Genomic DNA, 72089 nt, shown 5'->3' on the forward strand with positions numbered 1-72089 from the left:
TCTGTCTTGAGCTTATTGACCTCGGTTCTGGGACGGTACTTCTCGTTCATCAAGTGCTTGAATGCTGACCACGGTAGTGCGTATGCATCATCTTGTCCCACTTGCTCTAGATAGGTATTCCACCATGTTTACGCAGAACCTGTGAAGGTATGCGTAGCGTACTTCACTTTGTCCTCTTCAGTTCACTTACTTATGGCAAACACCAATTCGACCTTCTCGGTCCACCATTTCAATCCGATCGGTCCTTCGGTTCCATGAAATTCCAAAGGTTTGCAGGCATTGAATTCTTTGTAGGAGCATCCTACACGATTTCCTATACTGCTAGATCCAAGGTTATTGTTGGTATGTAGCGCAGCCTGTACTGCGGCTATGTTTGAAGCTAGAAAAGTACGGAATTCCTCTTCATTCATATTCATGGTGTGTCGAGTAGTCGGTGCCATTTCCTTCAAAATAGTCAAATGGAACAAGTTAATCATACAGAATATTAAGAGTAGTTAATAGTATTTCATAGCATAATATGAACTCATTTATAAAAGCTTTTTCTTCATATTAGCGTTTTATAAGTTTAAATTCTGGTAGTACCTACCCGTTAAGTTCATACTTAGTAGCTAATATACAATTCAACTACTACAATTCTATATGAAAAACTGATTATAATAATATTTCGCGTTCAAACTTTTATACAATATTTTACAAACTTACAATACCGCTTATTTTACATAAAGCATGAAATATAGCACACAATAACTTTGATACAAGATAGTTGTGAAGATAATTCTAGCTAGTACACAAGTCGTTCAGCAAAGGCAATAAAGACACGTAATTCATACGTCCAGAAACAAGTCATGCATTCTGGTTTTACTAGGACTACTTCCCATCCTTGGTCTTGTGGAACATAACTGTTATGGCCGTTGATAAGATAGCGTGTAGTAACATCGTCAAAGGGACGAGGGTTACGTAATGACCAACAGTCTCGTAATAACCTAAAAACCTCATTTCTTACCCCAATTACCGACTCCGTCACTTGTGGGAACGTTTTGTTTAATAGTTGTAGCCCGATGTTCTTTTTCTCACTTTGGTGAGAAGCGAACATTACTAACCCGTAAGCATAGCATGCTTCTTTATGTTGCATGTTAGCCGCTTTTTCTAAATCATGAAGTCCTATATTCGGATACATTGAGTCAAAATAATTTCTTAACCCGTTGCGTAAAATAGCATTTGGGTTCCCCGCAATATATGCGTCAAAGTAAACACATCGTAACTTATGGGTTTCCCAATGTGATATCCCCCATCTTTCAAACGAAAGTCTCTTATAAACCAAGACATTCTTGGAACGTTCTTCGAATGTCTTACAAACTGATTTCGCCGTAAATAGTTGTGCCGAAGAATTCTGACCGACTCTAGACAAGATTTCATCAATCATGTCTCTAGGTAGGTCTCTTAAAATATTGGGTTGTCTATCCATTTTGTGTTTTTATACTGTAAAATAGACAAGAGTTAGATTCATAAAAAAAATTACTTATTAATACAAGCAATTTTTACATATATCATAAAGCATAAGCACACTATATTACATATATTACACCATACGAATACAACTATCTTATTCCGACTCGCTCGTTTCTTCTTCTTCGGTTTTGGTTCGTTTTGCCAAGTTTCTAGGGATATATGATGTTCCCCTAATACGAGCTGTCGTTTTCCACAACGGTTTAGAAAAACCTGGTGGTTTAGAGGTTCCCGGGTCATTGTTACAACTTAAGGGCTTCGGGGGTTGACGATACATATAAAGTTCATCGGGGTTGGAATTAGATTTCTCTATTTTTATGCCATTTCCCTTATTATTTTCTTTTGCCTTTTTAAATTCAGTTGGGGTAATTTCTATAACATCATCGGAATTCTCATCGGAATCCGATTCATCGGAGAATTGGTAATCCTCCCAATATTTTGCTTCCTTGGCGGAAACACCATTGATCATAATTAACCTTGGTCGGTTGGTTGAGGATTTTCTTTTACTTAACCATTTTATTATTTCCCCCACCGGTTCTATTTCCTCCTCCGGTTCCTCCTCTTCCGGTTCTGATTCTTCTTCCGGTTCTGATTCTTCTTCCGGTTCTTCTTTGGGAACTTGTGAATCAGTCCAATATATATTCGACTCTTCGTTATTATTAGGTGAGTCAATGGAATTTGTGCTAGGGGTAGACATCTATCACACAATATCAAACATGTTAAGAGATTAATATATCACATAATAAATACATGTTAATAATATATAGTTTCCAACAAAAATGTTAATCAATCATTTTTAAAGAAAACACGGTCGAAGTCCAGACTCACTAATGCATCCTAACAAACTCGATAAGACACACTAATGCAAATTTTCTGGTTCTCTAAGACCAACGCTCGGATACCAACTGAAATGTCCCGTTCTTATTGATTCAAAACGTTCCATATTAATTGATTTCGTTGCGAGGTTTTGACCTCTATATGAGACGTTTTTCAAAGACTGCATTCATTTTTAAAACAAACCATAACCTTTATTTCATAAATAAAGGTTTAAAAAGCTTTACGTAGATTATCAAATAATGATAATCTAAAATATCCTGTTTACACACGACCATTACATAATGGTTTACAATACAAATATGTTATATCGAAATCAGTTTCTTGAATGCAGTTTTTACACAATATCATACAAACATGGACTCCAAATCTTGTCCTTATTTTAGTATGCAATAGCGGAAGCTCTTAGTATTCACCTGAGAATAAACATGCTTTAAACGTCAACAAAAATGTTGGTGAGTTATAGGTTTAACCTATATATATATATCAAATCGTAACAATAGACCACAAGATTTCATATTTCAATACGCATCCCATACATAGAGATAAAAATCATTCATATGGTGAACACCTGGTAACCGAAATTAACAAGATGCATATATAAGAATATCCCCATCATTTCGGGACACCCTTCGGATATGATATAAATTTCGAAGTACTAAAGCATCCGGTACTTTGAATGGGGTTTGTTAGGCCCAATAGATCTATCTTTAGGATTCGCGTCAATTAGGGTGTCTGTTCCCTAATTCTTAGATTACCAGACTTAATAAAAAGGGGCATATTCGATTTCGATAATTCAACCATAGAATGTAGTTTCACATACTTGTGTCTATTTTGTAAATCATTTATAAAACCTGCATGTATTCTCATTCCAAAAATATTAGATTTTAAAAGTGGGACTATAACTCACTTTCACATATTTTTACTTCGTCGGGAAGTAAGACTTGGCCACTGGTTGATTCACGAACCTATAAAAATATATACATATATATCAAAGTATGTTCAAAATATATTTACAACACTTTTAATATATTTTGATGTTTTAAGTTTATTAAGTCAGCTGTCCTCGTTAGTAAACTACAACTAGTTGTCCACAGTTAGATGTACAGAAATAAATCGATAAATATTATCTTGAATCAATCCACGACCCAGTGTATACGTATCTCAGTATTGATCACAACTCAAACTATATATATTTTGGAATCAACCTCAACCCTGTATAGCTAACTCCAACATTCACATATAGAGTGTCTATGGTTGTTCCGAAATATATATAGATGTGTTGACATGATAGGTCGAAACATTGTATACGTTTCTATGGTATCTCAAGATTACATAATATACAATACAAGTTGATTAAGTTATGGTTAGAATAGATTTGTTACCAATTTTCACGTAGCTAAAATGAGAAAAATTATCCAATCTTGTTTTACCCATAACTTCTTCATTTTAAATCCGTTTTGAGTGAATAAAATTGCTATGGTTTCATATTGAACTCTATTTTATGAATCTAAACAGAAAAAGTATAGGTTTATAGTCGGAAAAATAAGTTACAAGTCGTTTTTGTAAAGCTAGTCATTTCAGTCGAAAGAACGACGTCTAGATGACCATTTTAGAAAACATACTTCCACTTTGAGTTTAACCATAATTTTTGGATAAAGTTTCATGTTCATAATAAAAATCATTTTCCCAGAATAACAACTTTTAAATCAAAGTTTATCATAGTTTTTAATTAACTAACCCAAAACAGCCCGCGGTGTTACTACGACGGCGTAAATCCGGTTTTACGGTGTTTTTCGTGTTTTCAGGTTTTAAATCATTAAGTTAGCATATCATATAGATATATAACATGTGTTTAGTTGATTTTAAAAGTCAAGTTAGAAGGATTAACTTTTATTTGCGAACAAGTTTAGAATTTACTAAACTATGTTCTAGTGATTATAAGTTTAAACCTTCGAATAAGATAGCTTTATATGTATGAATTGAATGATGTTATGAACATCATTACTACCTCAAGTTCCTTGGATAAACCTACTGGAAATGAGAAAAATAGATCTAGCTTCAAAGGATCCTTGGATGGCTTGAAAGTTCTTGAAGCAGAATTATGACACGAAAACAATTTCAAGTAAGATTTCTACTCGAAATAAGATTGTTATAGTTATAGAAATTGAATTAAAGTTTGAATATGATTATTACCTTGTATTAGAAAGATAACCTACTGTAAGTAACAAAGGTTTCTTGATCTTGGATGATTACTTGGAATGGATTTAGAAAACTTGGAAGTAAACTTGCAATCTTGGAAGTATTCTTGATTTTATGAAACTAGAACTTTTGGAATTTATGAAGAGCACTTAGAACTTGAAGATAGAACTTGGGAGAGATAAATTAGATGAATAAAATTGAAGAATGAAAGTGTTTGTAGGTGTTTTTGGTCGTTGGTGTATGGATTAGATATAAAGGATATGTAATTTTGTTTTCATGTAAATAAGTCATGAATGATTACTCATATTTTTGTAATTTTATGAGATATTTCAAGCTAGTTGCCAAATGATGGTTCCCACATGTGTTAGGTGACTCACATGGGCTGCTAAGAGCTGATCATTGGAGTGTATATACTGATAGTACATACATCTAAAAGCTGTGTATTGTACGAGTACGAATACGGGTGCATACGAGTAGAATTGTTGATGAAACTGAACGAGGATGTAATTGTAAGAATTTTTGTTAAGTAGAAGTATTTTGATAAGTGTCTTGAAGTCTTTCAAAAGTGTATGAATACATATTAAAACACTACAAGTATATACATTTTAACTGAGTCGTTAAGTCATCGTTAGTCGTTACATGTAAATGTTGTTTTGAAACCTTTAGGTTAACGATCTTTTTAAATGTTGTTAACCCATTGTTTATTATAATAAATGAGATGTTAAATTGTTATATTATCATGATATTATGATATATAATATATCTTAGTATGATATATATACAGTTAAATGTCGTTACAACGATAATCGTTACATATATGTCTCGTTTCGAAATCATTAAGTTAGTAGTCTTATTTTTACATATGCATTTCATTGTTAATACACTTAATAATATATTTACTTATCATTTAACATAATTAACCAAGTGTATCAATATCTTAATATGATTCATATGTACCTAGTAAGACGTTGTTATAACGATAATCGTTATATATATCGTTTTCGAGTTTCTTAAATTAATAGTCTCATTTTTATGTATATAACTCATTGTTAAAATACCTAATGAGATACATACTTATAATAAAATCATGTTAACTATATATATAACCATATATATGTTATCGTATAGTTTTTACAAGTTTTAACGTTCGTGAATCACCGGTCAACTTGGGTGGTCAATTGTCTATATGAAACCTATTTCAATTAATCAAGTCTTAACAAGTTTGATTGCTTAACATGTTAGAAACACTTAATCATGTAAATAACAATTTCATTTAATATATATATATATATAAACATGGAAAAGTTCGGGTCACTACACCACTTACATTCGATCACGTCCTCGTGATCCTAGCCACTTAACTAATCAATATATATACACTCAATGGTTCTCAAACAACGTTCTAATCCAACTTCCACCACACTTCTCGTTAACCCGAAGGTTAATCCGTTAACTAAATACACACTTGCACACATTTCGAGCCGTGCAACACACACAACATCCGAAGTCTATAACAATCACTTAGAATACGCAAGATCGCCACGTATTCTTCTAACTCCTCTAGGCAATTCTTCCTAAAGAGTCACCCTTAACAACTAAATCATAACCCGCGATTCATTAAAATCCACAAATCCGAGCACAAGAACTCGCTCAATCCCTCACATCGGGAAAACTCAACCAATCTCGTACCGAGATATCAACTCCTAGCGTACCATACCAAGTCCATCACTAGTAACAACCATATGCCACAATAAAGTCAACACCCAAACCGATGAAGACCGAAATGAAAGCGAATCCTAACGGATAAAACTTACCACTTAACACCCCTTGTAGTGCGCAATACGACCAATACGCAACTATCGTAATATTATAAACAAACGGCTAAACCGCTAGTGTAACTACCCTGGATTTTCCAACCTATTATTATTAATATTTATTATTAATACTTGCGCTTTAATAAATGTATTTTTATACATTTACTTGTTATCGTAATTGACTTTACATGTCCGGACTTGTCTTTGTGACACACGTACTTATCACGAATAATATTTCGAATATTATTTACGTACATGATTAATTATTATTAATCATTTTTAATTAACTAATGTTAGTAGTTAATTACTTGAGCTTTTTACTTATTTGTTGGTTACTTGGACTTGGGCTTTTATTATATGGACTTGGAAGTCCACCCTACACACTTAATGGACTAGTAAGCCCATCTTTTAAGCTAATGAATCATTAAGGAAAAGCAAGGATTAATTAGCTTAGTTAGAAGACAAAATGTGCAAGCATGCTAAAACTCTTCCCCATACATCTAACTTTAATACCATTCTAAGCTTACACCATTCTCCAACACATGAAAGTAGCACTTGACCTTTCCCTTTGTGGCCATAAAACCGTCGGCCATAGGTGGTCTTGGAGGGAGTTCAAATTTCATTTTTTGGTTACTTATTTGCAAGCATTCTTTCATTTTACACACACTCCATATTTACACTTTCATTTCTCTCACTTTTTCTCTCAAACCTTGTAAGTAACAAGACTTTATTTCCTTTCTTTTTCTTCCTTAAAACCGAAATCTTAATCATCATTCTTACTAGTTGTAGTTTATTGTTGTTTGTTATTGTTAAAGATCAAGTTCTATAACTTGTATCTTCATGTAATCTTGGTTACTTCCATCTTTTGTTTGATGAAGAACCAAGAACAAGAATCTAAACTTGTTAGTTTATGGTTCTACACTTAAATGTCATAAGATTTAAAGTTCATAAACTTTATAATCATACTTGTGTTCATGTTTTGTAGACTTAAATTTTTAAGATCCAAGCTTGACTTGAATCTTCTTAAGTATGAAACAAACATGAACATAATACTTGTAACTTTAGTTATTTCTTTCTTTTGTAAGTAATTTAAAGTTGTGATGTTGTTAATTTGGTCAAGTACTACTAGTTAAACTTGATCTCATATTTCTTGAAACTAAAGTTAACTTTAAAAGTTCAAGAACATGGAAGTATAACTTTCTAGTTATAACTTCATATACTTATGTTGGGTCTAAGTTTATATAACTTGTGGTCTTCTAATTTTGTTGTAAATAAGAGCTTATAAGCTTATATATACATTTTACAAGTTGAAAATCTAAGTTTCATAACTTATGGTTTTATTAAAGTGAAGATCCAAGTTCTATAACTTAGGATCTAACTTAAGAACACTAGATCTAGATTTTCTAGTCTAGGATCTTTAAGATCTAGCTAAGATCTCAGTTCTACAACTTAAGATCTTGTTTATTTAGTTTACTTTCAAGTTTGTAGCTTAATATTACTATTAGAACTCATGTATGTGTCGAATCTAAGATCTTGATGTAACTTTGGTTCATCAAACTACTCACAACCCTTAAGTGAGTTGTGCTTAGGGATGGCAATGGATCGGATATGGATCGGGTGGTCTCATATCCACATCCATATCCATTTAATTTTTTTAAATCCATATCCATTTAAATATGAATCATCCATCCATATCCATATCCGTTGGATTAAGCGAGTTAATGGATATCCGTTGGATGTTAAGGTTTTATAAAGATATTCTTATTTTGTAATGAAATTATCGTAGTATTTTTAATAAATTTATGTAATATATGTAACATATGTGCATTTAATACTAGTCATATAGTTATATATTCACAATTTATATTATCGATAATATTTGAATAGTTTATAGTTTACATGTATAAGGATATGTAAATATATATGCATGTATTAAAATAAATATGTATATATTTATACATATATATGTATTTCGGGTGGTAAATGGATATATCTGTGGATGGTAAATTGATATCCATATCCGATCCACTAATTTTTCACACCATCCATATCCATATCTATATCCGTTTATCATCCATTTAAATCATACATATCCATGTAAATGGATCGGATCGGATGGATATCCGATGGATCGGATATCCATTGCCATCCCTAGTTGTGCTACATATATTAGACTTACATTAGTGTTATGATGGTCAAAACTTGGTCAAGATGATGCAAACACATCAACGAGTTGTACACTTGAAGCTATAAGCATCAAGGATGAGAACCGTGATGAGCATCAAGCACCAAGAACCCACCGGAGCACCTTACCTACTGTTTTTCGGGTCTGATCAGTAACCTGCGCTACTGGAAAATTTGATTTTGAGCTATTTAGGTTCGAGTAGATGATTTTCCGTTTAGACATCGTCTTAATCCAAGTTACGATTTAGGATTTATGGACATCCGAAAGTCACTACACCCTTTTAACGTTGTGCTGAAATTTCTGACCTACTCGCACTTAAACTGTCGCCACGGTAAAACGAAGACGAGTTTGGTTCTGGAAATTGGTCAGCCTCTAAGGGACTCATATACGGAGCCATGACCACTGGTCTCACCTCATTTCAGTTTGTATAGAGGTCGTGGCAACTGAACGAAGTCAGCCTTTATTTCAAACTCTATTCTTGAATAAAACTTACTTTACACTTTTTGTTTGATGATGAATGATGATGATACTTAAGACCTAATTTATATACTTTTAAACCTTTGGGAATGATTTACTAACTTAGTAACTTTTGACTTAGGTTGAGGACCTTCCGGACCAACTACTTGCTTACTTTCCCGAATCAACTTTACTACTTTTCACTGTGAGTTATAGCATCCCTTTTTTACTTTAACTATTTTGGGAATTGAGAATACATGCGCATTTTATATTTTACATACTAGGCACGAGTACTTAAACTTCATATATATGTGGGTTATACAACGGCATAAACTTTCCCCTTAGCTCGGTAACGTTTAGTCATTGGTCTTTGAACCGGTGAACGCGAATCTTAGATATGGATCCATAGAGTTTGACATCCCCACTCGGGCTAGTAGCGCTAGCATTTAATGGGTGTTTAATACTTCGTAAACTTATGCACTCGCCAAGTGTACTTTTAGGGGGTGTTATTTACGTTAAGTTAGTTACCAAGTGCCCACGGTTATACATATACTTTTCATACTGTTTTGAAACACTGAAATCTCGTGGCTTACCTTACATTACTGTTATACTTAAACTATAGCTCACCAACCTTTGTGTTGACGTTTTTAAGAATGTTTTTCTCAGGTGCTTAAGGTTTGGTTGCTTCTGCTGTAGTTGTCATGCTTTGTAGACTCCCGCTGCGCTTATTAGAGATGTCTTCGCATGAAACGTTTAATTTGCATTCAAACTATGTTACTTTTGAAATGATGAATTTGTAATGACCAATGGGTCACGTACTATTATTATTGCCTTCTATTCGTAGAAGCACACTATCGGTTGTAAAACTTTTAATGTTGGTTAAGACGTCACTCAGTTTTATGAATGCAAACTTATTTTAAAACAGCATATAGTGTTTGACCTTGTAATGATCATGTTGTTGATGATCCGTACATGTTGATTTTGTACGGGGCATCACATTTTCTATCAGAGCATTGGTTGTAGCGAATTAGGTTGCATTAGTGAGTCTAGATCGGAAAGAGTAGGATTCACTAATAGGACTAATCTACAACTTGCTAGTTTACTTGTTTCTGCGGAACTTGCTGCATGCTGCTGCTTACTTTTACTGCTATATGACGTATACTGTTACTTGCTTTCACTACTGCATGCTATTATCTTCTTTCGATTGCATGATACTTGTCGTTATTGCCATGCTACTTACTGCTATAGATGATCAAGACTGTCGTAGTTACTTTGCCTAATACGTGCTTGCTATATGACTTACTGACATGGAAAAAGTTATTTTTCCTTGTTCAGATGTCGAATATTCCACCTGTTATCATTTTGGAGAGCGACTCAGACTCATCCGCCACCTCACCTACTACTGCTGCCGACACATAGATCCCGTCATCGACACCCTCCAGCGACTCTGGCACTTCGTCCTCTGGAGCCAGTAGCCACACACCCGACCCAGTGATCATATCAAACAGACATGAGGATCCACCGGAGATTCCAGCTCCACTCATCCCAGGACCCTCGGAGCCACATCACCATTCCGGTGGTGCTGTGATTCCGGGGGAATATGGGGATGTTCCTTTCCGGAATGAGCATGGTCATTGGGCTAGACACCTTCCTGATGGACGTGTCGTGCCGATTCCACCAGGTAGATACCGACTGATGACTACTGGCCCAGCACATCCACCTTCCGATGATTCTGACAACTCATCATCTGACGACTCATCATCCGGCAACTCTAGCGACGAGGAATCTGACGAGGACCCTGAGGAGGCACCCGTGCAGCTACCCTTTACCCCGTCAAAGAAGCGGTATCGTTTCAACGGAACCGTTATTCCAGGGGTTAACGGAGGTAGGTCATTCGTTAACGCACGTGGACTGAAGGTTAGAGTTACCGTACGTAAGCGGCTTGTGCCGTATCCTGCTGATCCATTCATACGTAAGGCTCCCTGTTACACAGCATCTACTTCTGGTGCTGGACCGTCTGCACCACCAGCTCCACCAGCATCATCTGCACCACCGGCACCACCTGCACCATCAGCACCGCCTGCTCCACCAACCTCTCCCTCTGTCGAGGAACTGACGAGGGAGGTGGATATCCTCCGTGCTCGGGTAACTGAGCTCGAGGACCAGTGATAATGCTAAAAACGAACATATATTTCATAGCATTATCCTTCAAGAAAGACAAGCTTTTAGTTGCAATTGTTCTAATTTCAAGTAATTATCGTTTAAATAATGAAAGGTGAAGACAAAAGACAGATTCGACGATTTGAAGACGTAAATGACCAAAAAGCTAAAAAGTACAAAGTACAATTCAAGTGGTTCAATTTATTGATGAGAAACGTCTCAAAATTACAAAAGTACAAGCCGCAAAACGCAAAGTACAAGATATTAAATTATACGAAAAAGCGTTTGATGTGTAATTTCGTACTCTAAATTATTAGCTAAATACCTATCGATTATCACACAATACAGGCAACTATAACCAGTTCGTGTAGTAATTAAACAAGTATTTGACCAATTCGTTCCACAGAGAGTAGGTAATTGAAAACTTGAACTATTAATTATTCTAAGATTTAAAAGGGGGTTTTGTTGTAAAACTGATTAAACGCGAAAGTAAATTAAACTTAATTCAATAAGAAGCAAAGGTATCCACTTAGCTATAATTCCCTAGGCTAGGATTGCTCGTTTAAACTCGTTAAGTAAACAATTACAATGATGCGACACTGTATTTATCTGTCGATTCCTACAGTTTAAGACTAATAACCTAAGTATAACTGTCGTTAACCTAGAGTTACTAACCAATTCACAATGATATTACTCAAGATTATAATCTAACTTAGGTTGGTTTGGTGTCCCTTACAACCTCACAATTATTGCAACTAATTTCAAGTTCAACCACTATACGATTAATTTTATTATCGGTGTCCCTCATAAAATCTCACGTATTCCTAAATTATTCACGTTCAATAATCTAGTAAAAGCTATTAATCAATTTAACTGTCGTTAGTTAACCAATAACTTCCATGATCTAATAATCAATAAGCTTTAATAACAGTGGATCTTAGCTAGACATAAACTTGTGTAATTTTAATTAATTGTTATTAACCAAAAGATCGCAATCCATCACCTAGGTTCATGCATCTAAGTGAATACTAAATATTTAGCTACTCATGGTAAAACAAAGAACAAATAAATAAGAGGAAAAATTAAACATAATCATTGAATTGAATGAAGAACAAATTAATAAAAGTAATAAAAGTTAATACAAAGATTAAACTAACCAAGAATGATATTGTAGCTTAAACCCTTGTAAAACAATGAAGAAAGACAAAGAAATTCGTAACTAATGTTGTTGTGGAAGAAAATTGGTAAATAAAACTGCATACCCTAAATTGGGGTAAAATTCGTCTATATATAGAATCTGAAAAAACAGCTGAAACCGACTCAGATCGCGTTCCGCGACACATCATCGCGATCCGCGACAACATCATCGCGTAACGCGATAACCAGGACGCGACAGTAGTGATTTAAACGCGATAGAATGGTCAGAACACCCTTTTTTCCATGTCGTGTTCTGATGCACTTTGTCACGTATCACGATGACCAAAACGCGATAAACATCATCCTGAAGCGATGGAAACTGACTTTTTCACCCGAGACGCGTTTATTGTAGTGACCCGAACTTTTCCATGTTTATATATATTAATTGAGATTGATATTTACATGATTAAATGTTTCCAACATGTTAAGCAATCAAACTTTTTAAGACTTGTTTAATTGAAATATGTTTCATATAGACAATTGACCACCCAAGTTGACCGGTGATTCACGTTCGTTAAAACTTGTAAAAACTATACAATGACATATATATGGTTATATATATAGTTAACATGTTTTTATTATAAGTATGTATCTCATTAGGTATTTTAACAATGAGTTATATACATAAAAATGAGACTATTAATTTAAGAAACTCGAAAACGATATATATAACGATTATCGTTATAACAACGTCTTACTAGGTACATATGAATCATATTAAGATATTGATACACTTGGTTAATTATGTTAAATGATAAGTAAATATATTATTAAGTGTATTAACAATGAAATACATATGTAAAAATAAGACTACTAACTTAATGATTTCGAAACGAGACATATATGTAACGATTATCATTGTAACGACATTTAATGTATATATATCATATTAAGAGATATTCGTACATCATAATATCATGATAATATAATAATTTAAAATCTCTTTTGATATTATAAACATTGGGTTAACAACATTTAACAAGATCGTTAACCTAAAGGTTTCAAAACAACATTTACATGTAACGACTAACGATGACTTAACGACTCAGTTAAAATGTATATACATGTAGTGTTTTAATATGTATTCATACACTTTTGAAAGACTTCAAGACACTTATCAAAATACTTCTACTTAACAAAAATGCTTACAATTACATCCTCGTTCAGTTTCATCAACAATTCTACTCGTATGCACCCGTATTCGTACTCGTACAATACACAGCTTTTAGATGTATGTACTATTGGTATATACACTCCAATGATCAGCTCTTAGCAGCCCATGTGAGTCACCTAACACATGTGGGAACCATCATTTGGCAACTAGCATGAAATATCTCATAAAATTACAAAAATATGAGTAATCATTCATGACTTATTTACATGAAAACAAAATTACATATCCTTTATATCTAATCCATACACCAATGACCAAAAACACCTACAAACACTTTCAATCTTCAATTTTCTTCATCTAATTGATCTCTCTTAAGTTCTATCTTCAAGTTCTAAGTGTTCTTCATAAATTCCAAAAGTTCTAGTTACATAAAATCAAGAATACTTTCAAGTTTGCTAGCTCACTTCCAATCTTGTAAGGTGATCATCCAACCTCAAGAAATCTTTGTTTCTTACAGTAGGTTATCATTCTAATACAAGAACTTCGAGCCATCCAAGGATCCGTTGAAGCTAGATCCATTTTTCTCTTTTCCAGTAGGTTTATCCAAGGAACTTAAGGTTCGTGAATCAACCAGTGGCCAAGTCTTACTTCCCGACGAAGTAAAAATATGTGAAAGTGAGTTATAGTCTCACTTTTAAAATCTAATATTTCTGGGATGAGAATACATGCAGGTTTTATAAATGATTTACAAAATAGACACAAGTACGTGAAACTACATTCTATGGTTGAATTATCGAAATCGAATATGCCCCTTTTTATTAAGTCTGGTAATTTAAGAATTAGGGAACAGACACCCTAATTGACGCGAATCCTAAAGATAGATCTATTGGGCCTAACAAACCCCATCCAAAGTACCGGATGCTTTAGTACTTCGAAATTTATATCATATCCGAAGGGTGTCCCGGAATGATGGGGATATTCTTATATATGCATCTTGTTAATGTCGGTTACCAGGTGTTCACCATATGAATGATTTTTATCTCTATGTATGGGATGTGTATTGAAATATGAAATCTTGTGGTCTATTATTACGATTTGATATATATAGGTTAAACCTATAACTCACCAACATTTTTGTTGACGTTTAAAGCATGTTTATTCTCAGGTGAATATTAAGAGCTTCCGCTGTTGCATACTAAAATAAGGACAAGATTTGGAGTCCATGTTTGTAAGATATTGTGTAAAAACTGCATTCAAGAAACTGATTTCGATGTAACATATTTGTATTGTAAACCGTTATGTAATGGTCGTGTGTAAACATGATATTTTAGATTATCATTATTTGATAATCTACGTAAAGCTTTTTAAACCTTTATTTATGAAATAAAGGTTATGGTTTGTTTTAAAAATGAATGTAGTCTTTGAAAAACGTCTCATATAGAGGTCAAAACCTCGCAACGAAATCAATTAATATGGAACGTTTTTAATCAATAAGAACGGGACATTTCAGTTGGTATCCGAGCGTTGGTCTTAGAGAACCAGAATTTTGCATTAGTGTGTCTTATCTAGTTTGTTAGGATGCATTAGTGAGTCTGGACTTCGACCGTGTTTACTTGAAAAATGATTGCTTAACAAATTTTGTTGGAAACTATATATTTTTAACATGTGAATATTATGTGATATATTAATCTCTTAACGCGTTTGATATTATGTGATAGATGTCTACCTCTAGAACAAGTCCCATTGACTCACCTAATAATAATGAAGAGTCAAATGTAAATTGGAATGATTCGTGGACTGATTCACAAGTTCCCGAAGAGGAACCGGAAGAAGAGTCGGAAACAGAAGAAGAATCGGAACCGGAAGAAGAATCGGAACCGGATGAAGAAATAGAACCGGTGGGGGAAATAATAAAATGGTTAAGTAAAAGAAAATCCTCAACCAACCGACCAAGGTTAATTATGGTCAATGGTGTTTCCACCAAGGAAGCAAAATATTGGGAGGATTACCAATTCTCCGATGAATCGGATTCCGACGAGAATTTCGATGATGTTATAGAAATTACCCCAACTGAATTTAAAAAGGCAAAAGAAAATAATAAGGGAAAGGGCATAAAAATAGAGAAATCAAATTCCAACCCCGATGAACTTTATATGTATCGTCAACCCCCGAAGTCCTTAAGTTGTAACAATGACCCGGGAACCTCTAAACCACCAGGTTTTTCTAAACCAATGTGGATAACGACGGCTCGTATTAGGGGAACATCATATATCCCTAGAAACTTGGCAAAACGAACCAAAACCGAAGAAGAAGAAACAAGCGAGTCGGAATAAGATAGTTGTATTCGTGTGGTGTAATATAAGTAATATAGTGTGCTTATGCTTTATGATATATGTAAAAATTGCTTGTATTAATAAGTATTTTTTTTATTATGAATCTAACTCTTGTCTATTTTACAGTATAAAAACACAAAATGGATAGACAACCCAATATTTTAAGAGACCTACCCGGAGACATGATTAATGAAATCTTGTCTAGAGTCGGTCAGAATTCCTCGGCACAACTATTTAAGGCGAGATCAGTTTGTAAGACATTCGAAGAACGTTCCAAGAATGCCTTGGTTTATAAAAGGCTTTCGTTCGAAAGATGCGGGATATCACATTGGGAAACCCATAAGTTACGATGTGTTTACTTTGACGCATATATTGCGGGGAACCCAAATGCTATTTTACGCAACGGGTTAAGAAATTATTTTGACTCAGTATATCCGAATATAGGACTTCGTGATTTAGAAAAAGTGGCTAACATGCAACATAAAGAAGCATGTTATGCTTACGGGTTAGTAATGTTCGCTTCTCACCAAAGTGAGAACAAGAACATCGGGCTACAACTATTAAACAAAACGTTCCCACAAGTGACGGAGTCGGTAATTGAGGTAAGAAATGAGGTTTTTAGATTGTTACGGGACTGTTGGACATTACGTAACCCTCGTCCCTTTGACGATGTTACAACACGCTGTCTTATCAAAGGCCATAACGGTTATGTTCCACAAGACCAAGAATGGGAAGTAATCCTAGTAAAACCAGAATGCATGACTTGTTTCTGGACGTATGAATTACGTGTCTTTATTGCCTTTGCTGAACGACTTGTGTACTAGCTAGAATTATCTTCACAACTATCTTGTATCAAAGTTATTGTGTGTTATATTTCATGCTTTATGTAAAATAAGCGGTATTGTAAGTTTGTAAAATATTGTATAAAAGTTTGAACGCAAAATATTATTATAATCAGTTTTTCATATAGAATTGTAGTAGTTGAATTGTATATTAGCTACTAAGTATGAACTTAACGGGTAGGTACTACCCGAATTTAAACTTATAAAACGCTAATATGAAGAAAAAGCTTTTATAAATGAGTTCATATTATGCTACGAAATACTATTAACTACTCTTAATATTCTGTATGATTAACTTGTTCCATTTGACTATTTTGAAGGAAATGGCACCGACTACTCGACACACCGTGAATATGAATGAAGAGGAATTCCGTACTTTTCTAGCTTCAAACATAGCCGCAGTACAGGCTGCGCTACATACCAACAATAACCTTGGATCTGGCAGTACAGGAAATCGTGTAGGATGCACCTACAAAGAATTCACTGCTTGCAAACCTTTGGAATTTGATGGAATCGAAGGACCGATCGGATTGAAACGGTGGACCGAGAAGGTCGAATCGGTGTTTGCCATAAGTAAGTGTACTGAAGAGGACAAAGTGAAGTACGCTACGCATACCTTCACAGGTTCTGCGTTAACATGGTGGAATACCTATCTAGAGCAAGTGGGACAAGATGATGCGTACGCACTACCGTGGTCAGCATTCAAGCACTTGATGAACGAGAAGTACCGTCCCAGAACCGAGGTCAATAAGCTCAAGACAGAACTTAGAGGGTTACGAACCCAAGGATTTGATATTACCACGTACGAAAGACGATTCACAGAATTGTGCCTATTGTGTCCGGGAGCATTCGAAGATGAGGAAGAGAAGATCGACACGTTTGTGAAAGGATTACCGGAAAGAATCCAAGAAGATATAAGTTCACACGAGCCCGCCTCTATACAACAGGCATGTAGAATGGCTCACAAACTAGTGAACCAGATTGAAGAAAGAATTAAAGAACAGACTGCTGAAGAGGCCAATGTGAAGCAAGTCAAAAGAAAGTGGGAGGAAAACGGTGATAAGAATCACCAATACAACAACAACAGCAATTACAACAATAATCGCAACAATTATCCCAACAATCGCAACATCAATCGCAACTACAACAAACGGCCCAACAACAACAACAACAACAACTACAATAATCATCCCAACAACAATAATAACCGCAACAACAACGACAATCAGAAGCAGCTATGCCAAAGGTGTGAAAAGTATCACTCGGGGTTCTGCACCAAATTTTGCAACAAGTGTAAAAGAAATGGTCATAGCACGACGAAGTGTGAGGTCTACGGACCAGGGGTTAATAGAACGAAAGGAACAAATGGTGTCGGAACGAGTAATGGCGGAGCAAGTAGTGTCGGAGCAAGTTATGCCAATGTAGTTTGTTATAAATGTGGAAAACCGGGCCACATTATTAGAAATTGCCCGAACCAGGAGAACACGAATGGACAAGGCCGCGGAAGAGTTTTCAATATAAATGCGGCAGAGGCACAGGAAGACCCGGAGCTTGTTACGGGTACGTTTCTTATTGACAATAAATCTGCTTACGTTTTATTTGATTCGGGTGCGGATAGAAGCTATATGAGTAGAGATTTTTGTACTAAATTAAGTTGTCCATTGATGCCTTTGGATAGTAAATTTTTACTCGAATTAGCAAATGGTAAATTAATTTCAGCAGATAATATATGTCGGAATCGAGAAATTAAACTGGTTATCGAAACATTTAAGATTGACTTGATACCAGTAGAGTTAGGGAGTTTTGATGTGATAATCGATATGGACTGGTTGAAAGAAGTGAAAGCAGAGATCGTCTATTACAAAAATGCAATTCGCATTATACGAGAAAAAGGAAAACCCTTAATGGTGTACGGAGAAAAGGGCAACACGAAGCCACATCTTATTAGTAATTTGAAGGCACAAAAACTAATAAGAAAAGGTTGCTATGCTGTTCTAGCACACGTCGAGAAAGTACAAACTGAAGAAAAGAGCATCAATGATGTTCCCGTCGCAAAATAATTTCCCGATGTATTTTCGAAAGAATTACCGGGATTACCCCCACATCGATCCGTTGAATTTCAAATAGATCTTGTACCAGGAGCTGCACCAATAGCTCGTGCACCTTACAGACTCGCACCCAGCGAGATGAAAGAACTGCAAAGCCAATTACAAGAAATTTTAGAGCGTGGTTTCATTCGACCAAGCACATCACCGTGGGTAGCTCCTGTTTTGTTTGTCAAGAAGAAAGATGGTACATTCAGGTTGTGTATCGACTACCGAGAGTTGAACAAACTTACCATCAAGAACCGCTACCCACTACCGAGAATTGATGACTTATTTGATCAACTACAAAGCTCGTCTATTTATTCAAAGATTGACTTACGTTCCGGGTATCATCAAATGCGGGTGAAAGAAGATGATATTCCAAAGACTGCTTTCAGAACACGTTACGGTCATTACGAGTTTATGGTCATGCCGTTTGATTTAACTAATGCACCAGCTGTGTTCATGGACCTTATGAACCGAGTGTGTGGACCATACCTTGACAAGTTTGTCATTGTTTTCATTGATGACATACTTATTTACTCAAAGAATGACCAAGAACACGGTGAACATTTGAGAAAGGTGTTAGAAGTATTGAGGAAGGAAGAATTGTACGCTAAGTTTTCAAAGTGTGCATTTTGGTTGGAAGAAGTTCAATTCCTCGGTCACATAGTGAACAAAGAAGGTATTAAGGTGGATCCGGCAAAGATAGAAACTGTTGAAAAGTGGGAAACCCCGAAAACTCCGAAACACATACGCCAATTTTTAGGACTAGCTGGTTACTACAGAAGATTCATCCAAGACTTTTCCAGAATAGCAAAACCCTTGACTGCATTAACGCATAAAGGGAAGAAATTTGAATGGAATGATGAACAAGAGAAAGCGTTTCAGTTATTGAAGAAAAAGCTAACTACAGCACCTATATTGTCATTGCCTGAAGGGAATGATGATTTTGTGATTTATTGTGACGCATCAAAGCAAGGTCTCAGTTGTGTATTAATGCAACGAACGAAGGTGATTGCTTATGCGTCTAGACAATTGAAGATTCACGAACAAAATTATACGACGCATGATTTGGAATTAGGCGCGGTTGTTTTTGCATTAAAGACTTGGAGGCACTACTTATATGGGGTCAAAAGTATTATATATACCGACCACAAAAGTCTTCAACACATATTTAATCAGAAACAACTAAATATGAGGCAGCGTAGGTGGATTGAATTATTGAATGATTACGACTTTGAGATTCGTTACCACCCGGGGAAGGCAAATGTGGTAGCCGATGCCTTGAGCAGGAAGGACAGAGAACCCATTCGAGTAAAATCTATGAATATAATGATTCATAATAACCTTACTACTCAAATAAAGGAGGCGCAACAAGGAGTTTTAAAAGAGGGAAATTTAAAGGATGAAATACCCAAAGGATCGGAGAAACATCTTAATATTCGGGAAGACGGAACCCGGTATAGGGCTGAAAGGATTTGGGTACCAAAATTTGGAGATATGAGAGAAATGGTACTTAGAGAAGCTCATAAAACCAGATACTCAATACATCCTGGAACGGGGAAGATGTACAAGGATCTCAGGATATATTTTTGGTGGCCGGGTATGAAAGCCGATGTTGCTAAATACGTAGGAGAATGTTTGACGTGTTCTAAGGTCAAAGCTGAGCATCAGAAACCATCAGGTCTACTTCAACAACCCGAAATCCCGGAATGGAAATGGGAAAACATTACCATGGATTTCATCACTAAATTGCCAAGGACTGCAAGTGGTTTTGATACTATTTGGGTAATAGTTGATCGTCTCACCAAATCAGCACATTTCCTGCCAATAAGAGAAGATGACAAGATGGAGAAGTTAGCACGACTGTATTTGAAGGAAGTCGTCTCCAGACATGGAATACCAATCTCTATTATCTCTGATAGGGATGGCAGATTTATTTCAAGATTCTGGCAGACATTACAGCAAGCATTAGGAACTCGTCTAGACATGAGTACTGCCTATCATCCACAAACTGATGGGCAAAGCGAAAGGACGATACAAACGCTTGAAGACATGCTACGAGCATGTGTTATTGATTTCGGAAACAGTTGGGATCGACATCTACCATTAGCAGAATTTTCCTACAACAACAGCTACCATTCAAGCATTGAGATGGCGCCGTTTGAAGCACTTTATGGTAGAAAGTGCAGGTCTCCGATTTGTTGGAGTGAAGTGGGGGATAGACAGATTACGGGTCCGGAGATTATACAAGAAACTACCGAGAAGATCATCCAAATTCAACAACGGTTGAAAACCGTCCAAAGTCGACAAAAGAGCTACGCTGACATTAAAAGAAAAGATATAGAATTTGAAATTGGAGAGATGGTCATGCTTAAAGTTGCACCTTGGAAAGGCGTTGTTCGATTTGGTAATCGAGGGAAATTAAATCCAAGGTATATTGGACCATTCAAGATTATTGATCGTGTCGGACCAGTAGCTTACCGACTTGAGTTACCTCAACAACTCGCGGCTGTACACAACACTTTCCACGTCTCGAATTTGAAGAAATGTTTTGCTAAAGAAGATCTCACTATTCCGTTAGATGAAATCCAAATCAACGAAAAACTTCAATTCATCGAAGAACCCGTCGAAATAATGGATCGTGAGGTTAGAAGACTTAAGCAAAACAAGATACCAATTGTTAAGGTTCGATGGAATGCTCGTAGAGGACCCGAGTTCACCTGGGAGCGTGAAGATCAGATGAAGAAGAAATACCCGCATCTATTTCCAGAAGATTCGTCAACACCTTCAACAGCTTAAAATTTCGGGACGAAATTTATTTAACGGGTAGGTACTGTAGTGACCCAAACTTTTCCATGTTTATATATATTAATTTAGATTGATATTTACATGATTAAATGTTTCCAACATGTTAAGCAATCAAACTTGTTAAGACTTGATTAATTGAAATATGTTTCATATAGACAATTGACCACCCAAGTTGACCGGTGATTCACGAACGTTAAAACTTGTAAAAACTATACAATGACATATATATGGTTATATATATAGTTAACATGTTTTTATTATAAGTATGTATCTCATTAGGTATTTTAACAATGAGTTATATACATAAAAATGAGACTATTAATTTAAGAAACTCGAAAACGATATATATAACGATTATCGTTATAACAACGTCTTACTAGGTACATATGAATCATATTAAGATATTGATACACTTGGTTAATTATGTTAAATGATAAGTAAATATATTATTAAGTGTATTAACAATGAAATACATATGTAAAAATAAGACTACTAACTTAATGATTTCGAAACGAGACATATATGTAACGATTATCATTGTAACGACATTTAATGTATATATATCATATTAAGAGATATTCGTACATCATAATATCATGATAATATAATAATTTAAAATCTCTTTTGATATTATAAACATTGGGTTAACAACATTTAACAAGATCGTTAACCTAAAGGTTTCAAAACAACATTTACATGTAACGACTAACGATGACTTAACGACTCAGTTAAAATGTATATACATGTAGTGTTTTAATATGTATTCATACACTTTTGAAAGACTTCAAGACACTTATCAAAATACTTCTACTTAACAAAAATGCTTACAATTACATCCTCGTTCAGTTTCATCAACAATTCTACTCGTATGCACCCGTATTCGTACTCGTACAATACACAGCTTTTAGATGTATGTACTATTGGTATATACACTCCAATGATCAGCTCTTAGCAGCCCATGTGAGTCACCTAACACATGTGGGAACCATCATTTGGCAACTAGCATGAAATATCTCATAAAATTACAAAAATATGAGTAATCATTCATGACTTATTTACATGAAAACAAAATTACATATCCTTTATATCTAATCCATACACCAACGACCAAAAACACATACAAACACTTTCATTCTTCAATTTTCTTCATCTAATTGATCTCTCTCAAGTTCTATCTTCAAGTTCTAAGTGTTCTTCATAAATTCCAAAAGTTCTAGTTACATAAAATCAAGAATACTTTCAAGTTTGCTAGCTCACTTCCAATCTTGTAAGGTGATCATCCAACCTCAAGAAATCTTTGTTTCTTACAGTAGGTTATCATTCTAATACAAGAACTTCGAGCCATCCAAGGATCCGTTGAAGCTAGATCCATTTTTCTCTTTTCCAGTAGGTTTATCCAAGGAACTTAAGGTTCGTGAATCAACCAGTGGCCAAGTCTTACTTCCCGACGAAGTAAAAATCTGTGAAAGTGAGTTATAGTCTCACTTTTAAAATCTAATATTTCTGGGATGAGAATACATGCAGGTTTTATAAATGATTTACAAAATAGACACAAGTACGTGAAACTACATTCTATGGTTGAATTATCGAAATCGAATATGCCCCTTTTTATTAAGTCTGGTAATTTAAGAATTAGGGAACAGACACCCTAATTGACGTGAATCCTAAAGATAGATCTATTGGGCCTAACAAACCCCATCCAAAGTACCGGATGCTTTAGTACTTCGAAATTTATATCATATCCGAAGGGTGTCCCGGAATGATGGGGATATTCTTATATATGCATCTTGTTAATGTCGGTTACCAGGTGTTCACCATATGAATGATTTTTATCTCTATGTATGGGATGTGTATTGAAATATGAAATCTTGTGGTCTATTGTTACGATTTGATATATATAGGTTAAACCTATAACTCACCAACATTTTTGTTGACGTTTAAAGCATGTTTATTCTCAGGTGAATATTAAGAGCTTCCGCTGTTGCATACTAAAATAAAGACAAGATTTGGAGTCCATGTTTGTATGATATTGTGTAAAAACTGCATTCAAGAAACTGATTTCGATGTAACATATTTGTATTGTAAACCATTATGTAATGGTCGTGTGTAAACATGATATTTTAGATTATCATTATTTGATAATCTACGTAAAGCTTTTTAAACCTTTATTTATGAAATAAAGGTTATGGTTTGTTTTAAAAATGAATGTAGTCTTTGAAAAACGTCTCATATAGAGGTCAAAACCTCGCAACGAAATCAATTAATATGGAACGTTTTTAATCAATAAGAACGGGACATTTCATTTATCTTCAACTCTAACTCCGTTTTGGCTATATCTTCAATAAAAATCATCGTTAATGAGCCAACGTACCATAACTTGACACTTTCTTCATATTAAGCTCAAATAACTCGATATCTCCATCAAAGTCTTTAAAATATCAACAAATTGACCAAGATAACGCTCAAAATATATGAATGAAAATGGCGTTATCAAAATCCCCCATACTTGAACCTTGCTTGTCCTCAAGCAAGTCAATCTTGAAACAATAACTGTACGTATAATCTTCAACAAAATTCCGCAATATTCAAGCCTTCAATTCAATCCTCCACAAGCTCTCGTACTCTTCATCTTTTCACGAATAAGCTTATTTCCTCACATTCCTGTCACTTACAAAACAACATACAAACCATCAAACGCACCCCCCTTTCTCCCCCCATTTTCATTCAAACACTTTTCAAAATAAAAATCCTAAGTGGCCCTTATTGCAAACAAATTTTCATAAAACATCCTTTCTAGGTCATGAATTGAGATGTAAAAGACAATTTGGGTTGATAACTCAAACTTCAAAAATTTCCACAACTTTACTTCTTAACACAAACCTTTCATCTCAAAGCCTAAGCTCTTTTCACTTAACTTTCCCTAAAAATCACATTACTAGGCTTTCAATATCCTTCTTTTCTTTGCATCAATCAACCCTTAAGACCTACTTTCCAACCTCAATAACTAATCACCAATAAACATTCAAATACAATTGGTGTAAAATAATTACAAATGATAAAAAACAATCTTATGTTATAAGGTTTAGTATTTGTAACATGACCCTTATTCGCATCAAGATAGCCTACTAACAATATTTAAGGCGCTATTGCAAATACCAATACTTCACAACTTAATCAAAGATCCAGTTATAAATAGATTCATACCTGTGTTTATGTAGGGAAATCCGTTTAACTTTTTTAACTCTCTTGATTCCATTTCATGCTGATAATTTCTAAATATGCAAGCTATCCACATACTGGTCACATCTCTCTTATCCAAAGTACCCCGCAAAGGTAACTCTTCCCAAGGTCTAGTCTTACTATATATTTCTCACATCATGCGCCAAAGATGATCACTGCTGCATAAGTATGAGACGAGTACCTAAAGATGATCACCTTGCCTTGAGATAGTAACGTCCTTGACCCGTGTAGCGAACCTTCAACCAATCGATCCCAAACCGGAAAAAGGTCTTAGGTGGTTAGGTGATCTAGCACCCCAAAGGATCTATCGGCTCGAGTCTTAGAAACTACTACTTAAGCTCGGATCTCATAAGCATTTTTTTTTTTTTTTGAATTGTACTCTCTTTGAATGTCTTCCTCGTCTTTAATTTGTGACTTTGTAGAACCCGCAATGTATGATGTAGCGGATGGATAATGATGTGATCGATGATGATGAATGATTTGTTGTATGAAGTCTTTAACTCATGACATAAAGCAATACCATTCACACCATAGTCGGTAATAGCCACCCCTTAAAGGGTCCATTGGAGTCAGAGATTTGTGATTTTTCCTCTTCAAGCTTACATACCTAGCACTTATAAGCATAACACTTCTTTAAGAGAATCAAAAAGCCATAAACACAAAATACGAAGCCATTTATATCCTAATCTCTAATTTAACCATTTTTCTCGCATTTTACCCTAAAGCCCTAAATACCGTTATTCTTCATTTCTTGACACAAATAAGTTGCATTGTCATCTTTGAAACAAATACCAAACTAGATAAAATAAGATTAAATTTTTAACATTTTTAACCAAATTTATCCAACATTTATCCCTTTTGAACTTTCACCTTTCATCAATTGTCTTTCCTCAAGCATTTATATACTCAAAATTCCTAAGTCATGGTCAAAAAGGTCTATTCATAATTAACATATCACTAAAACTAATAAACCTCACCGGCCAAAACTAAGAATTCCAAGTCAATCCCTAATTACTACGGGTGCTCTCATGGGTAAACATCTCAATTATAACCTTAAAAAGTTTAAAAACTCCACAACTTTTGACCACTGGGCAATTAAAACATGCAAAAATTTCAAAAATCCGCGAGAATTTATCTCTCCCCCCACACTTAAGATCATGTGATGCCCTCATTTACATGAAATCAGAAAATCAAAAATAAATTCGAGAGGCCAAAATAGTGAAAAAGGGAAAAGAAAAACCCAGATTTTTAGATTCGTGGATCGCGGAAAGACGGTGCACGATGGCGCTGAACTTACTGCCAGCATAAGAACATCGGCATCCACTCGATCACCAAAACATCATAATCAAGTAAGGTGCTGAACTTACTGCCAGACTTTGAAAAATAATAAAGCACAACCACCGTGGAACCTGAAACGAAAACATACATACTATAACTAATGGGGTGGTACCACCACGGTACCGAAATGCCCCATTTAAAATCCAAAGTATTAAGTTTAAACACTAACAACTACCATCATCCTAATTAAGATTACAGTCATCCAAAATTAAAACAAATAAACAAAATTAAAAAGTGTTTGTTTTGCTTGCCACCACCGCATCCAATCACCAAGGGTTATACCCTCCATAAGAGCCATCATACTGCCCACCATAAGGACCTCCACCACTTGACTGACCTCCCTGGTTTCCTTCATCATACTGAGAACTAGAACCTGCTCCTCTTCGTCTGACCATATCCTCCCAAACTTCCTGAGCTGCTGTGCAATCATAAACCCGATAAGGACCTGTCGACTCCGGAGTCCATGGAACACGAGTGCCATAAGGAGTAAAGATGGTATTAGGAGAAACAAGCACCATGTTGTGTCGATGCCAATCGTGATGATACGTAACCTCACTAATGCCATATGCAATCTAACTTTTCGAGCGTGCTCGGGTTTCCTCATTATAAAGCTGCATAGTACGCATCTATTCCATCAAATCTCGGTTGGTAAACCGCTGACCCCCGACACCATGACCTGCATCTTGACCACCCTCGGCCATCTCTTCATCCTCCTCCTGTGCCCCTTGCGCATCTCGGGGACGGCGACGACAAACCCTATACGGAATAACCTGACCGTGCTCAATAGATATCACTCTTGCTCCTCGAAAAAACATTTTCTCCTAACACAACCGCCTCAGTAATAATTCGCTCCATATCCGATCTATCAATCTCAAAAACCGATGCAATCCTCGTGATAAAATGACCACCTCGAATCGGACTTCCCCCAGAACAAAGTCCACTACCCTGATGTTTAAGAAAATAAGCCACTCCATAAGCAACCGAAGTAGGTGTCCTGGTTCGGAATTGGTTCACATACCAAAGGTCCGGTAAAGAGACCTTCTCGTTCCCACTTCTTCTATGTGTAATAGTATGCGCAACCATTCGTTGAATTGCACGAAGAGCGAGATCCATGATGTTAACACAAGGACAGTTACTCGGGCTCCATTCAGAATCAGAAGCAATATCCCCCCAAACTCTAGCTGCATCAAATTCACGAGGATCAATCATATCAATTACCCTTTCAGCACTCCAAAGATAATCTCGAAAACTAACTCGTGTGCGTTCTTCATCGGTATAAATTCCCAAACAAATAGCCAATTGAAATAATGACATAGAGCGGTTAACCCCACCTAATCGAAAAGTCATAAACGTTGGATCATCAACATTTTCAGGGTGAAGGTTCATCACATATGTAGCGTAAAACTCAATAACCAACTCCCGGTAAACTATTTCATGGATACCAAAGAAAGCAACCCAATCATTATACACATTACCACGCCATTCCAACTGCAAATACTGTAGCGACCCGACAAAATTGTCATTTGACGGCGCCGACTACTTAGGTCCCGTTACGTGGTCATAAGTCTTTAAAATAACGTTTGACCAAAATATGTCGCATTCATTGCAAAAGTAAAGAGTGTTCCCTAGTTTACAAGAATTGTTCATCCAAAAGTTACGTTACAAAGTTATAAGTACAAATGAAACCTATGCGACACAATTTAAAAGTAGCCAAAAGATGCTCCATGTATGCATAAATACTCGACATCCAAAGCAAGTATTAAAATAATGAGCGGAAGCATGTAACACATATCGTTCAAAGACCTGAGAAAAACATAGAAATCTGTCAACGAAAACGTTGGTGAAATCATAGGTTTAAGTAAGTAAGTGAGTAAATAAGTAGATTGAACCACAAGATTTGCAACATCGAATTAATAGTTAACCATTCCAAAAGTTGTTTCACGAGCACCCAATTATCAATGCTTAACATTTCTCCCATTGAACCCCATCACTTAGTGCTAGAACATACACTGTTTCTCGAAAATATATTTCATTCGTAAACGGTAGCGAACCGTTTGAATGAGGGTTTGTCAAACCCATATGGATCCATACAACATAAGTTCTCGCTTACACCCGGCAAGTGTAACTAATGATAATCGAATTGAGGATTTTGTTCTAAACTCGTATGTAGAATGTTTGTTTTCCTGTACTTGTGTTCACTTAGTAAAGAAATGTTTATGTTTTCTCATCCCAAATGTAAGTTCAAAAGAGTAAAAGTGGGACTATGATCTCACCTTGAGTGCACGAGTAGTAAAGTACTTTAACAAGTAAACGTGTGCAAAGAACAATGCTAGTCTTGACCTAAACAATAGGTTGTATCAATAACGGTAAACACGATAGGTCAAAGATGTTCAATTAGTTCTATGGCTCGTTAAGACTCGATCATAATAGCATGTGAATCAAATTGTCATGTTTCATGCAAGGTACAAGTATAAAAACATGTTAGAACGATTGCACAAATATTTGGTTAAGTTTGATTAAAAGTCAACTTAGGTCGGGTCAAAGTCAACAAAAAAGTCAACACATTCGGGTCGGGTCCAGAACTATTTTTCTGAGGTTTTTAATCATATATGAGCATGTTAGAACAAGTTTCATGTGAATCGGAGGTCCATAGTATGCCAAACATTTTTCGTAATTTGGACATGGTGGTCAGAACCTGACCACGGCTTATGTCGCGCCGCGACATAAGCTGGCCGCGCCGCGGCATTGGCCGTGCGCTGGTACCTGGTCAGTCTCAATTGTTCAAGTCCCAAATCAAAACTCTTTCAAGCATAAATTACAAACCGCTAACTCTTAGAACTCGCACCATATATCGTTGGAAAGGTAATTTGACAAAGAACACAACTAAGTATATTTCACCAACCAAAAACATTAATTGTAACAATCGGCTTTCCAAAATAAATGATCGATTAATGCACACATTCAATACTCGAATTTGATAAGTGCACATTTATGATTCGGGCATTTAATGCATACATACTACACGCCGTTTTGTAGGTAATCGAGCATACAATACAACTAACTACTTACTAACAATAATTCATGGCATTCAATGTATCATCTATTCATTTCAAGCTTATCAAACCCTAACCCAAATTCACCAAAAATCACTAATCAAGTTTATGGAGTTTTCTCATGCAACCTACACATCAAATTGAAGCTAGTGATACTAGGAACACAATTAGAACATGAACTTTTAACATCTAACAACATATGATCATCCAAAATTCAAGAACAACACACCAAAATTCAAGTTCATGCTAGTTACACTAAAACAACGAGATCGAGCATAATAATCATATACACGACATCACAATGAGCCATAGACACTAACTAACACCATTTCAAGTCAAAAAAACGAATTTAGAGAAATCTAGAGTTTTAGAAATGTTACCCAAACGAGATGAAGTTGGTACCAAAATGAAGAGGATGAAGAGAGGATCACGAATATGTAATTTATTTTGTTGTAAGCCTCCTAGATCGAATTTAGATGATGATTGAATGAATTTGGTAAATGTGTGTGTGTTCTTGCTAGAGAGAAAGAGGGGGATGGTTGAATGGTGGTGATTGGGGTGGACTAGTTGACCTAGTCAACTAGTTTGCCCCGTGTCAATTTTAGTCCCTCGATTTTGTAGTCGGGTGCGGGAATTACCTAAACGGAATATTTTAAAACGCGTATTAACGGAGGATGTTAAAATCCAATAACGGAAAAATATTAAGAATGTTAGCTAACGGAGGATACGAATTTAGTTACGAAGGATATTTTTAAAAAAAAAAAGACGGGCGTTAAAATAATTTAACGGAAAAATGCGGGATGTTACATTACCCACACCTTAAAAGAAATTTCGTCCCGAAATTTAGTTGGAAGTAATAGTCGATGTCTCTTCCTTGAGACCTTGCATTGTCAATGCTATGAATAAGTGAAGATACGTCCTTGGGCATTCCCACGAATTTGGACAGTCGGGGTTTTATGTTGTATTAAGGCTTGGTTTTACGATCCACAATTTCAACCGGTCTTTCTACGAAGAGGAGTTGTCATCAATAGTAAGTTTATCTAGAAGGATAGCACGTTCCTGTTCCGCAGGACACGTATCTAAGTTTGTTACATGGAACGTAAGGTAAACGGAAACTTAATTGAGTCGGAGGTTCTAAACGGTAGGAAGCGGTTCCAAGACGCCCCAAGATTTCAAAAGGATCAATATTGCGGATATAAATTTCCTCGATTTCCCGAAACGGATTACACCTTTCCAAGGTGTGGTTTTCAATATTACACGGTTACTGACTTTAAATTTGAGAGATTTTCATCTAACATTGGTATAACTCCTTTGGCGACCACGGGCCGTCTTGAGCCCTTCTCGGACTTGAACTATCTCAAAGGTTGTTTCTTGAATGATTTCGGATCTGATGATTTTCTTGTCACCTACTTCGGTCCAACGAATAGGAGAACAACATTTGTGGTTATATAAAGTTTCGAAAAGTGCGCGTTAACACGCGAGTGGTAACTACTGTTGTAAGAGGGATCAACTAAAGGCGACAATACAAGTTTGTAACATGTCTTTCCAAGATGTAAATTGTTCGTTTGCTTAGCTCGTCTGTTTGTGGAAGATACGCAGTACTCACGTCTAAACGTGTTCCAAAGGCTTCTTGTAAACAAGATGTGTAACGAGTATTTTCGATCCGGGATAATTGACAATGATACACTGTGTTGGAATATAATTTCTTAAGATATGCTTGGACAAGTTAGTTAGGGTTCGAAAGCGTTTGTTGGAACAGGTTTCTTGTCGGCTACTGAAAAATGTTCGTAAGGGCTAGTCACCCTCGTGGCGAATACTAGTAACACGTGAAGAGTCTCTCTCTCCATTGAGAAATTATATAAAAAGGTTTCCGTATACGGAAGTACGAGCGAAAAGATAGGAGTGAAATGAGAACTTAGAATAGGATGAGTTCACATTTTGAGGTAGCCATATCGCGCATCTAGTGGCCAAATGTTGAGACTTGGTGGGAAACGAGATAGTACACGTAGTTGTATAGCTCGGGGTTGAGTAGTAGTTGGCCGTATAACAGAAGCACAAGGACGTTAAGTCAAAGAAGAAAGGGGTATCCTTGGATTGTGTGTTATCTTTGGTCTCAGTAATATCAGACGGTAATAGTGAAATAGCAGAGCTATGTATCGTGGTACGCAATGACGAGAAGATTGATCGGATCCATAAATAAGTATTCAAATTCTCCGTGTAAAATAACGAATTTCAGCTTCCTTGATTTCGAGTCGAGAAGGGTTGCCTTTCAGGCGTTCACGTAGAAGTATTTCTATATTTGAGTTCCATTTTGTGCCACGCGAATTTATCTAGTAAGGTTGGTGTGAAAAATCACGTTCAAAGTCCGGACACGGAAAATGTTTAATTTTTTTTTTTCCTTAGTACTTTAACGAGGTTAGAGGACGAGCGATACGGAAAAAATCGGAAATTAATCTTTGGTAATAATCGCGAGATCCAAAATTTTATGAATACAAGTCGGAGTCGTGAGGGTTTCTCCAAAATAAATTAATTAATTCAAATTTTTTTTTTTTTTTTTTTTTTTTTTTTTTGCGAGATCTACTGTAATACCTTGACCACTAACAATATGGTTTAGAATTTGGACTTCGTTTAACCAAAATTCTTACTTGGAGAATTCGGCATAGAGTTGCTCTTTTCTCAAGAGTTCGAGCGTAAGACGGAGACGTTGTTCGTTTTTCCTTTCCGCTTGAATAGCTTAAAATTATAAGTACGGTAACGGATTTGTCTAGATAAGTTTGCATACGCGGTTCCGGAGGTCTATGAATACGGGCGGAGCCTTAGATAAACTGAACGGCACTAAAAGAAATTTATAACTATCGTAGCGAGTTCGGAAAGCGGTTTAGGAGACATCTTCTACCTTAACCCTCAATTGATGATAACCAGAATGAAGGTCGATTTTAGAATATACGCGAGATCCGTGTAACGGTTCAAGAGGTTGTTGATACGGGGAAGAGGATATCGGTTCTTAAACGGAAATTATTTAGTTCACTAAAATCACATATATGTGGGGAAAACATTCCCTTCCTAACGTATAGGTTTTAGGTTCCCTAGTTCTATAGATGTCAAATCAAAGTTCAAATTACCTACCCAATAAGTTTGACGTACACTCTCCGATAAATTTGTCGGTACGCAATAGTTTTCCGTTGGTCACTTGAATGGCCTAAGTAATATCTAGGGGGGTGGTGGAGTGCAAATAGTAGGCTCCAAAGCCTTGGATACAAAACATTTATCGACATCCGAATCGAATAAACATGAAGTATAGGAGTTGTTAAGAAGAAACGTACCCGTGACTAGTTCATGTCGTCTCGAGCATCCTCGGTGCTAATGTTGGAAGTTCGGCCGCGTGTGTTGGGGTTGGCTTTCTTCGTTGGACATGCATTCCTAAAATGACCCGGTTGGCCACATTCGAAACAAACACCTGGCTTTTGTGTGTTGGGTCCCTTTTGACTGACGGGGGCGGTACTTCCACAATATTTGGCAATATGACCACTTCCCTGGCACCGGTGGCAAATTAGCTTGCCACATTCACCAAAGTGATGCTTGTGGCATTTGTTGCAAAAAGGTCGAGTTCCAGCATAACTTTTCTTACCGACGGAGATGAAAAGTTCCTTGGCAAAGTTGTTGCTGTTGTAGTTGCTGGATTGAGAGGCTTCCCATTTTCTTTTGTTGTTACCCGGTTGGTCCTCGGCCGTTGGTGCCGGTGCTTCAATTTCATCCACCGTTTCTATAGATTGGCGAGCCATCGTTAAAGCCTCTTGTAGGTTGGTGGGTTTGGATGACATTACCCTGTGTTGAATGCTCTTCGGAAGGCCATCCATGTAAAGTTCAACTCTTAGGGACTCGAGAGTCATGAGGTTTGGACACATTAAGACTAGTTCAGCAAACCGTTGATTATAAGCTTCGAGGTCATTCCGGACCGTTTGTAAATTTCTTAGCCCCTGTTCGAGCCTTCGAGTTTCGTCGCGCGGAAAGTATTCGGTGATCATTCTTTCTCTTAATTCGGTCCAAGAGAGTGCGTGGGCTTCATCGATACCCACCGATTGTACATACGTGTTCCACCATGAGAAAGCAATACCGGTGAGAGTGAGGGTGGAAAACTTGATCTTATCTTGGTCCCGAAAACCACTTATGTTAAAAACGGCTTCCGTTTGTTCAAACCATCTGGTGAGAGCAACCGGTCCCTCGGTTCCATGGAAAGTGGGAGGTTTGCACCCCATGAAGTTCTTGTAGGAGCACCCCTCGTTTGAATTGCCAGCTCCATGATTATTGTTATTGGAAAAGTGATCGGCCACGGCCGCACCCACGGCGGTGGTTATCATTCGATGAAGAGCTTGTTCGAGAGTTTCGGAAGGAGTATTGGGTTGACCTTGGTGAGCCATTGTTCCTTCATGACACAAGAATACCGTTGTTTAGTATTATCAATAATACTAATCGTGATATGGAAATCAAGATAAAGAGGAAATTTTTCCTTGACTCGCCTTAAATTCTTTATGTCATAATGTCGGAATGTTCATGTGAGTCACCGTAATATAATCCTGGAAATTATATTACCCTGATTCATATGTGCATTCGACATTATTTCAGATAGTCAAGGTGGCGTGTCAATCAAATCAACCACGTGAGATTAAGGTAGAATAAGAGTTAGATGTGAATAGAAGAGATCGAGTATAAATGCACAAGTAGTCAAGTAATTCCTACTCCAAGTCTATATGCCGGTTGTAGTCTAGACTCACTAATGTACCCTATGACTCGGGGTTGACACCAATGAACTCTAAATCCCTACAACCAACGCTCTGATACCATCTGTAGCGACCCGACAAAATTGTCATTTGACGACGCCGACTACTTAGGTCCCGTTACGTGGTCATAAGTCTTTAAAATAACGTTTGACCAAAATATGTCGCATTCATTGCAAAAGTAAAGAGTGTTCCCTAGTTTACAAGAATTGTTCATCCAAAAGTTACGTTACAAAGTTATAAGTACAAATGAAACCTATGCGACACAATTTAAAAGTAGCCAAAAGATGCTCCATGTATGCATAAATACTCGACATCCAAAGCAAGTATTAAAATAATGAGCGGAAGCATGTAACACATATCGTTCAAAGACCTGAGAAAAACATAGAAATCTGTCAACGAAAACGTTGGTGAAATCATAGGTTTAAGTAAGTAAGTGAGTAAATAAGTAGATTGAACCACAAGATTTGCAACATCGAATTAATAGTTAACCATTCCAAAAGTTGTTTCACGAGCACCCAATTATCAATGCTTAACATTTCTCCCATTGAACCCCATCACTTAGTGCTAGAACATACACTGTTTCTCGAAAATATATTTCATTCGTAAACGGTAGCGAACCATTTGAATGAGGGTTTGTCAAACCCATATGGATCCATACAACATAAGTTCTCGCTTACACCCGGCAAGTGTAACTAATGATAATCGAATTGAGAATTTTGTTCTAAACTCGTATGTAGAATGTTTGTTTTCCTGTACTTGTGTTCACTTAGTAAAGAAATGTTTATGTTTTCTCATCCCAAATGTAAGTTCAAAAGAGTAAAAGTGGGACTATGATCTCACCTTGAGTGCACGAGTAGTAAAGTACTTCAACAAGTAAACGTGTGCAAAGAACAATGCTAGTCTTGACCTAAACAATAGGTTGTATCAATAACGGTAAACACGATAGGTCAAAGATGTTCAATTAGTCCTATGGCTCGTTAAGACTCGATCATAATAGCATGTGAATCAAATTGTCATGTTTCATGCAAGGTACAAGTATAAAAACATGTTAGAACGATTGCACAAATATTTGGTTAAGTTTGATTAAAAGTCAACTTAGGTCGGGTCAAAGTCAACAAAAAAGTCAACACATTCGGGTCGGGTCCCGAACTATTTTTCTGAGGTTTTTAATCATATATGAGCATGTTAGAACAAGTTTCATGTGAATCGGAGGTCCATAGTATGCCAAACATTTTTCGTAATTTGGACATGGTGGTCAGAACCTGACCACGGCTTATGTCGCGCCGCGACATAAGCTGGCCGCGCCGCGGCATTGGCCGTGCGCTGGTACCTAGTCAGTCTCAATTGTTCAAGTCCCAAATCAAAACTCTTTCAAGCATAAATTACAAACCGCTAACTCTTAGAACTCGCACCTTATATCGTTGGAAAGGTAATTTGACAAAGAACACAACTAAGTATATTTCACCAACCAAAAACATTATTTGTAACAATCGGCTTTCCAAAATAAATGATCGATTAATGCACACATTCAATACTCGAATTTGATAAGTGCACATTTATGATTCGGGCATTTAATGCATACATACTACACGCCGTTTTGTAGGTAATCGAGCATACAATACAACTAACTACTTACTAACAATAATTCATGGCATTCAATGTATCATCTATTCATTTCAAGCTTATCAAACCCTAACCCAAATTCACCAAAAATCACTAATCAAGTTTATGGAGTTTTATCATGCAACCTACACATCAAATTGAAGCTAGTGATACTAGGAACACAATTAGAACATGAACTTTTAACATCTAACAACATATGATCATCCAAAATTCAAGAACAACACACCAAAATTCAAGTTCATGCTAGTTACACTAAAACAACGAGATCGAGCATAATAATCATATACACGACATCACAATGAGCCATAGACACTAACTAACACCATTTCAAGTCAAAAACACGAATTTAGAGAAATCTAGAGTTTTAGAAATGTTACCCAAACGAGATGAAGTTGGTACCAAAATGAAGAGGATGAAGAGAGGATCACGAATATGTAATTTATTTTGTTGTAAGCCTCCTAGATCGAATTTAGATGATGATTGAATGAATTTGGTAAATGTGTGTGTGTTCTTGCTAGAGAGAAAGAGAGAAAGAGGGGGATGGTTGAATGGTGGTGATTGGGGTGGACTAGTTGACCTAGTCAACTAGTTTGCCCCGTGTCAATTTTAGTCCCTCGAGTTTGTAGTCGGGTGCGGGAATTAAGTAAACGAAATATTTTAAAACGCGTATTAACGGAGGATGTTAAAATCCAATAACGGAAAAATATTAAGAATGTTAGCTAACGGAGGATACGAATTTAGTTACGAAGGATATTTTTTAAAAAAAAGACGGGCGTTAAAATAATTTAACGGAAAAATGCGGGATGTTACAAATACTCCATAACCGTAGCATGTAAACCTCCCCGTTGTAAAACATTCCAATCAACCACCCGGTGTGGTTCAAATTCTTTCCGAATCAATTCTTGCACATCCGTCTTTCTCTGTTTAATTACCTCAGATCGACCACTAAACCTTAAGTTAACATGCAACTCTGATTGAGCAATTGGAGGTTGCGGTTCAACCTCCTGAGCTGCACCGGCCGCAGTACTGGAACTTGAAGCACCCCTAGCACTAGCACGTCCTCCTGTCTGAAAGACAAACACAATAACAAACCAAAAAGATATATCCCAAAGGACATGTTAGCGTTAGCTATAACCTGCATTCTTTCAAAAATACACCTAAGGCACACAATGTCAATGGTCACTCAAAAACATGCCAAAAGCATAAATCATATAAAACTCAAACAACTATCATGCATTTATAACAAATTCCCAAGTATCATCCTTAATCATCATACAAATCCTCACAGTTATAAACAATTCAAAGCATGGATGTCAAATTAAATCAACACAAATCAATCTACTAACATCGTCCGAAACACGTAACATATGCAACTTTAACTACGTAAATCAACAATCCAAACACGTAATCAACGCATACATATCATCAGCACATGTTAAACACAATCCAAAAGTCAAACTGAGTCAAACCCAGTCAATCAAGTCAAAATCCCTAATTACACATGAACCCTAGAATTCAAAATCAAAATCTAGACAATTTAAACATGCATTTATGGTAATCATACTCAACTAACAATCTTACAACATGCAAAACATATCAATTTAACTCACAAATTCAAAACCCCCAATTATTCATACCATAAGAACCCTAGAAATCAAAGAATGAAATTATAGAACAATAGGCATGAAAATCGAAGTAATAACATTTTAAGCATACATAATCTCCAATATAAATCGAACAATAACACATAAACACACCCCCACACTTGGTTTTCACTTAAACCCTAATGAAATTCGAAATTAATCATGAGAAAAAGATGAAAACAAGCAAGAAAATGTTAAATCATACCCTAGTCATGATGTTAGTGTTGATTAAATGAAGATTCGTGAGCAAATTGAAGATTTAATTGATGGGTTATGGCCAATTGAGATCAGAAAATATGAGATAGATAAAAAATATAAGAGTGGTGGTGATGAATCAGGCTGTAAACCCTTAAAATACCCCGACCTGCTGAACGTGTCGCGTTTCGCGACAAGATGTCGCGTTACGCGACAAACCGAATTCAAACGCGACAACTTAGACCCAAACGCGACAACTTATGGGGTCCGTTCTGACCATTCTGTCGCGTTTTGATTGGGTTGGTCGCGTTTTGGTGACTTTTTTTTCAGATTTTATATTGCTTTTGGATTTTTCATGGTTTAATAATTAAAGCAAAAAATATACACAATTTACCTAACAAAGAAAAACAAAAATACAAAACTCTACACGATTTGATTTTTTAACGAGTCGTTTTCCCGACTCATGGCCATGCTCATGTGTCTTTCGGGTAGAGGGTGAGGTCCTCCCTCTCGGCGTTATCGAATGCCTCGTGATATAATTTTAACCTATGACCGTTTACCTTAAAGCTTTTACCCTCGTTATCTAACAATTCCACGTGCCCGGCCGGAAAATCTTTCTTCACCACGAATGGACCAGACCATCGTGACCTAAGCTTTCCGGCGGAGAATTTGAATTTAGATTGGAATAACAAAACTTTATCGCCCGGTTCAAATTCTTTTCTCATCTTCAAACGCGCATCATGCCATAACTTCGTCTTCTCCATATAAATGCGCGAATTCTCATAAGTATGGTTTCGCAATTCCTCAAGTTCATGAATTTGCAAAAACCGATGTTCTCCCGCTTCCTTAAGGTCCGTATTACACTGCTTAAGCGCCCAATACGCCTTATGCTGCACTTCAACCGGAAAATGACACACTTTTCCATAAATGAGACGGAATGGTGTAGTACCAATGGGCGTTTTATACGCAGTTTGAAATGCCCATAACGCGTCATTCAACTTCCGGTTCCAAATCTTATGATTGTTTTTCACCGTTCTTTCAAGAATGCGTTTTAGGGCGCGGTTAGTATTCTCAACTTGGCCACTCGTTTGAGGGTGATAAGCCGTGGAGAAACGGTGGGCTACTCCATACTTCTTGAGCACCTTCTCGAGTAGTTGATTTGTAAAGTGCGTACCGCGATCCCTAATCAAGGCTTTTGGAAGTCCGAAACACGAAAAGAGATTTTTAAGGAAGTCAACAACGACTCTTGCGTCATTAGTAGGCAAAGCTTTAGCCTCGGCCCACTTTGACACATAGTCAACTGCCATAAGGATGTATTTGCATTTGTTGGATGCGGGAAAAGGTCCCATGAAGTCTATCCCCCAAATGTTAAATATCACAAACTTGAATACTCGTTTGGGGCATCTCATCTCTTTTGGAGATGTTTCCCGCCCTTTGGCAAGCATCACAAGTTTTGATAAAGGCACTAGCATCTTTGAAAATGGTAGGCCAATAGAATCCCGAATCAAAGATTTTCTTAGCCGTATAATTAGCACCAAGATGCCCACCTGTGGGTCCTTGGTGACAATGCTCTAAAATTTGTTGAGCTTCCTTCCCATAAACACAACGACGAATCACTTGATCCACCCCAATTCGAAAAAGATGTGGGGCATCCCAAAAGTAGAACTTAATATCCGCAAAGAATTTCTTCTTTTGTTGGTAAGTTAAACCTTTAGAAATAATGCCCGCGGCTAGATAATTAGCAATATCGGCGAACCAAGGAGTTTTGGATTCAATTTCGATACCCATAAGGGACTCATCGGGGAATGTATCATGAATGTCCGATTCATTGAGTTCCTCTAGGTATGGATTTTCAAGACGAGATAAATGATCCGCGGCTAAATTTTCGGCACCCTTTTTATCCTTGATCTCAATGTCAAATTCTTGGAGAAGAAGAATCCAACGAATGAGTCTAGGCTTAGCATCTTGTTTGGAGAACAAGTACTTAAGGGCCTAATGATCGGTGTAAACGACCGTTTTAGACAACACCAAATATGACCTAAATTTATCAAACGCAAAGATGACCGCAAGGAGCTCCTTTTCCGTGGTGGTATAATTTAATTGAGCCCCCGTAAGTGTCTTACTCGCGTAATAAATAGGTTTAAAATGATTAACGTGGCGTTGACCTAAAACCGCGCCTAACGCGAAATCACTAGCATCACACATAAGCTCGAAAGGTTGAGACCAATCGGGAGATACCATGATAGGAGCGTGTGTGAGCTTCTCTTTTAAGAAGTTGAAAGCATTCTCACATTCGATATTAAAGTCGAAAGGAACGTCCTTCTCAAGGAGTTTGGTCAATGGTCGGGCAATCTTAGAGAAGTCCTTAATGAACCGTCTATAGAATCCCGCATGACCAAGAAAACTACGAATGGCTTTAACGTTTGTAGGTTTGGGAAGGCCCGAAATAACATCAATTTTGGCCTTATCAACCTCAATACCTGCACGAGAGATTTTGTGCCCTAAGACAATGCCTTCCTTCACCATGAAGTGTCATTTTTCCCAATTAAGAACAAGGTTTGATTCCTCGCACCTTTTGAGTACTTTTTCAAGATTAGCAAGACACGAATCGAAAGAGTCTCCAAAGACAGAAAAATCGTCCATGAAAACTTTCATGAAGTCCTCGATCATGTCATGAAAGATGGCGACCATACACCTTTGGAAGGTGCTCGGGGCATTGCATAGCCCGAATGGCATTCGCCGATAAGCAAAGGTACCGAAAGGACAAGTAAATGTGGTTTTATCTTGGTCCTTCGGATCAATGGGGATTTGGAAGTAGCCTGAAAATCCATCTAGGAAACAATAGACCTCCCTTCCCGCTAAACGCTCAAGCATTTGATCAATAAATGGAAGCGGGAAGTGGTCCTTCCTAGTAGCGTCGTTCAAACGACGATAATCGATACAAACTCTCCATCCCATGACGGTTCGAGTAGGAACAAGTTCGTCCTTCTCGTTAAGAACAACAGTCGTGCCACCCTTTTTGGACACAACTTAAACAGGGCTTACCCACGGGCTGTCCGAGATGGGATAAATTAACCTGGCATCGAGCAATTTAACCACCTCTTTTTTAACGACCTCTTTCATATTCGGGTTTAGACGACGTTGCCTTTGTACCACGGGTTTAAAATCATCTTCCATGAGGATTCGATGAGTACAAAAGGCCGGATTGATGCCCGGTTTGTCCGAGGTTTTCCAAGCTATTGCCCTTTTGTAGGATTTAAGAACGGAAACCAACCGACCCTTTTGGTCGCCGGTAAGTGTCGAAGAAATAATAACCGGCAATTGGGACGTACCTTGAAGATAAGCATATTCCATGTGAGGTGGAAGCTCCTTAAGCTCCAAGGTGGGCGGTTCTTCGAGAGACGTTTTGATACGGAATTAATTTTTCAACCGGATAGTTTCAAATGATTCCGATTCTTTAAGCTCATCCTCTTTAAGCAATTCCTCCAACTCAACTTCCGGGTCGAAGTCACCGTTGAATTCACCCATGATGATTACATCCGACGTATCTACACTTAATAATTCCTGCAAATCATGCTCAACACAATCGTCAATAACATCAATAGCAAAACATTCATCATCGGTTGAAGTAGGGTGTATCATGGCTTTATTAATGTGACAAATCACCCTCTCATTCCCAACACCTAAGCTAAGTTGTTCTTTTTGAACGTGGATAATAGCATCCGCGGTGTTAAGGAATGGTCGACCTAGAATAATGGGCACCTTAGTGTCCTCTCTCATCTCTAAGATCACGAAATCAACTGGAAATACAAGTGACTCAACCTTTACCAATATGTCCTCGGCTATTCCAATGGGGGTATCAAAAGAGTGGTTCGCTAACCGAATCCCCATCCTCGTAGGTTTCAAGTCACCTAGGCCGAGTTTAAGATATAACGAATATGGCATAAGGTTAACACTATCACCCAAGTCGGCGAGTGCATCATACACTTCCGAATTACCCATAGCACAAGGGATAAGAAAACTACACGGGTCTCCCAATTTTGGAGGCATCTTGCTCTTTTTCAAGATGGCCGAACATTCCTTATGGAGGAATGCGGCGGATACCTCATGGTACTTACCTTTCTTAGAGATAAGATCTTTGAGAAACTTCCCATAGTTAGGCATCCCTTGAAGCACTTCCGCGAGTGGCATGTTCACGCTAATCTGCTTAATCATGTTTGCAAATTTCTGATACTGACTAGCGAGCTTATCCTTTTTCAATGCTTTCGGGTAAGGAATTGGTGCTTTGTATTCCTTCAACGGCGGTGATTTAGTTATGATCTCTGGCGTATCATCTTCCTTTTTCTCTTCGTCAAGCGACTTTTCTAAATCAGGCTCTCCCTCCTTTTGCTCCTCATTAATAGGTACCTGCAAAACATTAGAAGAAACAATAGGAGAAGACTTCGGAGTCTCCTTGTTAGTAACCAAACCACTCTGAGTGGTTATAGCATTCACGTATTCATTTCTAGCCGGCATCTTGTTGTTGGGATTAGATTGCGTATTAGCTGGGAGAGCACCCGGTGGTCTCTCCTATAACGATTGAGCAATACGTCCCACATCCCGTTCCAAGTTCTGAATAGAAGCCTGCTGATTTCTAACTTGCTATTTTGTAGATTCCCCATCTTACCTCAAAGCAGTGATACTCTCATCTATTTTCATGATAAAACCCCTTAGCAATTCTTCCAACGGAGGCATCTTATTTTCTGGTTGCTGAACTGGTGGCATAGGCTGCTGGAAATTCCTAAGTGGTGCTTGCGGATTTATATTATTAAACCCAGGCGGCCTGTACGGATATACCTTCTGATTGCCCTGATAACCTTGATTACCACTCTGATAATTGTTACCACCCATATTGCTCGCCTGATTGAAAAACTGTCTTCCACCTGGAAATTCATTAAGGGCAAAATCACCCTTCTTAACATAACCCAGATAATTAGCCTGTTCCTCCATTGACGCTTGATCACAATCTTTGGTAAGATGCGGTCCTTGGCATAATTCACAACCCACCTTCATAGCATGCATCTCTTTAGTCATCGATTCCATTTGTCTTTTAACAGTTGCTAATTGTGCTCTAACCGATGCGAGCTCATCACTAGTTTCGGTACTAGCGACATGAGAAGAGCAAGAAATATCTAATTCTTGATGCCAATCATACGAATGCGTGGCAGTATCTGAGATGATTTCATAAGCGTCATCCGGAGTCTTTTTCATCAAAGAACCACCTGCAGCAATATCAAGTTCTTTCCTTGTTGGCACATTAACACCTTTGTAGAAAATTTGGACCTTATTGAAGTTGTTCAACCCGTGTTGAGGACAATTACGTAACATTTTTCCGAATCGTGTCCAAGCATCATAAAGTGTCTCATATGGCTTCTGAAGAAAGTGATTAATTTCGCTCTGCAGTTGAGCGGCCTTTGCAGCTGGAAAGAAACGTTGCAAAAATTTATCTTCCATTGTAGCCCAACTATCAATTTCACCTTCAGGCAATGAGTCTAACCAATCCTTGGCGTCATCTTTCAAAGACCAAGGAAAAACCCTCAAATAGATAACTGTTTCCGCGATATTTGCGATCTTGAATAAGTTGCAAATGCTTTTAAAGTTCCGAAGATGCTCGAATGCATCCTCTTTCGGTGTACCCCTGAACTGACATTGATGAGTTATCATATTAAGAATCTGTCCCTTGACTTCAAAGTCTGTAGTGACTGGTGGTTGCCTGATAGCGTGTCCGTTACCGGCCCTTGTGGCTTTCATTAATGCTTCCATAGTCTGTCCTGCTGCTCCTTCAGCCATGTTAACTTCTTCCTTAATATACTCAAATTCCGAAATATAAAAAGGTAACTCAGCGAAATCCTCGGCGATTTCCTGTTCTTCTTTCGCTTTGCTGCGTGTGTAGTAAACTCTAGACGGTTCCAGAGTTATTTATACCTAACCTGCGATCACACCACAACAAAACCGCGCGTAAAATCAAACAAAAATAACAGAAAAGGAACTTTTGCAAGAATTGCTTCTCACAAAAGGATCGAATAATCAAAAGCTTAACCAAATTTCCAATAATTACACCGCTCCCCGGCAGCGGCACCAAAAAGTTGATGTGTAATTTCGTACTCTAAATTATTAGCTAAATACCTATCGATTATCACACAATACAGGCAACTATAACCAGTTCGTGTAGTAATTAAACAAGTATTTGACCAATTCGTTCCACAGAGAGCAGCTAATTGAAAACTTGAACTATTAATTATTCTAAGATTTAAAAGGGGGTTTTGTTGTAAAACTGATTAAACGCGAAAGTAAATTAAACTTAATTCAATAAGAAGCAAAGGTATTCACTTAGCTACAATTCCCTAGGCTAGGATTGCTCGTTTAAACTCGTTAAGTAAACAATTACAATGATGTGACACTGTATTTATCTATCGATTCCTACAGTTTAAGACTAATAACCTAAGTATAACTGTCGTTAACCTAGAGTTACTAACCAATTCACAATGATATTACTCAAGATTATAATCTAACTTAGGTTGGTTTGTGTAGTGACCCGAACTTTTCCATGTTTATATATATTAATTGAGATTGATATTTACATAATTAAATGTTTCCAACATGTTAAGCAATCAAACTTGTTAAGACTTGATTAATTGAAATATGTTTCATATAGACAATTGACCACCCAAGTTGATCGGTGATTCACGAACGTTAAAACTTGTAAAAACTATATGATGACATATATATGGATATATATATAGTTAACATGATACTATGATAAGTAAACATATCATTAAGTATATTAACAATGAACTACATATGTAAAAACAAGACTACTAACTTAATGATTTTTAAACGAGACATATATGTAACGATTATCGTTGTAAAGACATTTAATGTATATATATCATATTAAGAGATATTCATACATGATAATATCATGATAATATAATAATTTAAAATCTCATTTGATATTATAAACATTGGGTTAACAACATTTAACAAGATCGTTAACCTAAAGGTTTCAAAACAACACTTACATGTAACGACTAACGATGACTTAACGACTCAGTTAAAATGTATATACATGTAGTGTTTTAATATGTATTTATACACTTTTGAAAGACTTCAATACGCTTATCAAAATACTTCTACTTAACAAAAATGCTTACAATTACATCTTCGTTCAGTTTCATCAACAATTCTACTCGTATGCACCCGTATTCGTACACGTACAATACACAGCTTTTAGATGTATGTACTATTGGTATATACACTCCAATGATCAGCTCTTAGCAGCCCATGTGAGTCACCTAATACATGTGGGAACCATCATTTGGCAACTAGCATGAAATATCTCATAAAATTACAAAAATATGAGTAATCATTCATGACTTATTTACATGAAAACAAAATTACATATCCTTTATATCTAATCCATACACCAACGACCAAAAACACCTACAAACACTTTCATTCTTCAATTTTCTTCATCTAATTGATCTCTCTCAAGTTCTATCTTCAAGTTCTAAGTGTTCTTCATATATTCTACAAGTTCTAGTTACATAATATCAAGAATACTTTCAAGTTTGCTAGCTCACTTCAAATCTTGTAAGGTGATCATCCAACCTCAAGAAATCTTTGTTTCTTACAGTAGGTTATCATTCTAATACAAGGTAATAATCATATTCAAACTTTGGTTCAATTTCTGTAACTATAACAATCTTATTTCAAGTGATGATCTTACTTGAACTTGTTTTCGTGTCATGATTCTGCTTCAAGAACTTCGAGCCATCCAAGGATCCGTTGAAGCTAGATCCATTTTTCCCTTTTCCAGTAGGTTTATCCAAGGAACTTAAGGTAGTAATGATGTTCATAACATCATTCGATTCATATATATAAAGCTATCTTATTCGAAGGTTTAAACTTGTAATCACTAGAACATAGTTTAGTTAATTCTAAACTTGTTCGCAAATAAAAGTTAATCCTTCTAACTTGACTTTTAAAATCAACTAAACACATGTTCTATATCTATATGATATGCTAACTTAATGATTTAAAACCTGGAAACACGAAAAACACCGTAAAACCGGATTTACGCCGTCGTAGTAACACAACGGGCTGTTTTGGGTTAGTTAATTAAAAACTATGATAAACTTTGATTTAAAAGTTGTTATTCTGAGAAAATGATTTTTATTATGAACATGAAACTATATCCAAAAATTATGGTTAAACTCAAAGTGGAAGTATGTTTTCTAAAATGGTCATCTAGACGTCGTTCTTTCGACTGAAATGACTACCTTTACAAAAATGACTTGTAACTTATTTTTATGACTATAAACCTATACTTTTTCTGTTTAGATTCATAAAATAGAGTTCAATATGAAACCATAGCAATTTGATTCACTCAAAACGGATTTAAAATGAAGAAGTTATGGGTAAAACAAGATTGGATAATTTTTCTCATTTTAGCTACGTGGAAATTGGTAACAAATCTATTCCAACCATAACTTAATCAACTTGTATTGTATATTATGTAATCTTGAGATACCATAGACACGTATACAATATTTCGACATATCATGTCGACACATCTATATATATTTCGGAACAACCATAGACACTCTATATGTGAATGTTGGAGTTAGCTATACAGGGTTGAGGTTGATTCCAAAATATATATAGTTTGAGTTGTGATCAATACTGAGATACGTATACACTGGGTCGTGGATTGATTCAAGATAATATTTATCGATTTATTTCTGTACATCTACCTGTGGACAACTAGTTGTAGGTTACTAACGAGAACAGCTGACTTAATAAACTTAAAACATCAAAATATATTAAAAGTGTTGTAAATATATTTTGAACATACTTTGATATATATGTATATATTGTTATAGGTTCGTGAATCAACCAGTGGCCAAGTGTTACTTCCCGACGAAGTAAAAATCTGTAAAAGTGAGTTATAGTCCCACTTTTAAAATCTAATATTTTTGGGATGAGAATACATGCAGGTTTTATAAATGATTTACAAAATAGACACAAGTACGTGAAACTACATTCTATGGTTGAATTATCGAAATCGAATATGCCCCTTTTTATTAAGTCTGGTAATCTAAGAATTAGGGAACAGACACCCTAATTGACGCGAATCCTAAAGATAGATCTATTGGGCCTAACAAACCCCATCCAAAGTACCGGATGCTTTAGTACTTCGAAATGTATATCATATCCGAAGGGTGTCCCGAAATGATGGGGATATTCTTATATATGCATCTTGTTAATGTCGGTTACCAGGTGTTCACCATATGAATGATTTTTATCTCTATGTATGGGATGTGTATTGAAATATGAAATCTTGTGGTCTATTATTATGATTTGATATATATAGGTTAAACCTTAACTCACCAACATTTTTGTTGACGTTTTAAGCATGTTTATTCTCAGGTGATTATTAAGAGCTTCTGCTGTCGCATACTTAAATAAGGACGAGATTTGGAGTCCATGCTTGTATGATATTGTGTAAAAACTGCATTCAAGAAACTTATTTTGTTGTAACATATTTGTATTGTAAACCATTATGTAATGGTCGTGTGTAAACAGGATATTTTAGATTATCATTATTTGATAATCTACGTAAAGCTTTTTAAACCTTTATTGATGAAATAAAGGTTATGGTTTGTTTTAAAATGAATGCAGTCTTTGAAAAACGTCTCATATAGAGGTCAAAACCTCGCAACGAAATCAATTAATATGGAACGTTTTTAATCAATAAGAACGGGACATTTCAGTTGGTATCCGAGCGTTGGTCTTAGAGAACTAGAATTTTGCATTAGTGTGTCTTATCGAGTTTGTTAGGATGCATTAGTGAGTCTGGACTTCGACCGTGTTTACTTGAAAAATGATTGCTTAACAAATTTTGTTGGAAACTATATATTTTTAACATGTGAATATTATGTGATATATTAATCTCTTAACGCGTTTGATATTATGTGATAGATGTCTACCTCTAGAACAAGTCCCATTGACTCACCTAATAATAATGAAGAGTCAAATGTAAATTGGAATGATTCGTGGACTGATTCACAAGTTCTCGAAGAGGAACCGGAAGAAGAGTCGGAACCGGAAGAAGAATCGGAACCGGAAGAAGAATTGGAACCGGATGAAGAAATAGAACCGGTGGGGGAAATAATAAAAGGGTTAAGTAAAAGAAAATCCTCAACCAACCGACCAAGGTTAATTATGGTCAATGGTGTTTCCGCCAAGGAAGCAAAATATTGGGAGGATTACCAATTCTCCGATGAATCGGATTCCGACGAGAATTCCGATGATGTTATAGAATTTACCCTAACTGAATTTAAAAAGGCAAAAGAAAATAATAAGGGAAAAGGCATAAAAATAGAGAAATCTAATTCCAACCCCGATGAACTTTATATGTATCGTCAACCCCCGAAGTCCTTAAGTTGTAACAATGACCCGGGAACCTCTAAACCACCAGGTTTTTCTAAACCAATGTGGAAAACGACGGCTCGTATTAGGGGAACATCATATATCCCGAGAAAATTGGCAAAACGAACCAAAACCGAAGAAGAAGAAACAAGCGAGTCAGAATAAGATAGTTGTATTCGTGAGGTGTAATATATGTAATATAGTGTGCTTATGCTTTATGATATATGTAAAAATTGCTTGTATTAATAAGTATTTTTTTTATGAATCTAACTCTTGTCTATTTTACAGTATAAAAACACAAAATGGATAGACAACCCAATATTTTAAGAGACCTACCCGGAGACATGATTGATGAAATCTTGTCTAGAGTCGGTCAGAATTCTTCGGCACAACTATTTAAGGCGAGATCAGTTTGTAAGAGATTCGAAGAACGTTCCAAGAATGCCTTGGTTTATAAAAGGCTTTCGTTCGAAAGATGGGGGATATCACATTGGGAAATCCATAAGTTACGATGTGTTTACTTTGACGCATATATTGCGGGGAACCCAAATGCTATTTTACGCAATGGGTTAAGAAATTATTTTGATTCAATATATCCGAATATTGGACTTCGTGATTTAGAAAAAGCGGCTAACATGCAACATAAAGAAGCATGTTATGCTTACGGATTAGTAATGTTCGCTTCTCACCAAAGTGAGAACAAGAACATCGGGCTACAACTATTAAACAAAACGTTCCCACAAGTGACGGAGTCGGTAATTGGGGCAAGAACTGAGGTTTTTAGATTGTTACGGGACTGTTGGACATTACGTAACCCTCGTCCCTTAGACGATGTTACAATACGCTGTCTTATCAACGGCCATAACGGTTATGTTCCACAAGACCAAGGATGGGAAGTAATCCTAGTAAAACCAGAATGCATGACTTATTTCTGGATGTATGAATTACGTGTCTTTATTGCCTTTGATGAACGACTTGTGTACTAGCTAGAATTATCTTCACAACCATCTTGTATCAAATTTATTGTGTGCTATATTTCATGCTATATGTAAAATAAGCGGTATTGTAAATTTGTAAAATATTGTGTAAAAGTTTGAACGCGAAATATTATTATAATCAGTTTTTCATATAGAATTCTAGTAGTTGAATTGTATATTAGCTACTAAGTATGAACTTAACGGGTAGGTACTACCCGAATTTAAACTTATAAAACGCTAATATGAAGAAAGAGCTTTTATAAATGAGTTCATATTATGCTACGAAATACTATTAACTACTCTTAATATTCTGTATGATTAACTTGTTCCATTTGACTATTTTGAAGGAAATGGCACCGACTACTCGACACACCGTGAATATGAATGAAGAGGAATTCCGTACTTTTCTAGCTTCAAACATAGCCGCAGTACAGGCTACGCTACATACCAACAATAACCTTGGATCTAGCAGTACAGGAAATCGTGTAGGATGCACCTACAAAGAATTCACTGCCTGCAAACCTTTGGAATTTGATGGAACCGAAGGACCGATCGGATTGAAACGGTGGACCGAGAAGGTCGAATCGGTGTTTTCCATAAGTAAGTGTACTGAAGAGGACAAAGTGAAGTACGCTACGCATACCTTCACAGGTTCTGCGTTAACATGGTGGAATACCTATCTAGAGCAAGTGGGACAAGACGATGCGTACGCACTACCGTGGTCAGCATTCAAGCACTTGATGAACGAGAAGTACCGTCCCAGAACCGAGGTCAATAAGCTCAAGACAGAACTTAGAGGGTTACGAACCCAAGGATTTGATATTACCACGTACGAAAGACGATTCACAGAATTGTGCCTATTGTGTCCGGGAGCATTCGAAGATGAGGAAGAGAAGATCGATGCGTTTGTGAAAGGATTACCGGAAAGAATCCAAGAAGATATAAGTTCACACGAGCCCGCCTCCATACAACAGGCATGTAGAATGGCTCACAAACTAGTGAACCAGATTGAAGAAAGAATTAAAGAACATACTGCTGAAGAGGCCAATGTGAAGCAAGTCAAAAGAAAGGGGAGGAAAACGATGATAAGAATCACCAATACAACAACAACAGCAATTACAACAATAATCGCAACAATTATCCCAACAATCGCAACATCAATCGCAACTACAACAAATAGCCCAACAACAACAACAACAACAACAACAACAACAACAACAACAACAACAACAACAACAACTACAACAATCATCCCAACAACAATAATAACCGCAACAACAACAACAACAACAACAACAACAACAATCAGAAGCAGCTATGCCAAAGGTGTGAAAAGTATCACTCGGGGTTCTGCACCAAATTTTGCAACAAGTGTAAAAGAAATGGTCATAGCGCGGTGAAGTGTGAGGTCTACGGACCAGGGGTTAATAGAACGAAAGGAACAAATGGTGTCGGAACGAGTAATGGCAGAGCAAGTAGTGTCGGAGCAAGTTATGCCAATGTAGTTTGTTATAAATGTGGAAAACTGGGCCACATTATTAGAAATTGCCCGAACCAGGAGAACACGAATGGACAAGGCCGCGGAAGAGTTTTCAATATTAATGCGGCAGAGGCACAGGAAGACCCGGAGCTTGTTACGGGTACGTTTCTTATTAACAGTAAATCTGCTTACGTTTTATTTGATTCGGGTGCGGATAGAAGCTATATGAGTAGAGATTTTTATGCTAAATTAATTTGTCCATTGACGCCTTTGGATAGTAAATTTTTACTCGAATTAGCAAATGGTAAATTAATTTCAGCAGATAATATATGTCGGAATCGAGAAATTAAACTGGTTAGCGAAACATTTAAGATTGATTTGATACCAGTAGAGTTAGGGAGTTTTGATGTGATAATCGGTATGGACTGGTTGAAAGAAGTGAAAGCAGAGATCGTTTGTAACAAAAATGCAATTCGCATTATACGAGAAAAAGGAAAACCCTTAATGGTGTACGGAGAAAAGGGCAACACGAAGCTACATCTTATTAGTAATATGAAGGCACAAAAACTAATAAGAAAAGGTTGCTATGCTGTTCTAGCACACGTCGAGAAAGTACAAACTGAAGAAAAGAGCATCAATGATGTTCCCATTGCAAAAGAATTTCCCGATGTATTTCTGAAAGAATTACCGGGATTACCCCCACATCGATCCGTTGAATTTCAAATAGATCTTGTACCAGGAGCTGCACCAATAGCTCGTGCTCCTTACAGACTCGCACCCAGTGAGATGAAAGAACTGCAAAGCCAATTACAAGAACTTTTAGAGCGTGGTTTCATTCGACCAAGCACATCACCGTGGGGAGCTCCTGTTTTGTTTGTCAAGAAGAAAGATGGTACATTCAGGTTGTGTATCGACTACCGAGAGTTGAACAAACTTACCATCAAGAACCGCTACCCACTAGCGAGAATCGATGACTTATTTGATCAACTACAAGGCTCGTCTGTTTATTCAAAGATTGACTTACGTTCCGGGTATCATCAAATGCGGGTGAAAGAAGATGATATTCCAAAGACTACTTTCAGAAAACGTTACGGTCATTACGAGTTTATGGTCATGCCGTTTGGTTTAACTAATGCACCAGCTGTGTTCATGGACCTTATGAACCAAGTGTGTGGACCATACCTTAACAAGTTTGTCATTGTTTTCATTGATGACATACTTATTTACTCAAAGAATGACCAAGAACACGGTGAACATTTGAGAAAGGTGTTAGAAGTATTGAGGAAGGAAGAATTGTACGCTAAGTTTTCAAAGTGTGCATTTTGGTTGGAAGAAGTTCAATTCCTCGGTCACATAGTGAACAAAGAAGGTATTAAGGTGGATCCAGCAAAGATAGAAACTGTTAAAAAGTGGGAAACCCCGAAAACTCCGAAACACATACGCCAGTTTTTAGGACTAGCTGGTTACTACAGAAGGTTCATCCAAGACTTTTCCAGAGTAGCAAAACCCTTGACTGCATTAACGCATAAAGGGAAGAAATTTGAATGGAATGATGAACAAGAGAAAGCGTTTCAATTATTGAAGAAAAAGCTAACTACGGCACCTATATTGTCATTGCCTGAAGGGAATGATGATTTTGTGATTTATTGTGACGCATCAAAGCAAGGTATCGGTTGTGTATTAATGCAACGAACGAAGGTGATTGCTTATGCGTCTAGACAATTGAAGATTCACGAACAAACTTATACGACGCATGATTTGGAATTAGGCACGGTTGTTTTTGCATTAAAGACTTGGAGGCACTACTTATATGGGGTCAAAAGTATTATATATACCGACCACAAAAGTCTTCAACACATATTTAATCAGAAACAACTGAATATGAGGCAGCGTAGCTGGATTGAATTATTGAATGATTACAATTTTGAGATTCGTTACCACCCGGGGAAGGCAAATGTGGTAGCCGATGCCTTGAGCAGGAAGGACGGAGAATCCATTCGAGTAAAATCTATGAATATAATGATTCATAATAACCTTACTACTCAAATAAAGGAGGCGCAACAAGGAGTTTTAAAAGAGGGAAATTTAAAGGATGAAATACCCAAAGGATCGGAGAAGCATCTTAATATTCGGGAAGACGGAACCCGGTATAGGGCTGAAAGGATTTGGGTACCAAAATTTGGAGATATGAGAGAAATGGTACTTAGAGAAGCTCATAAAACCAGATACTCAATACATCCTGGAATGGGGAAGATGTACAAGGATCTCAAGAAATATATTTGGTGGCCGGGTATGAAAGCCGATGTTGCTAAATACGTAGGAGAATGTTTGACGTGTTCTAAGGTCAAAGCTGAGCATCAGAAACCATCAGGTCTACTTCAATAACCCGAAATCCCGGAATGGAAATGGGAAAACATTACCATGGATTTCATCACTAAATTGCCAAGGACTACAAGTGGTTTTGATACTATTTGGGTAATAGTTGATCGTCTCACCAAATCAGCACACTTCCTGCCAATAAGAGAAGATGACAAGATAGAGAAGTTAGCACGACTGTATTTGAAGGAAGTCGTCTCCAGACATGGAATACCAATCTCTATTATCTCTGATAGGAATGGCAGATTTATTTCAAGATTCTGGCAGACATTACAGCAAGCATTAGGAACTCGTCTAGACATGAGTACTGCCTATCATCCACAAACTGATGGGCAGAGCGAAAGTACGATACAAACGCTTGAAGACATGCTACGAGCATGTGTTATTGATTTCGGAAACAGTTGGGATCGACATCTACCGTTAGCAGAATTTTCCTACAACAACAGCTACCATTCAAGCATTGAGATGGCGCCGTTTGAAGCACTTTATGGTAGAAAGTTTAGGTCTCCGATTTGTTGGAGTGAAGTGGGGGATAGATAGATTACGGGTCCGGAGATTATACAAGAAACTACCGAGAAGATCATCCAAATTCAACAACGGTTGAAAACCGCCCAAAGTCGACAAAAGAGCTACGCTGACATTAAAAGAAAAGATATAGAATTTGAAATTGGAGAGATGGTCATGCTTAAAGTTGCACCTTGGAAAGGCGTTGTTCGATTTGGTAAACGAGGGAAATTAAATCCAAGGTATATTGGACCATTCAAGATTATTGATCGTGTCGGACCAGTAGCTTACCGACTTGAGTTACCTCAACAACTCGCGGCTGTACATAACACTTTCCACGTCTCGAATTTGAAGAAATGTTTTGCTAAAGAAGATCTCACTATTCCGTTAGATGAAATCCAAATCAACGAAAGACTTCAATTCATCGAAGAACCCGTCAAAATAATGGATCGTGAGGTTAAAAGACTTAAGCAAAACAAGATACCAATTGTTAAGGTTCGATAGAATGCTCGTAGAGGACCCGAGTTCACCTGGGAGCGTGAAGATCAGATGAAGAAGAAATACCCGCATCTATTTCCAGAAGATTCGTCAACACCTTCAACAGCTTAAAATTTCGGGACGAAATTTATTTAACGGGTAGGTACTGTAGTGACCCGAACTTTTCCATGTTTATATATATTAATTGAGATTGATATTTACATAATTAAATGTTTCCAACATGTTAAGCAATCAAACTTGTTAAGACTTGATTAATTGAAATATGTTTCATATAGACAATTGACCACCCAAGTTGACCGGTGATTCACGAACGTTAAAACTTGTAAAAACTATATGATGACATATATATGGATATATATATAGTTAACATGATACTATGATAAGTAAACATATCATTAAGTATATTAACAATGAACTACATATGTAAAAACAAGACTACTAACTTAATGATTTTTAAACGAGACATATATGTAACGATTATCGTTGTAAAGACATTTAATGTATATATATCATATTAAGAGATATTCATACATGATAATATCATGATAATATAATAATTTAAAATCTCATTTGATATTATAAACATTGGGTTAACAACATTTAACAAGATCGTTAACCTAAAGGTTTCAAAACAACACTTACATGTAACGACTAACGATGACTTAACGACTCAGTTAAAATGTATATACATGTAGTGTTTTAATATTTATTTATACACTTTTGAAAGACTTCAATACACTTATCAAAATACTTCTACTTAACAAAAATGCTTATAATTACATCCTCGTTTAGTTTCATCAACAATTCTACTCGTATGCACCCGTATTCGTACTCGTACAATACACAGCTTTTAGATGTATGTACTTTTGGTATATACACTCCAATGATCAGCTCTTAGCAGCCCATGTGAGTCACCTAACACATGTGGGAACCATCATTTGGCAACTAGCATGAAATATCTCATAAAATTACAAAAATATGAGTAATCATTCATGACTTATTTACATGAAAACAAAATTACATATCCTTTATATCTAATCCATACACCAACGACCAAAAACATCTACAAACACTTTCATTCTTCAATTTTCTTCATCTAATTGATCTCTATCAAGTTCTATCTTCAAGTTCTAAGTGTTCTTCATATATTCTACAAGTTCTAGATACATAAAATCAAGAATACTTTCAAGTTTGCTAGCTCACTTCAAATCTTGTAAGGTGATCATCCAACCTCAAGAAATCTTTGTTTCTTACATTAGGTTATCATTCTAATACAAGGTAATAATCATATTCAAACTTTGGTTCAATTTCTATAACTATAACAATCTTATTTTAAGTGATGATCTTACTTGAACTTGTTTTCGTGTCATGATTCTGCTTCAAGAACTTCGAGCCATCCAAGGATCCGTTGAAGCTAGATCCATTTTTCCCTTTTCCAGTAGGTTTATCCAAGGAACTTAAGGTAGTAATAATGTTCATAACATCATTCGATTCATATATATAAAGCTATCTAATTCGAAGGTTTAAACTTATAATCACTAGAACATAGTTTAGTTAATTCTAAACTTGTTCGCAAACAAAAGTTAATCCTTCTAACTTGACTTTAAAATCAACTAAACACATGTTCTATATCTATATGATATGCTAACTTAATGATTTAAAACCTGGAAACACGAAAAACACCGTAAAACCGGATTTACGCCGTCGTAGTAACACCGCGGGCTGTTTTGGGTTAGTTAATTAAAAACTATGATAAACTTTGATTTAAAAGTTGTTATTCTGAGAAAATGATTTTTATTATGAATATGAAACTATATCCAAAAATTATGGTTAAACTTAAAGTGGAAGTATGTTTTCTAAAATGCTCATCTAGACGTCGTTCTTTCGACTGAAATGACTACCTTTACAAAAATGACTTGTAACTTATTTTTACGACTATAAACCTATACTTTTTCTGTTTAGATTCATAAAATAGAGTTCAATATGAAACCATAGCAATTTGATTCACTCAAAACGGATTTAAAATGAAGAAGTTATGGGTAAAACAAGATTGGATAATTTTTCTCATTTTAGCCACGTGAAAATTGGTAACAAATCTATTCCAACCATAACTTAATCAACTTGTACTGTATTTTATGTAATCTTGAGATACCATACACACGTATACAATGTTTTGACCTATCATGTCGACACATCTATATATATTTCGGAACAACCATAGACACTCTATATGTGAATGTTGGAGTTAGCTATACAGGGTTGAGGTTGATTCCAAAATATATATAGTTTGAGTTGTGATCAATACTGAGATACGTATACACTGGGTTGTGGATTGATTCAAGATAATATTTATCGATTTATTTCTGTACATCTAACTGTGGACAACTAGTTGTAGGTTACTAACGAGGACAGCTGACTTAATATGTAACATCCCGCGTTTTTCCGTTAAATTTATTTTTAACACCGTTTTTTTTTTTTTTTTTTTATATAATAATATCTTTCGTATTTAAATTCGTCGACTCCGTTGACGAACGTTCATAATATTCTCGTTATTTAATTATAACATCACTCGTTTACTCTAACGTTTTAAAATATTTCGTTTGGTTAATTCCCGCACCCGACAACAAACTTGAGGGACTAGTTTCGCCAAGGTGCCAAACATTTGACTAGGTCAAATGGTCAACACCTCCTCTTATCCACTCATTTCACCTCCCACTTTCTTTTTTTCTTTTCTCTCCACCATTTTTGAACTCAAAACACCCATTCACTAAATTCATCATCTATTTCCATTCAAGCAATCAAACATCAAAACAAATTATATATTCGTGATCCTCTCTTCATCCTCTTCGATTTGGTACCAATTTCATCACATTTGGGTAACATTTCTAAATCACTAGATTTCTTTAAATTCATGTTCTTGACTTAAAAGTGTGTTAATTAGTGTCTATGGCTCATTGTGATGTTGTGTATGTAATTTGTATGCTCGATTTGTTGTTTTTGGTGTAACTAGCTTGAAAATGAAAAATGCATGCTTAATCTTTGATTTTGGATGATCATATGTTGTTTAATTGTTAAAGTTCATGTATTAAATGTGTTACTAGCATCATTAGCTTCAATTTGATGTGTAGGTTGATTAAGAAAACTTCAAAAACATGATTATTGATGTTGAGATGTTTGACTAGGGTTTGATAGTTCTTGACATGAATTTTTGGATGCTTGAATGCCATGAAATGTTAATTGTTAGTGTTTAGTAGTAATGTATGCTTCATTACCTTCAAAACGGCATATCACATGTGTGAATTGGATTCCCGAAACTTAAAATGCATTTGATGAACTTGAAACTTTGAAAATGGATTCTTAATGATCACTTGACGGAAAATCGGTTATTGAAATTGATGTTTTTGTTTGATGAAACTTGTTTAGTTGTTTTCCTTGTCAAATTACCTTTCCAACGATATATAGTATGCATTTTGGATGTTTTCGGTTCATAAAATATGTTAATTTGAGTTTTGGTTCGTGACTTGGTCTATTTTTCTGCAAACAGCAAAAATTCCAGGTATGCGCGCCGTGCAACCTCAGCGCGCCGCGCAAAACAGAAATCCCAGATATTTGCCCCCTTTAGTTGAGTTCTGACCCGGATTTACACTAGGGTGCGCGCCGCGCAACCCATAGCGCGCCGCGCATATGCCCAGCTCATTTTTGTTTTTATTTTTCCTTTCACAAAATGTTTCCCGCTTAACCGTAACTCCGATTAACATGAAACTTGGCCATTCTGCTCATAAATGATTTCTCATCATGGGAAAATTGTCGGATACCCGACCCGACCCCGTTGACCTTGACTTTGACCAAGTTTGACTTTTAGTCAAACTTAACCAAACAATTATACGATCGTTCTAACATGCTTAATTACTTGTATCGTGCATGAAACTTGACTAATTGATTCACATGCTACATAATCGAGTCGTACCGAGCCATAGGACTAATTGAACATCTTTGACCCTTCGTGACTATCGTTATTGATACAACCTATTTGTTTAGGTCAAGACTAGCATTGTTTCTTGCACGTTTACTTGTCGAAGTACTTTTTGGTTCGTGCATACAAGGTGAGATCATAGTCCCACTTTTACTCTTTTAAACTTACTTTTGGGATGAGAAAACATAAACGATTCTTTTGAACTAAGTGAACACAAGAACGGGAAAACAAACATTCTACATACGAGTTTAGAACGAAAATCCTCAATCCGATTATCATTAGTTACATCAGATGGTGTAAGCGAGAACTTATGTTATATGGCCATATGGGTTGACAACCCTCATCTTTGACGGTTCGCTACCGTCTACAGATGAAATATATTTTCGAGAATCAGTGTTTGTTCTAGCACTATGGATGGGGTATACAATGGATGGAATGTTAAGCTTTGATAATTGGGTGCTCGTGAATATTAACTTTTAGAATGTATTACTATTATTTCAACTTTTCAAACCTTGTGGTTCGACTTACTTACTTTTACTCACTTACTTACTTAAACCTATGATTTCACCAACGTTTTCGTTGACAGATTTCTATGTTTTTCTCAGGGCTTGCACGATATGTGAAACATGCTTCCGCTTACTATTTGATACTTGCATTGGATGTCGAGTATACATGCATTTCATGGAGCGTCTTTTGACTTTACTTTAAACCGTGTCGTCTAGATTTCATTTGTACTTATAACCTTGTAACTTAACTTTTGGTTGAACAATTCTTGTAAACTTTGGAAACAATCTTTATTTTGAAATGAAGGCGACATATTTTGGTCAAACGTTGTCATAAAGACTTATGACCAGGTGATGGGACCCATGTAGACGACGCCGTCACTTGACGATTTTTCGGGGTCGTTACAAGTAGTATCAGAGCCTTGGTTGTAGGGATTAAGAGTTCATTTGTGTCCACCCCGAGTCATAGGGTACATAGGTGAATCTAGACTACAACCGGCATATAGACTGAAGTAGGAATTACTTGACTATTTGTGCATTTATACTCGAACTCTTCTATCATATCTAACTCTTATTCGATCTTGATCTTACGTTGATAAATTTTGTTGACGCGCCACCTTGACTTTATAAAGTAATGTTAAATGCACATGTAAATCAGGGTAATATAATTTCCGGGATTATATTACGGTGATTCACATGGACGTTCCGACATTATGACGTAAAGAATTTAAGGCGAGTCAAGGAAAAATTTCCTCTCTATCCTTATTCCATATTCCGGTTAGTATTGTTGAAAATACTAACCAACGATATTCTTGTGTCATGAAGGAACAATGGCTCACCAAGGTCAACACAATACTCCTCTCGAAACCCTAGAACAAGCTCTTCAACGAATGATAACCACCGCCGTGGGTACGGCCGTGGCCGATCACTTTTCTAACAACAACAATCATGGAACCGGTAATTCAAACGAAGGTTGCTCCTACAAGAACTTCATGAAGTACAATCCTTCCACTTTCGATGGAACCGGAGGACCGGTTACTCTCACCCGATGGTTTGAACAAATGGAGACCGTTTTTAACACAAGCGGTTGTCGAGACCAAGATGAGGTCAAGTTTTCCACCCTCACTTTCACCGGCATTGCTCTCTCGTGGTGGAACACGTATGTACAATTGGTGGGAAGCGATGAAGCCCACACACTCTCTTGGACCGAATTAAGAGAAAGAATGATCACCGAATACTTCCCGCGCGACGAGACTCGAAGGCTCGAGCAGGGTCTAAGGAATTTAAAAACGGTCGGGAACGACCTCGAAGCTTATAATCAACGGTTTACAGAACTAGTCACAATGTGTCCAAATATCATGACTCCCGAATCCCTAAGAGTCGAACTTTACATGGATGGCCTCCCTAAGAGCATTCAACACAGGGTAATGACACCTCGACCCACTAACCTACAAGAGGCTTTAACAATGGCCCGCCATACTTTAGACACGGCGAATGAAATGGAAACGCCGGCACCAATGGTCGAGAACCAATCGAGCGGCAATAAAAGAACATGGGAAGCCTCTCAATCAAGCAACCACAACCACAACAACCTCTCCAAGAAGCCTTTCGCCTCCAACGACAAGAAAGGCTATACCGGAAAACTACCTTTTTGTAACGAATGCCGCAAGCATCACTTTGAAGGATGTGGCAGGTTCCGCCACCGGCGCCAAGGAAGTGGTCACATCGCCAAACATTGTGGAAGTGCCACCCCCATCACTCAAAAGGGACCCAACCCACGAAAGTTGGTCACTTGCTACGCATGTGGCCAAACGGGTCATTTTAGGAATGAATGCCCAAATAAGAAAATCAACCCCAACGCACGCCGTTGAACTTTCAACATCAACGCCTAGGATGCCCGAGACGACGATGGACTAGTCACGGGTACGTTTCTTCACAACAAACCGTATGTTTCATACTTATTCGATTCAATTACCGCTAGACGATTTACAACCAAGACTTTGACTTGTACTCATTACATTCCACCTTTTTCCCTTAGATACTACTTAGGCAATTTAAGCGACCAACGGAAAGATATTGTGTGTCTATAAATTCTATCGGAGGATATACGTTAAGAATATTGACTTGACACCTATAGAACTAGGGAGCTCAGAACCTATTCGTTAAGGAGAAATTGTTTCCCTACAACTAGGTATAGATTATTGTGAACTAAATAATTTTCGGTTGAAAACCGATACCCTCTTCCTCGTATCCATGACCACCTGATTACTTGCATGAATCCCGTGTGCATTCCAAAACGACCTCCGTTCTGGTTATCATCAATTGGGGGTTAAGGGAGACGATGTCTCCTAAGCCATTTCCGAACTCGCAACGTTAGTTGTAAATCTCTCTTAGTACCGTTTGATTTATTTAGGACTCCGTCCGTATTCATGAACCTCCTAAACCACGTATGCAACTTATCTAGACAAATCTGTTATCGTATTTATAGATGACATCTTAACTTATTTAAGTAAAGAAGGAAAACGAACAACATCACCATCTTACGCTCGAACTTTTGAGAAAAGAGCAACTTTATACCAAATTCTCCGAGTGAGAATTTCTGTTGAACGAAGTCCAATTTTCTAGACCATGATGTTAATGGTCAAGGCATTACAATCAATTTCGAAATCAAGCCACATGTAATCAGGAAACTCTCCCAACTCAGACTTGTATTCGTAAAATCTTAGATCTCGTCTATTTTTACCGAAGATTCATTTCTGACTTTTCTCGTGTTACACGACTTTTAAACTCGTTAACTCACTAAGGAAAACTTTAAACCTCTCCGTGTTCGAACCTTGAGCGTGATTCTTCACACCAACAATTCTAGTTAAAATCGTATAGCAACAGATGGAACTCAAACATGGAAATATTTCTACTTGAACGCCGAAAGGCATACTCTCTCGTCTCAAAAATCAACATAACTAAAATTCGTTATTTTGCACGAAGAATTCGAATACTAAATTGTGGATCCGATCAATTTTCTCGTCATCCCGTACCACACTACCTACCTCTGTTATTTCACCGTCACCGTCTAATATTACTGGAATTTAAGATAACACACAATCCAACGATACTTCACTCTTCTTTGACTTAACGCCCTTGTGTTTCTGATAATCGGTCAACTATTATTCAACCCCGAACTATACAACTACGTGTACTACCTCGTTTCTCTTTCAGACTTCAACTTTTGACAACTAGAGGCACGTTATGGCAACCCCGAGATGTAAGCTCATCCTATTCTAAGTCCTCATTTCACTCCTATCTTTATCGCTCGCATTTCCGTTTAAGGAAACTCCTTGTAACATTTCTCCATGGATAGAGAAACTCTTCATATTACAATAGTATTCGCCACGAGGGTGAATAGTTCTAACGAACATTTTCGAACCCTAACTAACTTGTTCAAACGTATATTAAGAGATTCTATTCCAACACGGTGCATCTTTGTCAATTATCACGTATCGAAATACTCGTTTCACTTCTAGTTTTGCAAGAAACCTCGGAGACCCGCTTAGACATGAGTACCGCGTACCACCCACAAACCGACGAACCGAGCAAACGAACGATTTACGTCTTGGAAAGACATGTCACAAACTCGTATTGTCACCTTTAGTAGATCACTCTTACAACAGTAGATACCACTCGTGTGTTCACACGCACTTTCCGAAACCCTATATGACCGCTAATGTCATACCCCTGTTCATTTAACCAAAGCATCAACCACCGAAATCTGAACTCCATCAAGAAACAACAATTGAGATCGTTCAAGTCCGAGAAGGGCTCGAGACAACCCATTGTCGCCAGAAGAGTTATACCAAACTTAGATGAAAACCTCACCAAACCCAGTGTGTAACCGCGTAATATTGAGAAACCGCACCTTGGAAGGGTGTAATCCATTTTGGGAAATCGAGAAAGGCTATATCCGCAATATTGAACCTTTTGAAACCTTGGGGCGTATTGGAACCGCTTCCTACCGTTTAGAACTTCCGACTCAATTAAGTTTCCGTTTACCCTACATTTCGTGTAACAAACTTAGAAACGTGTCCTGCGGAACAGGAACGTGCAATCCTGCTAGATACATCAACTATCGATGACAAACTACTCTTCATAGGAAAACCAGTTGAAACCAGGGATCGTAAAAACCAAACCTTAATACAACGTAAAATCCCGACTATCCGAAATCGTGAAAATGTCCAAGGAAGTATCCTCACTTACTTATAGCATTGACAACGAAAGGTCTCGAGCAAGAGACATCGACTATTACTTCCAACTAAATTTCGGGACAAAATTTCTTTTGAGGTGTGGATAATGTAACATCCCGCGTTTTTCCGTTAAATTTATTTTTAACACCGTTTTTTTTTTTTATATAATAATATCTTTCGTATTTAAATTCGTCGACTCCGTTGACGAACGTTCATAATATTCTCGTTATTTAATTATAACATCACTCGTTTACTCTAACGTTTTAAAATATTTCGTTTGGTTAATTCCCGCACCCGACAACAAACTTGAGGGACTAGTTTCGCCAAGGTGCCAAACATTTGACTAGGTCAAATGGTCAACACCTCCTCTTATCCACTCATTTCACCTCCCACTTTCTTTTTTTCTTTTCTCTCCACCATTTTTGAACTCAAAACACCCATTCACTAAATTCATCATCTATTTCCATTCAAGCAATCAAACATCAAAACAAATTATATATTCGTGATCCTCTCTTCATCCTCTTCGATTTGGTACCAATTTCATCACATTTGGGTAACATTTCTAAATCACTAGATTTCTTTAAATTCATGTTCTTGACTTAAAAGTGTGTTAATTAGTGTCTATGGCTCATTGTGATGTTGTGTATGTAATTTGTATGCTCGATTTGTTGTTTTTGGTGTAACTAGCTTGAAAATGAAAAATGCATGCTTAATCTTTGATTTTGGATGATCATATGTTGTTTAATTGTTAAAGTTCATGTATTAAATGTGTTACTAGCATCATTAGCTTCAATTTGATGTGTAGGTTGATTAAGAAAACTTCAAAAACATGATTATTGATGTTGAGATGTTTGACTAGGGTTTGATAGTTCTTGACATGAATTTTTGGATGCTTGAATGCCATGAAATGTTAATTGTTAGTGTTTAGTAGTAATGTATGCTTCATTACCTTCAAAACGGCATATCACATGTGTGAATTGGATTCCCGAAACTTAAAATGCATTTGATGAACTTGAAACTTTGAAAATGGATTCTTAATGATCACTTGACGGAAAATCGGTTATTGAAATTGATGTTTTTGTTTGATGAAACTTGTTTAGTTGTTTTCCTTGTCAAATTACCTTTCCAACGATATATAGTATGCATTTTGGATGTTTTCGGTTCATAAAATATGTTAATTTGAGTTTTGGTTCGTGACTTGGTCTATTTTTCTGCAAACAGCAAAAATTCCAGGTATGCGCGCCGTGCAACCTCAGCGCGCCGCGCAAAACAGAAATCCCAGATATTTGCCCCCTTTAGTTGAGTTCTGACCCGGATTTACACTAGGGTGCGCGCCGCGCAACCCATAGCGCGCCGCGCATATGCCCAGCTCATTTTTGTTTTTATTTTTCCTTTCACAAAATGTTTCCCGCTTAACCGTAACTCCGATTAACATGAAACTTGGCCATTCTGCTCATAAATGATTTCTCATCATGGGAAAATTGTCGGATACCCGACCCGACCCCGTTGACCTTGACTTTGACCAAGTTTGACTTTTAGTCAAACTTAACCAAACAATTATACGATCGTTCTAACATGCTTAATTACTTGTATCGTGCATGAAACTTGACTAATTGATTCACATGCTACATAATCGAGTCGTAACGAGCCATAGGACTAATTGAACATCTTTGACCCTTCCTGACTATCGTTATTGATACAACCTATTTGTTTAGGTCAAGACTAGCATTGTTTCTTGCACGTTTACTTGTCGAAGTACTTTTTGGTTCGTGCATACAAGGTGAGATCATAGTCCCACTTTTACTCTTTTAAACTTACTTTTGGGATGAGAAAACATAAACGATTCTTTTGAACTAAGTGAACACAAGAACGGGAAAACAAACATTCTACATACGAGTTTAGAACGAAAATCCTCAATCCGATTATCATTAGTTACATCAGATGGTGTAAGCGAGAACTTATGTTATATGGCCATATGGGTTGACAACCCTCATCTTTGACGGTTCGCTACCGTCTACAGATGAAATATATTTTCGAGAATCAGTGTTTGTTCTAGCACTATGGATGGGGTATACAATGGATGGAATGTTAAGCTTTGATAATTGGGTGCTCGTGAATATTAACTTTTAGAATGTATTACTATTATTTCAAATTTTCAAACCTTGTGGTTCGACTTACTTACTTTTACTCACTTACTTACTTAAACCTATGATTTCACCAACGTTTTCGTTGACAGATTTCTATGTTTTTCTCAGGGCTTGCACGATATGTGAAACATGCTTCCGCTTACTATTTGATACTTGCATTGGATGTCGAGTATACATGCATTTCATGGAGCGTCTTTTGACTTTACTTTAAACCGTGTAGTCTAGATTTCATTTGTACTTATAACCTTGTAACTTAACTTTTGGTTAAACAATTCTTGTAAACTTTGGAAACAATCTTTATTTTGAAATGAAGGCGACATATTTTGGTCAAATGTTGTCATAAAGACTTATGACCAGGTGATGGGACCCATGTAGACGACGCCGTCACTTAACGATTTGTCGGGGTCGTTACATAATAAACTTAAAACATCAAAATATATTAAAAGTGTTGTAAATATATTTTGAACATACTTTGATATATATGTATATATTGTTATAGGTTCGTGAATCAACCAGTGGCCAAGTCTTACTTCCCGACGAAGTAAAAATCTGTGAAAGTGAGTTATAGTCCCACTTTTAAAATCTAATATTTTTGGGATGAGAATACATGCAGGTTTTATAAATGATTTACAAAATAGACACAAGTACGTGAAACTACATTCTATGGTTGAATTATCGAAATCGAATATGCCCCTTTTTATTAAGTCTGGTAATCTAAGAATTAGGGAACAGACACCCTAATTGACGCGAATCCTAAAGATAGATCTATTGGGCCTAACAAACCCCATCCAAAGTACCGGATGCTTTAGTACTTCGAAATGTATATCATATCCGAAGGGTGTCCCGGAATGATGGGGATATTCTTATATATGTATCTTGTTAATGTCGGTTACCAGGTGTTCACCATATGAATGATTTTTATCTCTATGTATGGGATGTGTATTGAAATATGAAATCTTGTGGTCTATTATTATGATTTGATATATATAGGTTAAACCTATAACTCACCAACATTTTTGTTGACGTTTTAAGCATGTTTATTCTCAGGTGATTATTAAGAGCTTCCGCTATCGCATACTTAAATAAGGACGAGATTTGGAGTCCATGCTTGTATGATATTATGTAAAAACTGCATTCAAGAAACTTATTTTGTTGTAACATATTTGTATTGTAAACCATTATGTAATGGTCGTGTGTAAACAGGATATTTTATATTATCATTATTTGATAATCTATGTAAAGCTTTTTAAACCTTTATTGATGAAATAAAGGTTATAGTTTGTTTTAAAATGAATGCAGTCTTTGAAAAACGTCTCATATAGAGGTCAAAACCTCGCAACGAAATCAATTAATATGGAACATTTTTAATCAATAAGAACGGGACATTTCAGTTTGGTGTCCCTTACAGCCTCACAATTATTGCAACTAATTTCAAGGTCAACCACTATACGATTAATTTTATTATCGGTGTCCCTCATAAAATCTCACGTATTCCTAAATTATTCACGTTCAATAATCTAGTAAAAGCTATTAATCAATTTAACTGTCGTTAGTTAACCAATAACTTCCATGATCTAACAATCAATAAGCTTTAATAACAGTGGATCTTAGCTAGACATAAACTTGCGTAATTTTAATTAATTGTTATTAACCAAAAGATCGCAATCCATCACCTAGGTTCATGCATCTAAGTGAATACTAAATATTTAGCTACTCATGGTAAAACAAAGAACAAATAAATAAGAGGAACAATTAAACATAATCATTGAATTGAATGAAGAACAAATTAATAAAAGTAATAAAAGTTAATACAAAGATTAAACTAACCAAGAATGATATTGTAGCTTAAACCCTTGTAAAATAATGAAGAAAGACAAAGAAATTCGTAACTAATGTTGCTGTGGAAGAAAATTCGTAAATAAAACTGCATACCCTAAATTGGGGTAAAATTCATCTATTTATAGAATCTGGAAAAACAGCTGAAACCGACTCAGGTCGCGTTCCGCGACACACTATCGCGATCTGCGACAACATCATCGCGTAACGCAATAACCAGGACGCGACAGTAGTGATTTAAACGCGATAGAATGGTCAGAACACCCTTTTTTCCATGTCGTGTTCTGATGCACTTTGTCACGTATCACGATGACCAAAACGCGATAAACATCATCCTGAAGCGATGGAAGCTGACTTTTTCACCCGAGACGCGTTTATCTTCAACTCTAACTCCGTTTTGGCTATATCTTCAATAAAAATCATCGTTAATGAGCCAACGTACCATAACTTGACACTTTCTTCATATTAAGCTCAAATAACTCGATATCTCCATTAAAGTCTTTAAAATATCAACAAATGGACCAAGATAACGCTCAAAATATATGAATGAAAATGGCGTTATCAGCGTTCGAAAATCCGGAACCGAGACATGAACCAACTTTCAATGCTCGACGCAACGGAGCTGAAAGTACAAGTCAACTATGCACAAGAATATAATATAATATTTAAATAATTCATAATAAGAATAATAATAAATAATAAAAAGTTGTTAATTGAGCATAGTTAAAGGGTCATAAGTGAAAATTTCAAATCAATAATTCAAAACGAGATATTATTGATTCAACTTTGAATGGTAGCCAGCTAACATTCCACCTACAACAGTATCAATCATTTGCCTATAAAAACAAGGCACTGAGTAATGAAGAAACTACACCTTTTTCTTTTCCTTTCTCATATCATATACGATATATATATATATATATATATATATATATATATATATATATATATATATATATATATATATATATATATATATATATATATATATATATATATATATATATATATATATATATATATATATATATATATATTTATATTTTATAATTATAATTTTAATTTTAGTTTAATAATAATTGGGTTATTGTAAGAATGTTTTACGGGTTTTAAATCGAAACTCTGTCCGTGTAATGCTACGCTATAAATAATCATTGTAAGTTATGTTCTTCCTTTTTAAATTAATGTCTCGTAACTAAGTTATTATTATGCTTATTTAAGCCGAAGTAATCGTGATGTTGGGCTAAATATTAAGATTGGGTAATTGGGCTTTGGACCATAATTGGGGTTTGAACAAAAGACCGCCACTTGTGGAAATTAGACTATGGGCTATTAATGGGCTTTATATTTGTTTAACTAAATGATAGATCGTTAATTTAATATAAAGATTTACAATTTGACGTATCTATAAATAACCACATACACTCGATCGGATACGATGGGCGGAATATTTATAAGTACTAATAATTGTTCATTTGACCGGACACGGGGATGGATTAATAGTCAATGGACTTATTAAAACAGGTGTGGATTACATACAAGGAAAATTTGTGTAATTGTTAACAAAGTATTAAAACCTTGTTACAGTTTAAGTCCTCAATTAGTTGGAATATTTGACTTCGGGTATAAGGGTAATTTGACGAGGATACTCGCACTTTATAATTATGGCCGATGGACTGTTATGGACAAAAACCAGATAGACGTATCGAATAATCCAGGACAAAGGACAATTAACCCATGGTAATAAATTAAAATCAAAACGTCAAACATCATGATTACGGAAGTTTAAATAAGCATAATTCCTTTATTTTATATCTCATCGTGCTTTCATTTATCGTCATTTTATTTATCGTACTTTAAATTATCGCACTTTTATTTTTACGCTTTATTTATATTTTTAATTATTGCACTTTTATTTGTTGTCATTTACTTTACTCTTTAAAATAAGTTATATTTATATTTAATATTTTGCATTAGGTTTTAACTGTGATATAAGTCTCAAAATCGACAAACCGGTCATTAAACGGTAAATCCCCCAAAGTTACCTATAATTACTATATATTATTAAATCTAGTTTAACTACTTAATTAACTAATTTGACCTAGTAAGACACCCAATAATAGTGTTCGCGGATCGACCTCTCGAACTTTACCTTAGCTATATTATTACACGATAGGTATACTTGCCTTTTGTGTTTTAGTTTAATTTAGGTGATTTCCTGTAGTAAATAAATATAAAACTGATAGTCGTTTCATACACACCCTCTAGAACACATCAAGTTTTTGGCGCCGCTGCCGGGGATACTTTTTGTGTCTTCACGGGGTATTTAAGTTTTTTTTTATAGTTTTTGACTGATTAAAGATATATTAATTTAAATATAATAATTTAATAAATATAATAATATTGAAATAAAATATAATAATATAATAATAATTTTAAATCAAATTTGAATCGTAAAGTTTTAAAAAGTCGTATTTATTAAATACTTCAGGGGTATATTATGTAACTTATAATTAATAATTTCTATCATGTCGCTTTCATGTGAATAGTAAATTAATTAATTTCGTTTCATTTACTATTCAATGAATAGTAAATGAATTAAAAAAAATTAAATAGTTTTTGCTTTTCTACTTTTTTTTAAGTTAAAAAAATAAAATAAAATAAAATAAAATCGAAAAAAAATTTAAAAAAACAATAATAAAAAAAATCTCGTTATTTTTTAAAATAAAAATAAAATAAATAAATTAAAAAAAAATTATAACGTAAAAAAATAATAATAATAATTTTAAAAAATAATAAAAAATTTATTATTAATTTCGTAAAAAAAAGAAAAAAATATTAAAATCGTTAAAAAAATTTAAAAATATAAAAAAAAAATTATTAAAAAAAATTTTAAAAAAAATTAATTAAAAAAATATATTTTTAAGATTTTATCTATAAAATTAAAAAAAAAATTTAAGTTTTATTACCTTTATATTTTTAGACTTTAGTCACAACTTTTAGTATTAAGTTTAGTTTTGCCATAGTTATTTTTATACTTTTAAATTTTTAGGCTTTGCCGTAAAATCCTTTAAGTGCTTTTTCTTTAGAATAAGATTTAGGTGCCTTAAAATTTTGCAACGCCGTGTTACAATTTTAGTATCCTTTTAAGTAATTCCCGTTTTTCGTTTAGAATCCCTTTTTAATTTTCGACGCGCTACAATTTTCTTATTTTTCGACCTTTTATTTTTCGACATTTTTCGACGCGCTCTTTTTTTTTCTTATTTCTCGACGCTCTAGTTTTTAGGACATAGATTTTTATTTCAAAATTTCGACGAAAAATTGTTTTAAGTGGTTAAATTGATAGACATCCAAAATTTTCTGGTTCGTAGTAATAGTTGGATTTGTTAGTGGCGAGTTGTGGGCTTCCGATTTAAAGGGTCCTGGCTACCTGCTGTATCTATTGGCTATTCGAAACGTGGGCAAAATCAGAAAAATCTATTAATTTGATAACTTATATAATTTTATCTTTTATAACTAATAGGATATTCAGTGAATGCACCGAGCAAAACGTTCACTACCTTTCATACGTTCACCACTTGTAACTCGATCAAGACATCTAGCCAATATTGTCGCCGTTGATTTTTCTTTAGAATCGTCATCTAGTCGACCAAGTACTCCAATTCAAATTTCCGATAATCTATTTTTTGAACCCGATTTCACTATCGAGAACCCGGAGGATATTCAAGGACAATTTCAAGATCCAGAACCACTAATCATTCCTCCGGAACCACAAATTACTCATCCAGATATTGTCGAGGAAGAAACCGTTAAATCAGAATCCTCTAGTGATTCGTATTAAACAAATTCAATTATGGAAGTAACGGAACCTCTAAGTATGGAAGATCGAATGAGAGCCACACGCACGGGCCAAGGTCACGCCATTATTAAGCCAGACATTAATGCGCCAGATTATGAAATCAAAGGACAAATCCTACACATGGTAACTAATCAATGCCAATTTAGTGGTGCGCCGAAGGAAGATCCAAACGAACATCTTTGAACCTTTAATAGGATCTGTACTCTATTTAAAATCAAAGAAGTGGAGGATGAACAAATCTATCTCATGTTATTTCCCTGGACTTTAAAGGGAGAAGCCAAAGATTGGTTAGAATCGTTACCTGAAGGGGCGATTGATACATGGGACGTTTTAGTTGAAAATTTTCTTAAACAATTTTTTCCAGCATCTAAAGCCGTGAGACTTCAAGGAGAAATTGTTACGTTCGCGCAAAAGCCAAATGAAACATTATATGAGGCGTGGACAAGATTTGGAAAGTTGTTGAGAGGATGTCCTCAACACGGTTTAGATACTTATCAAATAGTACAAATATTCTACCAAGGTGTCGACGTTGCTACACGAAAAGACATCGACATAACAGCTGGTGGTTCCATTATGAAGAAAACCGCAACTGAAGCTCACAAGATAATTGATAATACAGCCTCCCACTCTCATGAATGGCACTAGGAAAAAGATATTTTTCGTTCATCTAAAGTGGCTAGAGCCGATTCTAGCCATGACTTTGATTCCGTTTCCGCAAAAATAGATGCTTTCGAGAGACGAATGGAAGAAATGAATAAAGATATTCATGCAGTACGAATCAGTTGTGAGCAATACGGTGGACCGCACTTAACGAAAGATTGTAACATCGAGCAAACGATGGAACAACGTGAGAATGTTTTCTACATGAACCAAAGGCTGGGAAATAATTATCAAAATAATTATCAACCGCCAAGGACGAACTTTAATCAAAATCAAAACATTCTTTACAATCCAAATGGATCTAACAATAACTCGTACAACCAACAAGGTCCGAATAACCAACTAACCCAAAACAACACTTTCAATCAACAAAAACCTAGCTTATATAAACCACCACAACAAACCAAAGAGAAAAATTCAAATCTGAAAGAAATGATGGCAAAGCTAATGGAATCTCAAACACAATTTATTACATCTCAAACCCAAAAAATTGAGAGGTTTGATTAGTCATTAAGAACTCAACAAGCTTCCATTTTGAATCTAGAAAAACACGTAGGTACTCTTGCTAGCTTGATGAGTGAGAGGGAACAAGAAAAGCTACCGAGTAATACTGAAGTAAATCCTCGGAATGAGAATGTTAATATGGTGTCAACAAATTCTGAAAAACCATCATCAGAAGTTCGGAAGGTTTTCGAAGTGAGTAACAATGAAGAAGTTACAACACCACCACCACCACCTGAGTATGTAAAGCCAGTGGTGGCACCATACAGACCACCCATCCCGTTTCCAAGAAAAGGAGTTGAGTATGAGCAAGTAATAGGTAATAAAGTTTGTGATACCTTTGGAAAGAAGAAGAAGAATAAAAAAGTACAAGAAACAAAAACCGTAAAAGTAAACCCGGTGAAGACAGTTCCACCAAAACCTCCACCCAGGTTGGGTGATCCGGGTGAATTTATTGTTCTTTGTCTACTTAGTGATTGTGTCATGTATGATGCACTAGCATATTTAGGTGCGAGTGTGAGTGTTATGTCTCTTTCATTATATAAGAGATTAGGAGTAGGTGAGTTAAGTCCAACAGAGATGAGTGTCTGACTCTTTAATCAAACCATTAGGCACCCAGTTGGAATTGCTGACAACCTACCTGTTCAAGTGGG

The sequence above is a fragment of the Rutidosis leptorrhynchoides genome, chromosome 6, assembly GCF_046630445.1.
Source record: "Rutidosis leptorrhynchoides isolate AG116_Rl617_1_P2 chromosome 6, CSIRO_AGI_Rlap_v1, whole genome shotgun sequence".
NCBI classification, from domain to species: domain Eukaryota; kingdom Viridiplantae; phylum Streptophyta; class Magnoliopsida; order Asterales; family Asteraceae; genus Rutidosis; species Rutidosis leptorrhynchoides.